The sequence below is a fragment of the Lepidochelys olivacea genome, assembly GCF_965140295.1.
Source record: "Lepidochelys olivacea isolate rLepOli2 genome assembly, chromosome: 3".
Taxonomy (NCBI): domain Eukaryota; kingdom Metazoa; phylum Chordata; order Testudines; family Cheloniidae; genus Lepidochelys; species Lepidochelys olivacea.
Window position 1 is genome coordinate 147052714 of NC_140413.1, and position 72089 is coordinate 147124802.

The 72089-nt window shown below is 42.6% G+C and overlaps 1 protein-coding gene across 6 annotated transcripts; it reads left to right on the forward strand.

The window, feature by feature from the left end:
* Positions 1 to 9312: 9312 nt before the first annotated feature.
* Positions 9313 to 52056, forward strand: CDC42EP3 (CDC42 effector protein 3). 6 transcript variants are annotated; one of them, XR_014711059.1, is made up of 4 exons: positions 9313 to 9845; positions 42971 to 43027; positions 49946 to 50177; positions 51748 to 52056. XR_014711059.1 is itself a non-coding variant. In XM_084624642.1 (4 exons), exon 4 carries the CDS (start codon positions 50238 to 50240, stop codon positions 51006 to 51008), a length of 771 nt encoding a protein of 256 aa, XP_084480768.1. In that variant the 5' UTR covers positions 9353 to 9845; positions 10877 to 10908; positions 42971 to 43027; positions 49946 to 50237; the 3' UTR covers positions 51009 to 51736. The 6 variants fall into 6 exon arrangements, 5 of the variants coding, with proteins under 5 accessions (XP_084480768.1, XP_084480765.1, XP_084480764.1 ...); XM_084624642.1 differs by lacking the exon at positions 51748 to 52056 and adding an exon at positions 10877 to 10908 and having other exon boundaries at positions 9353 to 9845; positions 49946 to 51736; XM_084624639.1 differs by lacking the exon at positions 51748 to 52056 and adding an exon at positions 33465 to 33569 and having other exon boundaries at positions 9353 to 9845; positions 49946 to 51736.
* The last annotated feature ends 20033 nt before the right edge of the window (positions 52057 to 72089 follow it).

Sequence of the window (72089 nt, forward strand, 5' to 3'; positions counted from 1 at the left end):
ATTAATTGCTGATTAACTATAGGTATTTAGCACATTTGTAAAGACTAGGCTGAACAGTTTCCAAATGTTTGTTCTAGGATATGATCCATGTGTGTATTTTGTACTTTGATTGGAAGCTTAGATTCTGCAGATGGTGAAGCTCTTGTCTGGGAAAAACTTCCTATTCCCCCTAGGTGAATGGATTTTTTTTTTTTCCACACTACCTTGTCATCATCTGTGCAACTTGATCAGTATTTTAATTACCAGTACATAATGAAGATGTATCTTCTATCTGGCTATGTAACAAAAATAATGATAAAAACATAACAGTAATCAGTGTGTACATTACAAACAAATCACCGTGCAAAACTGATACTTAGGATGAGGGTTTCTGATTACTAGTGTTTAACACTTTCTGAAATTCACTGTTGATTTTAGATGGACTCACTGACAAGCTATATATTACAGTTTTATCAGTTAAAAACATTAAAAATATTCAGAGCATTTTTCCTCCAAATTTCCCCCCCTGTAATCACTTTCAGTCCAGTGAATGGTCTCTCTTGACACACAAAAAAGCTATATGATGCAAAAATGCAATCTCTAGCTGTATTCTTAAGTCAGAGCAACACCATGCTTTGAGTGTCTTCTGACAGGGGATGGATCACTGGACAATTGCCTGTTCTGTTCATTACCTCTGGGTACTGACAGGATACTGAGAGAGGCGGACCATTGGTCTGACCCAGTATAGCCATTCTTATGTTCTTGCCCGTGAATATGGGGACATAATCGAACAGAAAAGCTAAAAACCAAATTAAATTCCAAACAGTTCTTTTCAGTGCTTTTAGTTATTAAAAAATGAGCAGTGAAATATTGCTTCAAGTTAGTTTTATCACTTTTACTGGTTTCAACCTAAAACTTAAAATGCTTTTTATAACATTCATGGGACTATAGTACATAAAGGTAATCTTCATTCATTCTGCATTTTATTTAGAGGATCTGTTGACATCAATGGAGAAAAGACGCAGAACCCTGGTTGAGCACAAGTTTGTGACCAAAGTTGTATTACACTGATTGGAAGATTATTTTCCCCTTTCAGTGTATCGTCACAGCTGTTGGGGAAATACAAGTTATGATTCAATAAGCACTATTATAAGAAGTCAAAGGACATTTTAGCAAAAGATACAGAGGCCTGATTCTGATTTTACACCCATCTTTCACTAGCATAGTTCTGGTAACCAAAGTTATTCCTGATTTGTACCAATATGAGATAAGAATCAGACCTACAACACTTAGGACATGATCCAAAGCCCACTGAAAACAGTGGGAGGTCTTTAAATTGTTTGCATGGGTTTTGGAGTAAACCATTAGGGTTATGTCGGAACTTCAGGGAACTTGCATGATTGACACCCATATGGGAGACCTGGGTCAGCCTAACTTGGGTGTGGACAGCCAAAGTGCAAAGCCATACTTTGAGTGCATCCATATTTGTGAAAGACGCTAGGAATTCTGGGGGCACATACCATCATTCCTAGCGCTGCAATAAACTGTGCCAATCTATGAATTCTTTTGCAGTGTGTCATGGGACACCTTGTCTGTCCTTTCTGGGCCCCTGTGTGGACGTGCTCTTAGCCCACCAGGTCAGGAAAGGAAACTCTTTCTGGATCTGCACAGTCTAAATTCTTGGTTTCAGCCTCTGTTCCAGCCAGTGGCAAGGCCTGGATCCACCTCAGAAGGATGACCTGTTCCAGCAGTTGGCATTAGTGTAATTCTTATTTCAGAAACATTAGGTCAATGCAGGTCATGACACGCCGTGATGGGCATTTTGGCATTGGTTTGTTGTTCTGAGAAGGCAGTGACATACCTTGCTAAGAAGATTCTGCAGGATGCATGCAGACATGGAGAAGTGGAGACAGCTGATGCAGGTTTAATAGCTGTGGGATCCCCCTACACTGATCAGAAACTCTGGAGTAGGACCACAAGCAAAGAGTGGTGGGACTACATCCTACAGATGTGGGAGAAACCAGCAGTGGCTTCAAAACATCTATGTGAGGAAGGCCACATTCCTGAAGCAGCTGGTGGTGCTTGCCCCTTCACTTCTTAATTGAAGACAGGACTTCAGAGAAGCTGCAAAGAAAACAGAAGATCTTTCAGTCCATTTAATAAAGTATTTACCATTCCTGTCAGAAGGCAGGTGAAATAATGACTATGGAACAAAGAAACTTAGGGTCAGATTGTGGTAGGTCCTGACCTGAACAGGTGCTAGGCATGATACCATACCGGAGTGCAGATGCTGCTCCGCCCCACACCCCAGTGCTTCCATAGCTACTTGAAAGGGTGAGGGAGGACAATGGGGAGACCACAACCCTGCTACCCTGTATACTGGTCAGCTGGGGTATGGTGAAAGTGTTAACAGGCAATGTTGAGGGAACACAACCCATTGCAAGGGTGGCAAGACAATTGCTGCAACATGTGCTTCCTAGGAGACCCCAGGGGGAATTCTGGCTGACTCAGAAAAACTGAGCTCGTTAAGACAGAATTTTGCATTCATCTGCATTGAATAAAACATAAGAAGTTGTCCAAACTTGGCTCATACTGCTGTTTGCAATGGGGTTTCATACAAGTGAAATGTCGGGAACAGCACGGTCTTAGGTAAGCCGTAATCGTATGAGGAATGTACTTGTGAAATCTAGATGCAGGCCTGAGATCTGGGTTAGTACCTTTGCTTTATCCTCTGTGAACTCCCATTTTCAATAAGTAGAGGTCATGTAAAATGACTAGCAGCCCACGTCCACACCCAGCAGGCTGAAGCATTTCCTAATTGGGTTATATTCAATCTTTATAATGTGCCAGTAATAGATGTGACACTGCAGTGTAATCTCCACTGACATTATTCACTTCCCAGGAATGTACAGCTGAAGCTGCTCCGCCGGCTCTGACTGAAAACAATGGGCCTGGAGCTGACAAATAAAGTAGCTGTTTTACATTCCCTGAGCTATTCTGCTTCTATTGTTTAAGTGATGTCTGCTGAACAGGTACTCGCATTAGAAAACCAAGCACAATTTTGTCGATGTGGCAGCTATTTCTGAAGCTTATTAAAGCTTGTTAGTGCTTTTCCCATGCAATTAAAAACTGGACTTGCCTGTTGTAATATTGCCTGGCAGTTATGAATGGTTTCAACTCCCATTTTATACTGAAAAAATGAGCTCCTACTATATAATTGCAGGCTACCCCCAAGAATATTTTTTAGTATCCTCAGACTCTACATCAAAGATGACAAAGAGCCTGATCCTTCAAGATGCTGAGTGATCTCAATTCCCACTGTAGTCAAATAGAGTGAAGGGTACTTGACAGCTTCCAGGATTAGCCCCTAATGTTTAAAGCTGATGGCAATTTTTGTATGGAGCAAGACAAGTTAGAATGTTCCAGTTAGAATTTTGGCTTTCTTCTTGTTTATAATCTTAACAGTTTTCATCAACATTGCAATATTTATTCTATGTCTTGCCCATACACTCCATGTACATTTCTTAACAATTGCCATATCCTTTACCCACGAATTAACATCTTATTTTTCAAAAAGAAAAGGAGGACTTGTGGCACCTTAGAGACTAACCAATTTATTAGAGCATAAGCATTGGAAATGGCCCACCTGATGATCACTTTAGATAAGCTATTACCAGCAGGACAGTGGGGTGGGAGGAGGTATTGGTTCATATTCTCTGTGTATATATAAAGTCTGCAGCAGTTTCCACGATATGCATCTGATGAAGTGAGCTGTAGCTCACGAAAGCTTATGCTCTAATAAATTGGTTAGTCTCTAAGGTGCCACAAGTACTCCTTTTCTTTTTGCGAATACAGACTAACACGGCTGTTACTCTGAAACCCATCTTATTTTTCTCCTTCAAAGCTTACCAGACAATAACCATTAATTGTCTTTATTAAAAACAAAAGCTTATTGAGTTGAATTTGTTCATTTAATATATACAGTGACCTTGATTCCTTCCCCAGCTGGCACGAGCGTATTCAGTTTGCATCCCTCTTCCAAGAGCTCTGCAGAGAGAGGCAGTTTGAGCTTGCTGTTGGGGATCCAAAGGCTGCCTGTGGATGTGTGTGAATTAGCACGTACCATGGCCAGCTTAACCGTGCTCCCGCCCTCGTCAAGACCATCCACTTTTGGGGCAGTGCTAGCTATTAAAGTGACCCTCTGAACGTCCACTTGCTGACATTGGGGCCTTAGATATAATAGCAAAAGTCAGAATAAAAGGGCAAAATCTTGCACAGCACTTGCATATCAATATGTTATGATTCAGACGACATAAATAAGGTGAACATGGCTAAAAACAAAATAATCCCCCTTTCAAACAAGGGGTGAATTAGTCTTTCTCTCTCTCCCACATCTGTAGTATTAACATTGAAGAGGAGGATCACGTTCAAGCTAAATAAGAGACTCTGGACATCAGAAGTAACCGTATCAGATTCTTAAAAATGGGTTCCAATTATTATAAAAAGACTTTCAATTCTGTTCTCTAGATATTCTGTTAAATATCCCACTGGGATATTTATGGTCAAAGCTAACCACATTTCTTTGGACTTTTGTCTTTTAATTATTTCAGCGATCTAAAGAATTTAGATGAAAAGCAAAAGTATTTTTGCTTTTAAAAAAAATCAGTAGAAAAGATCTACTGCTCAGCCTGCTAGTAATTTTATTTATAGAAATTCCCAAAGTGGCAGTTACTGAAATAATCTGTGGCCAACAGGCTAAAGAAAACTTCAAAAAATTCAAAAAAGTCTCCTTCCAAGAACCATATAATCACTTCCATGAAATTGTGTTATGTAACCCCTGGGCATTGTATTGACGTGGTATGAACAAATGAGAGAACGTGAATTACTGGAGATCTACGTATCTTCAGTAATCCACTAGGATTATAAAAAGGTGGGAGCAGAAAGAATCACACATTCCAGAATGTAACCTTTTGAGTGCACTGTGAAATGGTATTAAATGGCTTTTGAAAAATATTGTAGGCTTGGAGTCAAACTTCTTATTTATGACCAAAGCTTTTCGTGAAAAGCATTTACATTACTGTGTAAACTCTGAACTTCTTGAGTTTGTGCGCTGTACTGCTGTAGTGTAGACAGTTGCTACAGTGACAGAAGGTTTTTTTTCATCACTGTAGTTAATCCATCCCCTCAAGAGGCCGTAACTAGGTTGATGGAAGAACTCTTCCATTAACCTAGCATTGTCTATACCAGGATTTAGATTGGTTTAACTACATCTCTTGTGATGTGCATTTTTCATACCCCGAGCGACGTAGATAGGTCAACCCAAGTTTTTTAGGTGTAGATAGGTGTAAAGGGGTATACTTTAATGACCATAAAGCCCTTGTACATGCCTTGTCAATTTCAAACTGACAATTTCAAAACACAAAGAAATCCCTTTACAAATTACATTTAAGTTCTGTGCTTACTAAATGCCTGCTCCTGCTCCGAGTGAAATAAATGCTAAAGTGTCATTGACTTCAATGGGGCATATATAAATCCATTATAATTGCCATATGACATACTAGAAGTGGGATTTAAGTACTGAGCTGAACTGGGACTAGTATGCCTAATGTCAATTAGGAACTTTAACTAAGATCAACCTTTCAACTCCAGCACAAGTTCCTACCTATGAAAGTTTTAAATTACAGAGAGAAAGCATAAATCCTTGGTGGGAATGGGACCGGCATTTCCACTCCTACTTTACAATCCATTTACAAGTAGCTGTGTGTTATTATACAGTGTTAATGTTGAGATTTTAATTACACAAGAATTGGGGAAACTAGGAATTCAGGTTCCCATAGCAACCTTGATTCTTCCTCTGATATGTATACCCTACAGTAGGGGGAAAATGCATTTTCTATTCAACTACTCCTCCAGTAAGACTATACAAACAAGTTAAATTGTGTGTTATGTTTAAACTGCCTTTTTATAAGATTATATACATTTTGAGCAGGACTTTTTTGCACTATTAATTCTTTATTTCTTTACAATATGATCTAAGCAGTATTATTGCTTATCTATCTCTATAGTTGTGCCTGGCACATTACAGGATAGATAAAGGATTCCCCATCATGAAGAGCTAACAATCAGGAGGATACTGGAATGAATTGGGGGAAAGGGAAAGATGACGGTAAGGATAAGCATATAAGGAAAGTAGGATGAATAGGATTCCTACCAGAAACGGGCTTGAAGAAGGAGAGGGTTACTTCATGGACAAGTGGTGAGAGAATGATCCAAACTTAGGGGACAATATGAAAGACTGTATAGCTGAGGGTAGGAGAAGAGAAAGGGAGCAGTAAGAGGAGAGGACTTGGACAAATGTGGCATATCAGAGGAACAAACGAACACTAAGTCAAGATATAGGTGAGAGTGAGCTTGTGCAGATCATTGAAAGAGAGAATCTTGAATCTAATGATCCAAGAGACAAGAAGCCAGTGAAGGCATTCAAAGGGGCTGGGATGTGTGCCGTGACTGAAACAGATTTTTGCAGGAGCCCTTGTTAAATGTTGGCAGTCAAAGGCACCTGTGTCTACTTGACTATCAAGTCCTCAAAAATGGTTGGTTGGACTTTCTTCAAACTACCGCTGACACAAACTTCACCTGTGAATTAACAAGTAGCATGACAAACTTGAATCCCAAAGATACATTTAAGTGGCTTATAACAGGGTCTTTAGAACGAAAGCACAGTCTCAACAGTAGTCAGCTTAAAGACCGATAATGCATAAATGCATTCTGGCAAACAAAAAACTATCGCAAAGGCAGAGGTGAACATTTTCAGAAGGTAAGAAAGGGACTCACAGAAGTAAGCATTTAATAAAAGATTCTTTTTTCCCCTTAGGTTTCTTGGTGAATTTCCACCCCATCACAAACTGGCAACTCCTGTATCCCATAACAGTTGGGCTAAGAAGCTTATATATATATTCTAAGAAGAGCTAAGAAGAATGTATATATTTTTTGTAAGTAGCATTACTTGGGGCCTGAAAGTATCTGTTTTCTGCACAGGAGATACTTGTGTTTTTCAGACAGTGGGTCCCATTCTTCCCAAACTGTTCTCTGGGTGTGAATGGAGATGATGTGACAAAGACGGCTTAAAGCCAACTTTGCACGGCCCCCTGTTTAAGTTGAGAGCAGCCTAGATGCTGCTCTCAATTTATGTAGACTGTTGCAGCAACTAAGAATCCCTGAAGTACCTCATGCTCTGGTTATGCCACTATTACTAAGGGCTGCCAGGGCACAGAGCCGTTCCAATTCTCCAGCAGCAGTGGGACTACGCTCTAGTTCCAGCTGCTGCCGGTGCTTTCATTGTCGCTGGGAGGCCCCACCACACAGAGAGTAGCAAGGGAAATAACTTCCTGCGCAAAACTCCAAACTGTCAGCAGTCCAACTAAGCAAGCAGATTCACCTCCTGGGTGTGAAACCAAACATGGAGCGTATTTGTCTAAACATTGGAAAAAAAATAATTCTACACAAATGAAAACAGTAAGTGGAATGGAAAGCCCTTGAACTCACCAATAGCATTTCCTATCATGAATGCTATTATACACAAACTTTTATAACAAAATAACTCAACTTATTATAAAACAAACATGAAAGCCTCCAGCCTCCCATGTATTCATCTCTGGAGAAGCACTTGGGAACAAATAATGGAGTTGTATTCTGCCCTCGCTCTCTTTGGGCTGGAGTCAAAGAGTATGGGCTGATTCCAGTAACGTCAATGCAGCACTTGATGCCATTCAAGGCATCTTACAGATTCATCCCAATTTAAACCAGAGGGAGTTCGGAGCAAATCATCACTACAGCGGGCCATTAAGACGGTGATAACTCAGATACCAGAATAATTCACAGTAACACAAGTATGAAAAGTGACAAGAATGTATTTAAAAAGAAAAGTCTGGAAATTCAGTTATATACTGAAGACTAGTGTTTACCTCTTCCATCGAATGAGAATCAATCACTGCAGTTTTCCTTTAACAAGTGAAACATGTTTTTCCCCCCTCCAGTACTTGCTGAAGGGATTTTTATAAAGTTTACCAAAAAAATTCACTTCAGCACTGAGTGTATGAGACCTCATTTGAAAGGTGGTAGGGTTTTTTGAGGGAATTACGAAAATTGCGGGATCAGGGTCTTAACTCTATGCATAATGTGTGGTTGGATGGCTGTGCCCACCCAGAGCCCTCATGGGGCCTGTGTGAGGGTGCAGTAGTCCACCTGCATGCTGGATGCTCCAAAATTAGGGATGCACAGTGAAAAAGCTTTCTCAGTCCTGTGACACTGTATTTATATAAACTGTAAAATGAATTACTCCCAATTGCCCTGAAGTAAAGTGCTTAACAGCCACTGACCATAGAGGGGAGAAGTATACATACTGGGTATGCATCTAGCATTTATACTTATAAAAATATCATGCATAATGAAAACTGTGTAAATATTTATAAAAATACCTTTGTGTAAGGTCTGTAACATATTTAATATTTTCAATCAATTCACATGCAGTGCTTGCGTGTCTGTGCCAAATGTAACATTTGGAAAAATGAACCTTTAGTAAAACTGTCAGAAGAGTTGTGTTAAGTTCAGGTAGCTGCCAACAATAACTTCTGGGAGCATATCATTGGAAGAAGCCAAACAATGCTGGGGTCTCTATCAGAATTAACTGTGGCACTTGTAAAAATATTATCATTTTAGTATTTATGGACTTCCTATCCCCTAACCTGCGGGACTCCCAACAACTATTTTCTTAGTTAACATTCTGCTTAAAGCATTTTTGCTTTCATCAAATAGATGGAGTTTCCTTTTAAATCTGGTGTTCAAAATGATCTTGGTTGTGAGAACTCCTAACAAACACAGAAGTGTCTCTCTAAAGCATGTTTATACCTTTGGGCATAGCAAAAGCCTGAGCTCCGTTGCCAATTCTTGCTATGTTTGGGGTTTTTTTCTCTTAAAATGCCAGCTCCTGGACTGATGGCACTCCATGCAAAATCTCACCACTCCTTTAAGACAAAATGGTCTCCCCAGCCCTCCTGGTTGCAGAGAAAATCTTGCAATCCTGAACTGTAAAGAAGCAAAAATCAGGAAGCAAATGAAAAGAACCCCAAATGTGGTTTCAAACTCATTTTCCGCAGCCAATCTTGATTTTTTTTGGGGGGGGAGAGCTCTCCTGACTGACTGATTTTGAATGCCTGGCATTAGTTCAGATGCAGCTCTAACTAGGGAGCAGTTAGCAATGCCTCCATAATGCTGCGCAAACTAGCCATCATGAGATATATTTAAAATCAAGTGTGTCTTGAGTGTATTCCAGCCAGCCCTGGGCTGTGCCAGGTTTTCAGTTCAGCTGCAGTTTGCCTCACACCAGGGAGCTGCCTAGCGCCCAGTCCAACCCTCTGCAAGCACGTGGGCTTAGCCCTGAGCGGTGCCGGTGTGAGCAGACACCCAGGCTCCAGAGGGAAGCGTTGGCCACACGCAGGACCTGCTGCAGCCATCAGGCTTGCAACAGCCTGTGGATGCTGCTGCTGCTTTCTCGCCTGCAGCCTCTGGGGACGAGCAAGGCGCAGAGTAAGGCGTTTCCCATCCAATGCACCAGCCCGGAGAAGGGGGAGGGCGCGCAGGGGAGGGAGCTGCCGGGTGACAGGCGGTCACAGGTGCTGCTGTTGCCTCTGAGTCACGGGAGAGGCGTCTCTGCGCCCCAACCAGCTGCTGCTCCCCCTCCCCCTCCTCAAGGCTGCTGCGGCTGCCAGCCCAGGCAGAGCCAACTCCTCACAGGCGGCCTTGCTTGCGGGAGGAGCAGCCACCGAGCCGCGCAGCCGCTGGGAAGGAGCTGACGCCCTGGGAAGCCGGTAAGTTGCTGCGCACAAAGATCTGCGTCCCCAGCCCCTGCATGAGCCGCCTGGCCCGGCAGGCAGGTGGTTTGCAGGCAGCGGGCGTTTTCTTTCCCTTGCATGATGTGGAGACTTCGTATTTTGGGCTGCAAGCGGCGGCAGGGCGGGTTTGTAAATACCAACCCCCAGGGAGCAGCGCTCCCAAGGCGCGAGCGGGGCACAGTTCTGCTCTCAGAGCTGCTCGGGGCATCGCCCCTCGGGTAACCGGCTTCCCCTGGGCATGTCCAGTGAGCCCGGATCCGCCCCATGCAGCAGGACTCCAGTGTTCTGCTGGGGGTGCGCAGGGCGAGCCAGCTCTGCCCTCAGGGCTGCCCGGTGCATTGCGACTAGTGATCCTCTTCTCCTTCCTCCCTGCAAAACAGACACAATTCTGCTCCTTCCCAGAGCCACCCAGTCCGTCAGGGCTCAGCTTTCCCGCTTGCCCTCTCCCTGTGAAACAGGTCCAGTTCTGCTCCAACAGGCGGCCACCTGGCACATATCTGCTCCCATATTCTGCAGCATGTGCGTGAAACGGGCACAGTTCTGCTCTCCCCGTGCATCTTGGCTGATACTTTGCTCTCCACAGGGAACAACTGGCAAAATTCTGCCCTGGGATCTATCTACCCAGCGCAGCGTGGCTCTTCTATTCTGCCCTTCTGTGTGCACAGAGTGGGCAAAATTCTGGGCGTGGAGCTGCCATAAGCATCACAGGTTTTTTTTTTTTTTTTTGCTCTGCTCTCTCAGGAGCCGATTACAGGAGTCAAGATGCAGTGTGTTTTGCCATAACACTTGGCAACTTAGAACAATTGCACTGAAACAGCTTGGCTACTGTCTGAGTTAATTTTTAAAAAAAGCTGTCAATTTCAGTGACTTCAAAAATTAGCATTCAGACAGACAAATGTAATCGATGCAATTACTGAAGGTGATACCTGGTTTCATTTCCTACTTTCAGAGTCACATATTTGAATAAAAATAGAGTGGTGTTGGGTTTTTTTGTTTCTTTTTGGCAGGATGTCATTTTTGCAGTGCAGTTCTGGATTGGGTCAGTTTAAAACTAAATATCTACTTGAATGCTGCATTTCTGAATAGCTACGTAGCTGTGACTTGAATGCATCAGAGTACTCAGCTGAAAAGAGAGCCTATGGTACAGTGTAATATGGATTGTCTGACAGATTGTAAGTCAGGAACTCACCAAAGAGGTTTATTAGGATGCTATCTAAAAGTAAAGCTGAGGTAAGATTTTGAAAAAAATTATTTCACATGAAAATAAAGTCCCAAATGCAGGAAGCAATTAGTGGAAGAGTTCATCACTGTAGATTGTAGTTGTGATTTAAAGGTATTTAGAATCTTAATATTTATAAAATATTGTTTCATTTAACTAAAATGAGCTTGAGCTTTTACTTTTCTTTGAAAGCATTTGGGAAATTGCTCCACTGTCACCAATCATTTCAGTGGGTCATTCATTATTCCTTGCTAAATGTGGATTAGAGAGGTATACAGGGGACAGTATGTTTGAATAAACAATTAAAAGCATGAATTTAAAAACAATTGAAAACCTTAAATGGATGATTCCTAAAACTCATCTTCATTTGAAATCTTAATGAGATCATTCTTATAAAATGATTGTGCTTCACTTAGGATTTTTTGAAACATGGTACCAATAGGGGAATTGTGGTTCTCATTGGATCTCCAAGAGCAGGATTTTGTGCATTCTTCACAGGAAAAGAAAGCACAATATTGGAATCCAAAATGTCACCTGGGTGACTGCAGAAATATAAACGTGTATATAGTTAAATGATTACTGTGTTGCGAGGATTTTATTTTTAAATGGTGTTATGAAGGACCTAGGTTTTTTTACTGTGTTCATATTTAGATTTATGTTCTCACAGCAGCATGTTACAAGTAGCATTTATAGCACTGGTATTTTGAAAAGTGACTAAAGTAGATCTATACTGCCAAAATATTCTTTGATTTGAGCATTTGTTTCTACATTGGAATATGCTGGAATAAATTGGTTTTTAAACAGGTTTTTTGTTTTGTTTTGTTTTGTTTTGCTTTTGTCTCTCTTCAGAAAAATAGTAAAGAGTCAGATTTTCCCTGGCCCTAGTATGGGTGAGCAGTGTAGAGAGAGGAGGCTTCACAGGGTCCATCCTCTGCACAGATCAAGGAAAATTACAGTCCTCACTCTCACGAGCTCAGCGAGAGTTCACTTGTGCACTGTCAAGAGTACACATCACCCCCAAGAATGAGGGGACACATAGCTGTGGCTCCCCCTCTCACCCCCCCATTACAGCCTTCAAAGCAGGCCAAATGCGCCAGGAGGACAGGGGTCTGGAGTTTGCAGCCTGGGGGGAGAAGAGGGGAGAATTATCTTTTTTTAAAGTGCAGTCTCAACCCAAGCTTTCCCTGGGGCATTGTGGCTCTGCACTAGCCCTTCAAGTGATGTGGCTACATACTGCAATCTAGCACCAAAGAACTGTTTTAAAACTCTTCCAAACCACTTGTATCAGCTCTGATGTGACCAAGTAAAGCCATCGGTTTGGCAAACAAAACTGTTCTTAGGTTTTTTTTTTTTTTCCTGTAAACCAGAGCAACATACTTAATAATCTGTTTCAAATAAAATGTCTTCCTTATGGGTGAAATCCTGGTCCCCGAGCCCAAGTCTTGAGTAGGAGTTTTGTACAGGGAAGAGTTTTTTCTCTTCATGTCTCGTTACCAAGTTCAGAGCACCTTCCTGGCTCGCTCTAGTTCTCCTCCTTTTATTTCTCCTTTTCAATGAGGTGGTATTCCAAAGGATCAAGAGAATTCATAAACTCGCTGTCCATGCATCTACCACGCTCCCGTTCTGCCATGAGTAGAACTCCTGCTGCACGGGGACTGCAGAGTCCACTCTGTGGCCTCTTCGTATCCTGACTCCACTGCACAGCAGAAGCACAGTGTTTGTGCTACTGCAGGATTTGATCTAATTGCACAGCTAGTGATGCAAACGTAAAGTAGTGGGAAAAAATGCAGCAAGAATTACATTACCCTCGAAACAGCCATTGCCCTTCTTTGGGGGTTCCCAGATTATCCTGAATGGAGTCACTCTGCCTCCTTTAGAGTGGCCTTACAAGGGCACATCTTCACTGCAGAGTTAACTCTGGGTATTGTCAGCTTGGTTAGCATAGCCCAGGTGTGAGCAGTCACGCTGCAAAGCCCGCTGCAAAATTACTGCATCCTCACTGGTGCGCCACTCAAGTGTGTCGCTAGGACTTATGGGGCATGTGCTGCAGTAAATGGTGCCACTCTGATTCTTTCCCAGTGGATTGTGAAAGAACTTGTCTGTCCTTCTGGGCACAGGGGGGCAGGGACATGAACAAGAGAACTGTCAGCCCTCAAGTGACTTTTTTCCTGCATCCTCACTGAAAAGTGGATGAGTTACCAGCCCAAGTGAAAGCAGCCCCTGAGGTGTAACCCACTCTTCCAGCTAAGCCAGAATTTAAGCACTGCAAAACTCAGGTGAAAGGGTTTTTTGTGTGGATGGGAGAGAGATTAGAGGCAACACTAAAATAAGAGCCCGAGTTTGCTCTGCAACGAAGACCTCACGAGGGAGGACACAATAACACAAATGTGCCCTTGCTGTGGGAACGCTCACACCAGGCTAGTCTAACCCATTTGCCAACTCTATAGTGAAGACATACCCTAAAATGTGAATCCATTTCAGTATGCTTTTCAATGGACCTACTCCTTTATTTAATGTTGTATTTTTGGATGCCCTACTTGAGGTAATCATTACTTCCAAAACCTTGCATTGAATTTAAAATAGTATTAAGCTCATCACACTATTAATCCAACATGGGACTCTTACAGGAATCGGGTATAACAGAAGCAATCTTGGAGTAGGCAAACAGTGATATTTTTGTGGTTTTGGAAGTAACTCAGTGAGTTTTGCAAAACAATACAGATTGAGTTAGTATACAAAAATGACAGGGAGCTAGAGAGCTAGCCAGGGTGATAAGAGGAACTTTATGCTGCCATGGGATAAATCCCCAGGTATTGCAAGCTAAGCATTCGTTTTCACACTAATACTATTTGAGTCCACAAATTATTAATTACATTTATAGGCAGCCTTTGCCTTTGGTGTCAGTGAGCTGGAAAGGTTTTTCTTCTTAAAAGTCTAGGAAATGATATACAAAAACCTATATTTGCTAGGACTGCACATTCTAGCACCCAAAAGCCCAAGAATGCAAAAGTTATAGTTGAAATACTCAACTTAAATTTTACCTTCTTGCATGTACACAGTGATCATTTTATTGAAGGTATATGCTACATCTTTGCCTACGGTTGTAGAAGAAGCTGCTATAATATATTGGTCAGAAAACTTACGCAGTCTCATACATATAAAGATAGCATGACTGTGCATGCAATGGGATAGAGTTAAGGGGGTGTGTTCAACCTTAACTTTTACATTAGATGCAATGTAGATGCTTAACTGTATGCTCTTAATGTTGCATTAATGTTGTATGCTTGCATTTAATTGGGAAGAAGTTCAGAAATTCTGTTTCACTACCTTGATCACTATCAGAGGAGGTAGTAAAGGCATTCTCTTTGCAGAACAAGTTTAGATAAGACATTAGATGAAGTGATGGAGGCAGTTATCTTGCTGAGGGTCAGACTGGGTGATACAAGTGATCTTTTCTGTGATTCTATGCCATTGCAAATAGTGACTGACCTTCTGTAGAGATAAAATTGCTGATTACAAGCTGAAGTCATCCAGACTGAGTTTCTCATCCAAGCTTCACAGAAGCTGTCCAGATGTACTTTTATGGCAGTAAAAATATTTTAAAGGTAACATGCAAAGCATTTTTTTAAAACTGGGTTTGTTCACTCATTTTGTGTGGTTTTTTTTTTTTTATGGTGCATAAAGAAGGGCTAAAAAGCAGTAGGAGTTTTTTTATGTTTTTATCTTAGAAATATTTGAAATATCAAGCCTGATCTTCATTGAGATCCAAGAGAAATCTTCCAGGAAAACAGAGCATGTGTATTATGAGCTCTTGCATCTTAATGGCAGAACTGAGGCATTGAATCTTTAATCACAACATTCTTTCTCCGAAATGTTAATTGGACATTGGTGTGAAATCTTAACTATAAGAAACAATTTAAAACAATCTGACTAAAGAATGTTAATATTGTTCCATGTGAATTGTTTGATGGCTTTTAAAAAATCTGGGAAGTTAATTACAAAAATTAGATTAAAAGAATGTTAAGGTTGCAAAAGTTAGGAAGTGCCAGAATTAAGGATGGTTGTTACCTTAATTTGATTCCCTTGTGCATAGTTAATATAAAACCATCAGTCATAACATAATCTCATACTATTTTTCAGCACAGGACTTCACCTCATTCAGTGCACAATGAATGAGGCCAGAAGTCTCAAGAAGAGAGAAGATATTTTCTTATTTTAAGGTACTGGGCCAGGAGAGCTGAGTTCTATTGCTAAGCTGCCACAGACTTCCTATATAGTGTTGAGTACCACTATCATAATGTGTATGCACAATGGGGCCGAATTAAGGTTGCATAGGAAACTTTAATCCTGGCATTTCCTAACTTCTCATTCCTTGACTTTGCAATCTTAACATTCTAATTTTGGATTTTTTCATATGTAATTTTAATTATGAAGAATTTTGAACATCATAAGACTTTACTCCTGCTTCTTGCACTATCCAGCAAGGGGATCAAAGGAGTTTCCCTGCCACTATCACCAGCTGAGAACTCTTCTAAGCCAGTTGTAAAACCAACTCTGTAGATAGCAGTACTCACTTTTCTCCTGATCCACCTGGGAAGTCAATCAAAGACACCTGTGAGGATAGGAGGAGTACTGCTTTAGATCTGTAATGACCCAGGGGGAGGTGCTAGAGCAGACTTTAGGTTTAAGCTCTTCAGTGAAGCACAGGCCAATGGTGGACCAAATAGCCATTATTCTTGTAAAGTTCCTTGTTCAGTGCTGAAAGGAAGTGACTCTGACTCACATGAGAGGGCCTACTACAAGAGGGGCTGTAAGAGACAGTTGATTATTTCTTTAGTACTTGGGAGGTGCTGAGGGCATAGACCTATTTTAATTTTAGTTTGGTTATAGGTTTTTGTTTGTTTGTTCCCCCTCCCCCATGTGTATTCATGCCTTTTTTTAAAAACTTAATAAGAACAGCTATACTGGGTCAGATCAGTGGTCAGTCTAGCTCAGTATCCTGTCTTCCGACAATTGCCAATGCCAGGTGCTTCAGAGGGAATGAACAGAACAGGGAAGTTATCAAGTGATCCATCCCCTATCATCCACTCTCAACTTCTGGCAGTCAGAGGTTTAGGGACACCCAGAGCATGGGGTTGTATCCCTGACCATCTTGGCTAATAGCCACTGATGGACCTATCCTCCATGAACTTATCTAGTTCTTTTTTTCTAACTTTTTTTTTTTTTTTTGGCCTTCACAGTATCCCCTGGAAACAAGTTCCACAGGTTGACTGTGTGTTGTGTGAAGAAGTACTTCCTTATGTTTGTGTTAAAATTGCTGCCTGTTGATTTCATTGCATGACCTCTGGTTCTTGTGTTATGTGAAGGGGGAAATAACGTTTTCTCCACACCGTTCATGATTTTACAGACGTCTACCATATCTCCCTTAGTCATTTATTTTCTAAGCTAAACAGTACCAGTCTTTTTAATCTCTCCTCGTATGGAAGCTGTTCCATACGCCTAATAATTTTTATTGCCCTTGTTTATACTTGTTCCAATTCTACTATATCTGTTTTTGAGATGGGGTGAGCAGAACTGTCTGCGGTATTCAAGGTGTGGGCGTACCATGGATTCATATAGTGACATGATATTTTCTGTCTTCTCTGTCTCTTTCCTAATGGTTCCTGACGTGTTCATTTTTTTTGACTGCTGCTGTGCATTGGGCAGATGCTTTCAAAGAACTATCCATGATGACCACAAGATCGCTTTCTTGAGTGGTAACAGCTAATTTAGGCCCCATCATTTTTTATGTGTAGTTGCAGTTATGTTTTCCAGTGTGCATTACTTTGCATTTATCAACATTGTATTTCACTGCCATTTTCTTGCCCGGTCACCCAGTTTGGTGAGCTCCCTGTGTAACTCTTTGCAGTCAGCTTTGGAGTTAACTATCTTGAGTAATTTTGTTTAATATTTCCCTAAGTAGGATATGTTGATGCATCCTTGAATTGTGTGGTAGCACTATTAGATTTTTCTCATGAAGAAAGAGATTTTAAATGAAGTAAAAAATAGATGCCTTTTTAAAGATCCTTGACTATGAAAGAATATTGTACAGCTCACACATCTAGCTATTTGGATCTTACAAAGACTTTTGAATGTCATTCTTGATTCTGATCCTTGGTAAATCTGACCTTTCTAACTTTATTCAACAAAACATTAAGAAAACATACTGTGCTCAAAAAACAACTATTCTTCTCTCCATCCAAGGGTGTTGGAATGTGGGGGAGGGTGCACGGGGGCCATGGCCTTCCCACTTTTTACTGGCTGTAAGGGCGAACGACGGGGAGTGGAAGCAGAGAGGAGCAAGTGGGGGTGGGGCCTTGGAGGAACAAGCAGCGCAGGGGTGGGGCCTCGGGGTAAGGGGTGGTGTGAGGTTGGGGGCTCAGAGAGAGAGAGCAGTGTTGGGGGCAGTGCAACGCAGTGGGACGGAGCCACGATTCAGTGTCCTGTGCACCCCCGCTTTTAGGGCACTTCCACAGCTCCAGTCTCCATCTGTATGTGTATCTCTCAGTATTGTGTATATGGGCCCACTACAAGAGTAGAATCAACCCGTTTTATATTAACATCTCTTTAAATGCTTTTCATACATCTTTAATAGAAACTCTCTAAATGTACCATTAACTCAATTTAACTGTTGTAGCTAAATATGGTTTGATTTAGTTTTCTAAAATGACTTTAATTCTATTTATTCTCTGGGGTAGACAAACGAAACCTGGAACACGGGCAAAGATTAGACAGATATGTCACTCTTTTTTTTTTTACTGTACGCTTCAAGGTGCACATTCCAAATATGCCAACATTCAGTTTTCAATTTGGCACACCAGTAATTTAAGTAACAGTAGCATGCTCAGACTACCTATTGCCACTGCTTCTAATGATTCATTGACAGTGGTAAGTAGTGTTTGGTATCCGTTTACCATCTTTGTTTTCAGGTACAGTTGATATACTCTCTTTTGGGGATTACAGTGTTGAATTTTTCTATAAAATGTCTCCCGACCATAAGACTCTATTCCTGTCTTGTGTAACAACTATAAATTATTGACATCTCCCTTTTCAGTTTCAGACTATATCTGTACCAGTATAAATCTTCTTAATTTTACAAAAACTGTATGATGGCATGATGAACCAACCATGATAATATTCTTCTAAATGTGAATACAAATCTGGCTGAGTTTGTTGAGAGAATTAAGGTATTGGGTAATGTAGTCACAAGGAATTTAAAAACAAAAAGCCTAAGAAAACAAAAGCCGCATATGTCAGAGTAATACTGAAGGAAGGGGGAAATGCCACAGGATCTGCCCTTAGTTTTTAAATACAGCAGTGCCTAGTCATGGAAGTTGGGGGGAGGATGGGGGAGAAAGCTGTCTCTCCAGCCTTGGTTATACTTAACTTTTCTTCACAAAGATATCTCAGCTCCTGTGTGCATGCCCCACAAATCAGAGAGAAGGGCTCCTGGTGCAATTTTTATATGTACAGATATGTTCAACTATGTTAAGTTCCTTTTGACAGCCCCTACCTTTTATCTCATTCTTCTTTCTAGCTCTTTTGGCCTTTAGATTGTTTGTTTGCTCTTGGCCCTGAGACAATGAGAGAATTGTATGGCCAGAATGCAAGTGACATTGAGAGGATAATGTGATTGTTTGTCCTACATGTGAGGCACTTGTATCTTCCAGCTTGCAAAGGATTGATGCAAAAGTTTACTACCCTTGATCAGTTTAACTTGGCTGCCTGTTTGCTCATGACTTTTTGGAATAGGACCCTGGAAGAATAACCACAATTCAAGAGGGTGTGATACATTGTGACCAAAGACACTTCCTGCAATTTGGCAACATCTTTCAGTGATGTATGTGTAGATCAGCTTCCTGCAGCTCCCATTGGCCGGGAACAGTGAACTGTGGCCACTGGGAGCTGCGAGCGGCCATACCTGCGGACACTCGGGTAAACATAGCGGCCCTCCAGGGGCTTACCCTGAACAAGCCGCGAACCAAGTTTGGGAACCCCTGGTGTAGATATAACATGCACACGTGGGTGCTTCAATACTAGTAGGGTGCATAAGGAATGGAATGGAAAACAGTGCTCAGAATATTATAATGATGTTATATAAATCAGTGGCACTCCCTCGCCTGGAGTGCAGTGTTTAATTCTAGTCATCCCATCTAAAAAAGATATAGCAAATATTGGTTTCCTTTTTAAAGGCATACAAAATGAATGATATAGAGAGGCTAGATAGGGTGAATAGAAAAGCCCGTTGTCAAAGACATGATACCGGACTAGACAGCACTGGTTTTATGGCAATACTATGTTCCTATATGCACCTTTCCCAGTTGGCAGGATTTGTTACACTTTAACTGACATACAGTACATGAGCAATATGCATTTGAGGGGCAATGCTTTAAAATAAAGTACAGAAGACCCTAGACCTGTCCCTGGAATCTCCTAAGCTATCTCCGTTCACTTGTGCCTAGGGTCCACAGCCACATCAACAAAAGCACAGATTTAATGGTAGAGTTGAGTGGTCAATTACAAAACAAAATTCACTTTAATTTCATTCTAAAAAGTTGCAACATTCTTCATTAAACAATTATTTGACAGTTATTACTCAACCACCTCTGACCAACAGTATCAAAATTACTAATGGATATAAAAGGATCTGCGTAGGAGATGAAAATCGACAAACAGGATAAACCAGTGCAAAATAGTAGTTTTATTGCAAACAGCCATCTTTTGTCTAATGTTAAGTAATTAAAAAGTAAAAATTTATTTTTATTGACTTCTGCATATCATCTTACCTTGAAACGACTCTAGAGCTCTACGTTGGCAGAAGACTATACACATTTCCTAATGTTAATGTTGGCGTTGAATAGCAGCTGGAATGCCAGGATACTACTTTTGTGACTTTGAAGGAGACTTTGAAGGAAATTGTGGAGTGGCATGTACTAAAACTGTAACAATATTTTCGTAATTTTAAATACTTTTTAGTGATGCCTTTGCCTAGCAGAAAGTATATCCATTAAAATTTAAATCTTTGAATTGTGTTTGAAAAATTCACTGAAAATATGACAGGTTTCAGAGTAGCAGCCGTGTTAGTCTGTATCCGTAAAAAGAAAAGGAGTACTTGTGCACCTTAGAGACTAACCAATTTATTTGAGCATAAGCTTTCGTGAGCTACAGGATGAAGTGAGCTGTAGCTCACGAAAGCTTATGCTCAAATAAATTGGTTAGTCTCTAAGGTGCCACAGGTACTCCTTTTCTTTTTACTGAAAATATGAAAAGAGAATCTGTATGCAGCTGAACAACGTCCAAGAAAAGAAATACATTTTAGGCCCCAGTTCTCAGATTAAGCAAGGATTTAACTCCTGTTTAAATTAATGGGTGTTTTGTATACATAATTAGAATTGGGCCCTAAAATACCATATTCTCTCTCTTCCTCTGACCCACCCACACTTCACATTTGCAGGGAAAGACTGCAATACTCTACAATTATCGTTACAACTTTATCCTGTAGTCCTGCAAAAGAGAGATTCTAGCTGTTGTTACAATGTCAGTATTAACATCAAGTAAGTGTGGGGGGAGGGGAGACTACACACAAACTACGTTCAAAGAATGTTAAATTGGAAAAGTCAAGCACTCCTAAATTAGGACAGGGTAGTCAATAGGCGGACTGTGGACCAAATCCGGACTGCCAGACGCTTTTGAAGGGACCGTGAAATCCTTTTATTTACCTATAGGGTTGTCGATTAATTGTAGTTAACTCACACGATTAACTCAAAAAAATTAATCAGGATTAAAAGAAATTAATCGCTGTTAATCACACTTTTTTTAACCTCACTGTTAAACAATAGAATATCAAGTGAAATTTAATAAATATTTTTGGATGTTTTTCTACATTTTCAAATATATTGATTTCAGTTACAACACAGAATACAAAGTGTACAGTGCTCGCTTTATATTATCACTTTTATTACAAATATTTGCACTGTAAAAATGATAAAGAAATAGTAGTTTTCAGTTCACCTCATACAAGTACCTAAGTGCAGTCTCTTTATTGTGAAAGTGAAACTTTTAAATGTAGTCTTATTTTTTTTGTTAAATAACTGCACTCAAAAAAACAATGTAAAACTTTAGAGCCTACACATCCACTCAGTCCTACTTCTTGTTCAGCCAATCACTAAGACAGACAAATTTGTTTACATTTACAAATGGTGCCCACTTCTTGTTTACAGTGTCACCTGAAAGTGAGAGCAGGTGTTTGCATGGCACTTTTGTAGCTGGCATAACAAAGTATTTATGGGCCAGGTATGCTAAACATTCATATGTGCCTTCATGTTTCGGCCACTATTCCAGAGGACGTGCTTCCATCCGATGAAGTGAGCTGTAGCTCACGAAAGCTTATGCTCAAATAAATTGGTTAGTCTCTAAGGTGCCACAAGTACTCCTTTTCTTTTTGCGAATACAGACTAACACGGCTGTTACTCTGAAACCTTCCATTCTGATGATGCTCATTTAAAAAAAAAAATGCATTAATTAAATTTGTGGCAGAACTCCTTGGGGGAGAATTCTGCCATATGTTTCATGTTATAGCAATCTCGGATGATGACCAAGCACATGTTGTTCGTTTTAAGAACACTTTCACTTCAGATTTGACAAAACGCAAAGAAGGTACCAATGTGAAATTTCTAAAGATAACTACAGCACTCGAACCAAGGTTTAAGAATCGGAAGTGCCTTCCAAAATCTGAGAGGGACAAGGTTTGGCGCATGCTTTGAGATGTCTTAAAAGATCAACACTCTGATGCGGAAACTACAGAACTGAACGACCAAAAAAAAAAAATCAATCTTCTGCTGGTGGCATCTGACTCAGATGATGAAAATGAACATGCGTCGTTCCGCAGTGCTTTGGATCGTTATCGAGCAGAACCCATCTTCAGCATGGATGCATGTCCTCTGGAATGGTGGTTGAAGGTGAAGGGACATTAGAATCTTCAGCGCATCTGACACGTAAATATCTTGCAACGCCGGCTACAACAGTGCCATGCAAATATCTGCTGTCACTTTCAGGTGACATTGTAAACAGGACGCCGGCAGCATTATCTCCTGCAAATGTAAAGAAACTTGTTTGTCTGAGCAAATGACTGAACAAGAAGTAGGACTGAGTGGACTTCGTTTTATTTTTGAGTGCAGTTTTTTTTGTACATAAGTTGAATTTATAAGTTCAACTTTCATGATAAAGAGAATTACACTACATTATTTGTATTAAGTTAATTGAAAAATATAATTTTTTGTTTTTTACTGTGCAAATATTTGTAATCAAAAATACCATAAAGCGAAGACTATGCACTTTGTATTCTGTGTGGTAATTAAAATTAATATATTTGAAACTGTAGAAAACATCCAAAATATTTAAATAAATGGTATTCCATTATTCTTTAACAGTGTGATTAATCGTGCAATTAATTGCTTGACAGCCCTATTTACTTACGCTAACATTGCCTGTTTCTGCCTTTAAAAGCCCAAGCTCTCAGCCCCACAGCTGACAACTTGGGCTGTCAAAGGCAGCAACAGGTGATGTAAATGCAGGGCTGACCACCTGAGCCCCAGGGCGGCAGGGCTCTGGGCTGTCAGTGCCCCACACTGTCAGCTAAGTTGGTGAGGACACGCACCGCTGACAGAGGGGGTGTAGTGTGGACATGAAAAATTATAATAATTGCTGCAGTGGTTGTATGTCGACCTAACTTAAGTCAACTTAATTTTATGGTGTAGACTTGCCCTTCTCATTATGATGATTGTTATTGCGGTGTGAAAAATGTTTCTCTGGAGTCTGGTACTTGACTATACCTAGGGCTTGACCAAAAAGTGTGGACCTTGACACAAAATATTTGGCTACCCCTGAGTTAGGAAATGTCAGAATTAAGGTTGTCTGTCTGTACAACCTTAATTTGGCCTCCTTATGTGTATGCACAATCACATCAATGACCTAGTACTACTTTGCCCCACCTCACCCCTCAGTACACAGGATGGACTATGCTCTGGGTTGATCCCACCCTCTTCTGGCTCCTTGTCCCAATCTGTCCCTCCACCCACCCACACATGTAGCTCTTGCTCTTGTCCCTTCTGCATTCCAGTCAGAGTGCAGTTTCCACCATGCTTTGTGGGTGTCAGCAGGGGAGCACTGAGAGCACAGGAGACAGTCTCTGCTCTCACTTCCAGTGCTCAACACCACAGTGGCCCACAGCTGCAGCAGCTGAGAGCAGCAGTTGCAGGGAAAGTCTCCTTGCTCAGCTCTAGGCTGGAGCATGCTCTGTTGTTTTGTGGGTATGGTGCATTCACATGGGAGCCATAAGGGGATGAAACTTGCTCAGTGCAGATGAAATCTTTGGCGTTCTTAGCTCCCAAAGTAAAAAGTCTTTACTGAGCATGCGTGAATTGCAAGTTTTCAAAGGCTTCTAACTGGGCCAATTTGAGCAGTGTTTTTTTTTTTCAGGAACAGCAAAAGGCACATCTCTTACACAAAGGCAAATTTCAAACCCATGCTCCAAAGCATAGTCGCACAAGAACTTCTCAACAAAATGGTGGTTTTGCCCATGTTTTAAAAAAAAGATTTGTACAATGTTTTTTTTCCCCTAAACTTCATTCTTGGAAATGGCTCAACCATTTTTGCTCAGAGTATCCCAAAATATTCAGCCTTAGGCAAACACCTGGCTGGAAAATTTCAACCCAAATGGCTACAGATTGGCAAAGTTATAAGCAACTGAAAGCAGGGTCTTATAATGGAAAGTGTTGGCAAACCTGAAGAAAAGGCAGCACTACCTATACCACCTATAATACATGCTGGAAGAAATGATGTATTGACCTTAAGTACCGTAATATGAAGGAAGTCGTATTTATCGTACTCTGTGTGGAGGAGAGGGTTTCAAGGTGGGGTTCAAGGTGTTCGTCTAAAATGGCAAAGTCAGTCAGATGATTTGATTGATTGAAAGTGTTTCTTTGATATGCAATACTAGGGGCTGTCAGTTTTAGAATTTTCAGTGTGTAGTCTTTGGGTTTATGAGCTCCCAAAGTGTCTCAAGCCTAAACTTACAGCTGCTAGAATAGGAAAATTATATGGGCACAGAACTCAAGATAAACAGCAGTTTGAGAGTGTTGTTTATAAATACTCGCATCATCTTGAAATGTAATTTAAATAACTGAACCTCAGCTAATTTAAAATGTATTAAAAATATTTAAATCATCTGCTGTCATTAGTCTTTCACTCAGGCCTGTCTAGGCTAGCAAATTGGGTCCGTTTAACGATGCTGGTCAGGGGTATGAAAAATCCACGCCCCTGAGTAGTGTTGTTAAGATGAGCTAAGTCCCCTTGTAGAGAGTGCTAGGTTGATGGAAGAATTCTTGCTTAAAAAAATGCTTTTTAAAAAAAAAAGATATTTATCTGAAGACTAAACCCAAAGTTTTTAAAACTGGCTGCCTAAAGTTGAGAACTTAAATTCACTTACTTTAGGTCCCTAGCTTTAGACACTCAAGTTTGAAAATTATATTGATAGTATTTTGTAATCTAGTCAAAGCAAATGAGTTAAGATTAGCTGAATGTGTACTATTTTGGTTGCATATTAGTTGAGTACTACTCAACTTCCAATTTTAAAGTTTTCAGACAAAAAGCTTTTCATGGCAGCTTGACAAGAAAGTGAATAGCTAAGAAAGGCTATATTCGATACTCCATGCAGGATTTCAAGTAGAAAGTCAAAAGCAGGTTTTGAAAAACTGGGGTTTTCCTTTGCTGTTACCACTTGAATGAGATTTTCCTCTGACCATTTTAAGGAGTGTTACCCTTCCACTCTTAACAGTAGTCCTTTTGACTATCGAGAGAAGAGCCAATGAATTTAATAAGAGGCTTTTACAAATTTGGTATTTTGTCCTGGATTTAAAAAAATGTTTTGCAAATATCTCTTTTTCTATTTAAGGGGCGGGAGTCTTGTTTTGAGCTCAGCTAAGCATCTTACTGTTAACTTTCTTTTGTCTGGGAATTACTGAAAAAACTAAGGTGAAGTGAAGTTTGTACATATTAATAACTTCCAGGTAAAAAACCTTACAAGGACATTAGTCAGCCAAAAAATATTATTAAAGAGCCAGGAAATCATGCAGCCTGCAGGAGATGGAGTAAAAATGTGTGCCATGGAACATTGGTTTTATAATTAGTTCCTTTTATTTCTGGTACCAAGTGGGATGTGGTGTTACTTTGCTAACTTTTGATCTTTTCATGTGAGGGCTGTATCGTGATCTGGGCCTAGGAAGTTGACATTTGGATATTTGTTGGCACCTAGCTTCTCAGAGCCCTTTATAGGGGAATGGTACTGATTTGCCTCCTCTGTGGATTTTGTCTAAGTAGGAATTTGTGCAGTAGGTTTGTTTCATGTATTGTGTATGATCACAAAGCACTGAGGGTATGTCTACACTGGCAGAGTTACATCTCTGGCAGTTTCAGCGCCGCTTAGAGAGCGTTGAAGGGAAACCGCTGTTGTGTGATCACACTGTCAGATGCCTGCACAATAGCATGCTCACACTTGAGGCACTTGCAGCGGTATTCAGAGCGGTGCACTCTGGGCAGCTATCCCACAAAGCATCTCTTCCTCTTCTGCCACTAAGAGTTGTGGGAAGGCGGAGGGGGTCATGGGATATTCTGGATCCTGTCCCAATGACCCATGATGCATTGCAATCCCCATGCTTCCGTCTGCATTTTGCACCATCTTTCAAAGGTTTGTGTACTGTGTGCTCTGCCTCTTCGGTCTGCCTGAATGGATCCTGCACTGTTGACCAATATGCTGCTCGCTCTGACTAACACGTCATGAGTGGCAGTGGAGTTATTCCTTAAAGTTCAAAGGCAAGAAGAGTGTGACATTGATCTTGCCACGTGTAGTAACTATGACATGAGATTGCTTGTGGCATTCATGGAGGTGCTGACCATAGTGGAACGCTGCTTTTGGGCTTGGGGAAACCAAGCACTGAGTGGTGGGATCACGTCGTCATGTACATCTGGGACGATGAACAGTGGCTGCAGAACTTTCGGCTGAGGAAAGCCACATTCATGGGACTGTGTAATGAGCTTGCCGCTTGTGTTGACGGAAGTGTGCAGGGCCATTAATCATATCCTGCTCCGAAAGACTGTGACTGTGGGCAACGTGCATGACATTGTGGATGGCTTTGCACAAATGGACTTCCCTAACTGCGGAGGGGTGATAGATGGCACACACATTCCAATTCTGGCACCAAATCACCTAGCTACTGAGTACATTTATTGGAAAGGGTATTTCTTTATTTTGCTTGTGGATCACCATAGGTGTTTCACGGACATTAACGCAGGCTGGTCCAGAAAAGTGCATCATGCTCACGTCTTTCGGAACATTGGCCTGATCAAGAAGCTGCAAGCAGAGACTTTCTTCCCAGACCAGAAGATCACCGTAGGGGAAGTTGAAATGCCCATTGTGCTCCTGGGAGACCCCGCCTACCCCTTAATGCTGTGGCCTGTGAAGCCATACCCGGAGAACCTTGACAGAAGCAAGATGCGGTTCAAGAACAGGCTGAGCAAGTGCAGAATGACTGTTTGAGTGTGCTTTTGGCCATTTAAAGGCGCGCTGGCGCTGCCTATTTGGAAGGCTGGATCTGGCCGATGACCATATTGCTAGGCTTATAGCCATGTGATGTACACTCCATAATATTTGTGAAGGGAAGGGTGAAAGCTTCACTCAAGGCTGGACTGCTTAGGCTCAGCGCCTGGAGGCTGAATTTGAACAGCCAGAGACCAGGGCTATTAGAGGGGCGCAGCACGGGTCCATAAGGATCAGGGATGCCTTGAGGCATCAACTTGAAGCTGAAAGCCACTGATATTTGTTGCTATGCTCGGGAGTGCAGTTCTTGTAATGCTAGGAGGTGATTGTGATTGGTGCAGACGATGCACTATGAAGGTTTAAGACAATTGCCTGCCGCTTTGTGGCGCTCTGTTTTCTTTATTCCATTAATTGAAAGATTGCTTTCACATCAAAACAATTCTTTTATTAAAAAACAACAACCTGAGGAGAGAGACAAACAAAAAAACACATTAGCACTCTGGGAGTTGGCGAAGGGAGGGTCCCAGGAGGAGGTGGGGTCCCGGGACAGTTAAAGATTTATATATGTCCAAGTATTGTATGCAACCTTGTCCTTTGGAATACAGTGCAGCGCACACTTTATCTTCAGCAGAGCTAAACTGCAGAGGGATGGGTGTTGAGTGCAGTGGGTACTAGGAGTCCACAGAGCTGTCCTGTGACGGGGCAGGAGTGGAATTCAGTGGGTACAGACTGGAGGTGATTGTGGATCAGTGTGTTGGCAGTGTCTGTGGGGCGCATGGGAAAGAGTTTTTTGCTACAGCGGCTGCAGGGGAGGACGGGTGCGTAGTTGCTCGGTTTGCAGCGCTAGTAGCGCCTGGAGCAGGTCCGCTTGGCGCTCCATAACGTTTAAGAGCCTCTCCGTGGCTTCATTCTGGCAATCCGCCTTCCCCTTTCAGTCCCTCTTCTCGCTGTCCCACCACTCCTTCGATTCTTGTTTTTCGTCTGTGGAGTGCGTCATGACATCATGCAGAAAGTCCCCTTTAGTTCTTTGTGGGCGCTTTCTAATTCTGCACAGCCATTCAGCCGGCGATGATAAAGAGGGAGGGTGGGCTCCCAAGTTCATATCTCTGAAGCCAAAATGCAACATTTTACAGAAGCAGTATTGGTTGCAACATACAGATCTCTGATTCAGTGATTTAAGACACTGCCACTATTCACATACCTATCCCTAACTAGCTGACCCCAGGCAAGCATATATGAGCCACAAGACCCCCAAAATGGCGAGTAACCACAGGGGTATGGGAAATCAGTGTTCCAGGGCCGTACTGTCCACTGGGCACGTGGCTCATGGGGAGAGCCAGCACTGTTGGGGGGCATTATAATAATTATTGCCCCCACATTTTCCACAGGCTTTGTTCATTACGGACAATATCTCGCTGCTGAGAGTGAGCAGGGAATCAAGGGAGGGTCTTCTCCAAGACTCTTGCATAAGGGCCAGTGCAGAAGCCACTCACCTGTGTGGAGCAATGGTTCCCTCTCTTAATGGGACAAGAAACAAAGCAGCTCTGCCAAAGAACTGTGGCAGCGTATTGCTCAGTATCTTCATGGGAGTTTCCTGGAGCTCTCTGAAACAGATTCCTGTGAAGTGAGGGAGTCCGTCAACACCCTGTTCTGCCGCTCAGACTAGGCACATGGTGGTACGTGCATCATACAGACACAAGCCTGCTTTCTGCAATCCTCCTGCTCCTAACAACTTGCTTCAGTGATTCCCAAAATCAGAGCCACTTACCAAGGGCCTCCTCTCCTGTTTGCACTTTGCCAAGCTCTGACAGTGGTGACTGGCTAGCCTCTTCTGGGGTAGAGAAGAGCTCCTGGCTGCATGCATCTCTGACCTCCGAGTTGTTGTCCTCTGCCTTTGGGTCTCCCTCCCCCTCCACATCCTCGTCCAAGATTTCCTCCTCCTGGCTCAGTAGTGGAGGTGGGGTTGCCACCAAGTATCATGTCCTGCTCTTTGTAGAACTGGCAGCTCATGGGCGCAGCGGTTTGCCTCCCGTGTCATGGGGTAGGCATTCTGCAGCTCCTTCACTTTCACCCTGCACTGCAGCATGTCCCGGTCATGGCCACTTTTTGTCATGCATCGTGAAATCTGTCTGTAGGTATCATAATTCCTATGGCTGGAGCGCAGCTGGGACTGGACAGCCTCCTCCCCAAATGGTGATGAGGTCCAGTAGCTCGGCATTGCTCCAAGCGGGGGATCGCCTGGTGTATGGAGCAGGCATGGTCACCTGGAGAGATGTGCTGAGACCACTGCTTGCATGCATCAGCAAGCAAACAGGAAGGGGACTTTCAAAATTCCCAAGGAATTTACGGGATGGGGCTGATGGTTGGTTGGTCACCCGAGGGCAGGGCAGTAGAGTTCAAACCGATGACCAGAGAGGTGAGGACAGGCATTGTGGGACACCTCCCGGAGGCCAATCGCTGTAATTGCCACGGTGTCTACACTGGCACCGAGGCACTGTAGCCCCGGTGCAGAAAGCTCTACGCCTCTTGTCAGGGTGGTTTTTTTACAGAGCTGCAACTGCACAGTTTCTGCGCACCCAGTGGCGTGGCCGTGCGTGCACCTCGGGAGTTACAGCGCAGAAAGCTGCTTTACTGTGCAGAAACTTGCCAGTGTAGACAAAGCCTGAGTCAGCACAACCCTCCTATAGTAAAGATTAATGTTCTGTGGTCACTGGTGCGATCAAACTCTTTGTTATGGATTTCCTTAAGTTATCGTGGGGGGGGGGGCAGCATTGGTTGTATAAGTACCTTAACTGTGAATTTCCTCCATGCATTCCAATACTTTAGTTTCTTGAAAGTCGAATCTTTGCTCTAGATTTCCAGACTTTCTAATGGTGTGGGGAGATGTTTGGTCTGTTTTGTTTTTGTTTTTTTTTTCTTGATGACTGCATTGATTTTAGTAAAGGTTTTAATCCTTAAATTACTGATACTCACTCTCCACCCTAAAAAACGGTTTTGTTTTTTGCCTTAAATTTCCTTTATCCCTGTAAATAGCTTTAACATGGAACTAGGAAGAATAGTGGACTTGAGTTAGAGAGAGAGAGCAAGGACATTCACTCTCTTTCCTGCTGGTTTCCTATGTTCTGCAAGAGGGGAGCACCTTTCATGTAGACATGGGCTGGATGGGGACTTCCTCCTTTGATCTCAGGAGATATGTAGAAGGCAGAGGGGTGACTAGGATGATCATAATAGCTGGGAGAGGGAGCACCACATCAGTGGCTGTTTCCATTCTTTCTGCCTGCAGACCTCTTGAAGCCCATGTGATGATTCCTACTCCAGCTGAACTTTGGAAGTGTGCAGGAGTTGAGGCCTCCACATGTGTAAAGGCATAAACCCTAATTCAGTAGCATCACCCATAGATCCTTAAGCTCATTGTTTGTCATCCCCTGCCCCAAATCTTCTTTTCCTTCCTCACGAATCTTAAAGGACTCATTGGGGTCCCCTCACAGCTAAGGGCAGCTCCATTCAGCTGCGGTTAGGTATGATCAGAAGGGAACTTGGTGGAAGGCATCAGAGCAGGAGACGTTCTCCTCTCTCGTTTCTCTGAAGCTAAAGACTAAAGAGGAAACCACCTCTCCTCTGGTTGCTTTGTTCTGCTGCCTAGCTCCCTTCTCTGTTAGCTGCCAATGAGGCTCTGCAACTCCTGGCAGCCTAGTCTTCAGTTTCAGTTTTAAAATAATGACTTCAAAATATATCAGGGACTTAACTGCTCTACTGGAGCTAGAGTTTCTGAGCAAGTTCCTTGAAGGAGAAGTTGCTGGGATTTCCACCACCGGGAAAGGAAGTGGAGTGTTAGTTGAGCGTCTCGCATGCATCTAAGAAAGTGGGTATTCACCCACGAAAGCTCATGCTCCAGTACATCTGTTAGTCTATCAGGTGCCACAGGACTCTTGGCTGCTTTTACAGTTCCAGACTAACATGGCTGCCCCTCTGAAGCTTCGCAAAGGCATGGCCTCTCTCTGCTTTGCTGCTGGCCTCTCCTTATTTTTCTTACTGACCTGGTTAGTTGGTGTCTGGTAAATCTTTGAAACACTGGGTGTTTTAATGCCCTAAAGGGGAGGGGTGGGATGGGAAATAACTCTTCCCAGAATCCTGACTTGTAGTGCAGAAGTAACTCAATTATTGAATTACTAACTCTTTAATATTAATAGATTATGGGAACGATGATTAAGATGGAATACCATGGACTGCACTAATGTTTCTGGTTAGTTCTGCTGTGCAGTAGCTGAACAGAGACCGTATTCTCCTCAGAGTTATTTATGCACTGTGAAAATGTCTTAAGGACAGCTTCCTTAACGTCCTACTTTCCCCAAAACAGTAGAAGTCTGTCTAAATATGAAATATTTAAAAGTACAGGATATTCTTTAACATTAGTCATAATATTCATGGTGGAAACAAATTCTGGTACAAATCTTCTGGTTTTTCACATCAGATACTGTTGCTGTTTGAATTTTGCACTAATTCAGTTTGACACAAGGCTCCGTTCTCTGAGGTTAGAGCTATGCTCTGTCTTGAAACTGCAGGAGCAAAGGAAAGTGCCTGATGACAGGAAGAGTAGGGACATTTTTAAAGAGGGTAGTATATGTGAGTGACTGTGTAGGTGTTGACCAGATCCAGACTTTGAAGGTCATGGATTTAAATTTTGCATAAGACTGAAATTTTGCATAAGATTCTGAAAAAGATTTGGGGGTCGGGGTGGATAATCAGCTGAACATGAGCTTTGTGTGACACTGTGGCCAAAAGGGCTAATGAAATCCTTTCATGCATAAAGAAGGGAATCGTAAGCAGGAGTAGAGAGGCTATTTTACCTCTATATTTGGCTCCAGTGTAAATGTTACTTGAATACAGTGTCCAGTTCTGGTGTCCACAATCCAAGAAGGGTGCTGATAAATTGGAAAAGGTTCAGAGAAAAGCTACGAGAATGATTAAAGGATTAAAAACATGCCTTATGGTGACAGTGTCAAAGAGGAGGTTATGGGGTGATTTGATTACAAGTATCTACATGGGGAGAAAATATTTACTAATGGGTTCTTCAGTCTAGCAGAGAAACACAATCCAGTGGTAGAAGTTGAAGCTAGACTAATTCAGACTGCAAATAAAGTGTACATTTTTTAGTGAGAGTAATTAACCATTGGAACAACTTACCAAGGGTCGTGGTAGATTCTTCACCACTGACCATTTTTAAATAAAGGTTGGATGTTTCTCTAAAAGATCTGCTGTGGGAATTATTTTGGTCAAGCTCTGTGGCCTGTGCTATACAGGAGGTCAGACTGGATGATCACAATAGTCCCTTCTGGCCTTGGAATCGATGATTCTATAAAATATGTCAAATTTTCCCTCTTTCCTGTAGGACAAACCCGTCTGTATGGATTGTGTCTGTGCTTCTGCTGTTGCTGTCTGTAGCATCCCCCTATTAGGCACATAAGTGAATGCATGCTCAGTCAGTCACTGCACTGCTCCTCTTGGGGACACACTTGTAATGTCTTTATCAGTAGAGTTAAAATGGTGTAAGAGGACCAGGCCCACTACTTGTAGGAGCAGCAGTGACATTAAAATTATTCTTTGCTTTTGCAAGAGTGCAGTGGATGATGTGGAGTTACATATAATGCATCAAAATCTTAAGGGTCCATCCTGCTTTAATTGGAAAGAAGGGAAAAAGCGGTGTGATTTTTTTATTTCACTTACACCAGTTGTAGGTTGATGTAATTCCATTGGTTTCAACAGTTACTTCTAACTGAGTGAGAGCCGAAACGGGCCGAAGGAACTACGTTGGTCTTTCAAGCTAGCAAAATGAGTTTGGAAAAGTGTCCCTGTGTGCACAGTAGTTGAGAACCAGCTGCTAATCCTAACATTATTTACACCTAACATTTAATTGTAAAACATACTAACAAAATACTTAAGGCAGCTAGAGCATAGTGTTAAGAGATACTTGTTACTTTAGCACTGTGCAATGTACAATTTTTAATGTGAAGTAAGGTGGTTTCAAAATTGTTAAAACACTTTTGTGCCCTGAGACTTTTTGTATGCCAAGTTTCATCAGAGAGCAAATGATTATTGCTAAGCAATTATGAAATTAGGGACTTACAATGGAAAGTCCAACAGCAGTGCTCCAATACATGGAAAAAACACACAAGATAGCTTTTCATATCTTCTCCCACATGGGAGAAGTAAATATTCTCAAGTATGAAGGGCATTCCACCAGAATAGTGTTATTATTGGTTTAATCAAGCAATAAAAACACACCAGTCTATACATTTTACTGAAATAATAAGTAAAGACACTAGAAGTGCACATGTTAGAAGAGTCAAAGCATAGTGAAGATTAAGGCTCTCTCTGGATTTTTGGTAGTCTCAATGTTTGTATATTGCAAGTTTAGCTTTCATTTAAAAATGAGGTTTTTAGTCTTTCTGCTCACATTGAAATTTTTCCAGATGTGACCCACTGAAATGTTGACTTCCAGAGTTGATAAACTCACTGAAACAGTAGCTTTGAGAGCTGTGAATTTAGGAGGGTTAATTCTGAAACCCAGTGACTGTTATATAAATAAAAGCTTTACTTCTAATGCGCTTTATTCAGAGTGTTTTGAGTTGTTTGAAAGGGCGTGCTACAAGAATACAGCTGCAAGATTTAGAAATGCCTATAACTTCGGTTTTTTTATTAAATATTTTATTTACTTTTGTTTGGTCTTCAACATTGGACTCTGAAGGAGACAGGTGATGTGGGAGGATTAGACCGTCTCTATAGAGGGGTGAATGTGGCGCTCTCATGTGGGTAGTGAAAAGCTGAAGAAGATTGGAGATTTTTTTTTAAGGTAAATAAATTTAATTTAAAACTACTCAAAAATACCAAATGTTCATTATTCTTGTATTTTGAGTAAGTTTACATAAAAGTAAATCCCACAGTATTTTCCAAAAATTTCGTTGGGTTCCGGAAAAGAAAATTCAGCAACTATCCGGAGATCTTATAGTAACATACACAAACCATGAGTTTATTAGTATTCTTTTGACTGTCAAACTTGTACAATCAAGTTATCTAAAGAGGTGATATTTTGTGTGTGTGAGAGACATACAGTGAAGAATATTATTAATTATCCAATGAATCTAGTTTATATATAGTGACATTTTAAAAGGTATCCTCTAAAAAGATTTTTGTTGACTTCATGAAGTATTTTTTCCATATGAAAAAAGAATCCTAGAATGTGGGTGGTGGAGGAGGACATGAAAGAAAAAATACAATAAATCTGATATCGGAGGGGTTACCTATAGAGGGCTGTTGTGTGAGTCTCTCACCTTCAGGTTCAAATTCTGCCTTGGATTAAAAATGAAAATTTATGGGTTTTGGTCTTGTTCTAATTCACAGTGAATATTTGTTCCTCAAGTTATAAGTCTGCCTGCCTTGGCATGATTATTCTTGGCAGTTTATGCTCAAAAGAGGCACAAGATTAATATAGTAGGAGTGTTGTAGATCAGTTTTAGAAATGCTCTGTCAAAGCAACGTGTGGACATTTTTACAGTGACTGCTGCAGTATAAATCAAAACATAAGTGTATTCTGCAGCCAGAAGGAATCTGGTGGATCCAGGGAAGCTCCATCCTAGTGACTCCATCGTAGTTTTTTTTCCCAGTTGACTCCATGAATTTCTTGCAGTTTGGACCAAAGAAGCAGCAATGAAAGGCTGATGCCCTCACAAGATGTGAATTTACCTTCACTGAAGTTTCAGGAATTTGTGGGATTGGCAGGCTGTCTCTTTGGGACCCCATGTTCCTTCCCATGTGAGAGAGACCTTTCCAGAGTTTTTTGGGACCCGTGCCAGAGAAACACCTAAAACCAAGCCTGATTGGCCCAAAAAAACTTGTGAAAATCTCAACAACAAAAAAAAAAAAAAAGGAGCTGGGGGGGAGGTTTGTTTATTTGTTTGGGTCGTGGTTGTTTTTTTTCCAGCTTCCCCACAGGCAAGCAGGAAAAAACGCAGGCCACATGACTGCATGAAAACAACTGCCCCATGCCACAAAAACAAGCCAAAAGTTACTTAAAATAATCTGATTTGGCAACCTCATGACCTTTCCTGTTGCTATAGATGAGACATGACTACTTGCTTTTCTCTTATCACATTCAATCCTATTCTTCAGGAAATGGGTGAGGAGCATGTCATGATTACATCACTCTGCTGTTTACCAGACTTTCATCCTCCCTCTGTTAATTAATGCAATTTTTCCTGACAATACTTCAAAAGTAAAATCTGGATATTCATGTGGATATTGGAGCACTTTGAAGTATCAGCTTTTACCAGAGTTTAAGCTTTGTTCTCAGGACAAAAGTTCCAGAAGGAGACCTTATGGAATGCAGGCAGAAAGCAAGTAATATGTACAACTCCTGCTCCTAGAAAGCTCACTCTCTCACAGATAGGTGCTGCTTCGATTCAGTCCTAGACTGCCACCTTAATTCTAGGCTGCCTGCAAAGCTGTGTTGACAGAACTCACGCTGCACATGGGCAAATTCTGGGTTATCAAATTGACTGGAGCCACACTGTGAGGTGTAACTTTTACCCTGCATAACTTTTGAAATATTGCTCCCCCAAAGGGACAGTGGTTGATGGACACTAGCTGAGATCAGTCCCAATCTGGTGTGATAAGTTTGGGAATGATCAGAGCCATAGTACGTGGGCTCACTTGGAATTCATGCACTTTTTTATTTAAAAAAAACATGATTTTTAGGGGGCTGCATCTCAAGAACCAGTTGCTCCAAAAACCTTAAATTTGGACCACTAGTCCGACATCAGACCCTCAAAATGTACTTCATTTTCCAAGACCGTCTGAGAGAGCCTGGAGATCGTAGAGCTTTAGAAAAATGAGCTGTTAATGAGCTAGTTCCATTCTTAATTATAGTGGTGCTGCTGCCACACTCTCTAGTATTTCATGCTTTGTACCTTTATTGTTCTTGCCAAACGTAGAATAAGGTCCGATCATGTTTAATTAGTTGAAATTAGTCTGCTTTTGCAAAGCAGTATCTGAAGCATAACTGGTTTTCAAAGCAATACCAGGCACTCAGAGCCTAAATATTTAAGTGGCTTTGGGCATTATTCTTATATATAATTAAAGCTGGGCAACATTTTCCAATGTTGTATCTGAAGAAATGGTGTTTTACCCACGAAAGGTTATGGCCAAAGAAATCTGTTTGTCTTTAAGGTGCCACCAGACTCCTTGTTGTTTTTGTGGATACAGACTAACACAGTTACCCCCTGATACTTTCCAGAAAAAGATATACCAGGTACATTATATATCGGACATGACATGACTCCTGTGGAGGACTCTTTACCAAGTCATGTTTATTGTCAGCAAACAGATTCCAAAAGGAAGCAGCAAGAATTGCGTTTCTCTCTGGCATGGTGCAGTCATATCAGCAAAGTCCGAGGCAAGTGATAGGTGACAATGACATATCCCAGCTAGAAAGGTAGTGTCTGACACATGTCTTTCACTTGTATGAGAAATGGAGCACCCAACATGTAATAACTCCAGTCCGATGATGCTGACACATGTAACTCTCATTGAAATCATGCATTGGGAATGCAAGATTGGGCCCATTTTGAACACTTCGTTTTCATTCTGTTGGGTTCTCTTCCATATGATGATCTAAAACAAAACTGAAAAGAATTTTAAATTATTCTAATGACCTATATTGAATTATACATGATTTATAAAAAGTCCTATTTGGGGAAATGATGCCTGGCTCATTTAAAAGAGCTTGGTTTTGCTCAAAAACCTTATTGTGTATGTCTACGCTGCAGCTGGGAGGTGTGATTCTCAGCACGGGTAGACAGACTCATGCTAAAAATAGCAGTGTGGACAGTGCAACATTAGTGAGAGCTCGGGCTAGCCACCTGAACTCAAACCCAGGGTTTCGACTCAGTCGGCTAGCGAGAGCCATCGAGTACTAGTCGAGTGCTAGCAAGTGCCGCGGTGTCCACATTGCTGTTTTGAGTGTGTTAGCTCAAGCTGAGCTAACATGAGTCTGTCTACCCATGCTGTGAATCACACCTCCCCAGTTGCTGTGTAGACCTACTCATTGAGGTCTGCGGGAGAGCAGAGTTTTTAATCCAGTTAAATACTTCCCCACCCTCCCACCCATGGTGATTTATCTTTTCTACTTTAATCTTTGGGGAAGGGAAGACCTACAACATAGAGGTTCACTCTTACCCATGAATAGGATTCATACAAATTGTCTTGTTTTCCATTGCCTTGCACTTTGTTTTGTCACTTACACATATACAAAGTTTTTACTCTGGCATTAAAACTTTCTCAACACCCATGTTTCTAAGCCCTGATCTACACTATGGGGTTAGGTCGAATTAGCCGCATTAGGTCAATTTTAAAATGAATGCGTTTACACAACCAACCCCATTCCGTTGACCTAAAGGGCTCTTAAAATCAACTTCTGTACTTCTCCCCAAGGAGGGGAGTAGCGCTAAAATCGAGCTTGCTGGGTCGAATTTGGGATAGTGCAGATCCAATTAGACGGTTTGGGCCTCCGGAAGCTATCCCAGAGTGCTCCACTGTGACCACTCTGGACAGCACTTTCAACTCCGATGCACTAACCAGGTACACAGGAAAAGCCCTGGGAAATTTTGGATTTCATTTCCTGTTTGGTCAGCGTGGTGAGCTCAGCAGCACAGGTGACCATGCAGTCCCCCCAGAATTGCAAATGAACTCCAGCATAGACCGAAAGGGAGACACTGGATTTGGTTGCTGTATGGGGAGAAGAATCTGTGCAGGCCAAACTCCGATCAAAAAGAAGAAATACTAATTATATATATGTGCCAAAAATCGCACAGGGCATGATGGACAGAGGCTACAACAGGGACACGCAGCAGTGCCGCGTGAAAGTCAAGGAGCTCAGGCAAGCCTACCAAAAGACAAAGGAGTCGCTCAGGGTCAGAGCCCCATACATGTTGCTTCTATGATCAGCTGCAATGCATTCTAGGGGGGGACCCTACCAGTACCCCACCACTGTCCGTGGACACCTGCAAGGGGGGAAGTCTCACGCAACACCAAGGAGGATTTTGTGGAAGAGGAGGAGGATGTGCAGCAGGCAAGAGGTGAATCCATTCTCCCTGGCAGCCAGGACCTTCTCATCACCCTGGAGCCAATACCCTCCCAAGGTGGGATCCCCGACCCTGAAGCCGGAGAAGGCAGATCTGGTGAGTGCACCTTTGTAACTACAGTACAGGGTTTTAAAGCAATAGTGTTTAATGTTTGATTTGCCCTGAAGAATTGGGATGCATTCATGGCCAGTACAGCTACTGGAAAAGTCTGTTAACGTGTCTGGGGATGGAGCAGGAATCCTCCAGCTACATCTCCATGAAGCTATTCTGGAGGTACTCTGAAAGCCTTTGCAGAAGGTTTCTGAGGAGGGCTGCCTTATTTCGTCCTCCACGGTAGGACACTTCACCACGCCAAGCCAGTAGCAAGTAGTCTGGAATCATTGCAGCACAAAGCGTGGCAGTGAATGGTCCTGGGTTTTGGTCGCATTCAAGCAACATTTGGTCTATATCTTTCCGTGTTAGCCTCAGGAGAGTGATATCATTCATGCTCACCTGGTTGAAATAGGGGAATTTTTGTAAGGGAACAGTAAAAGGACCACGTTCATGCCGGGCTGTTTGTGCTTGGCTAAAAGGGATCACCCCGGAGAATAGCCATGTGGCAGGGGGAGGGGTGAAGGGATCATCCCAGAGAATAGCCACGTGGTGGGGTGGGGGGAGGTGTGTGCTGCACATCCACCCGAAAAGCGCAGCCCCTCCTTTTTAAATGTGAAACCTAACCGCCATTGCTTGCTGTGGGAAAGGATGGCGCTGCAGTTTGAAACCATTCCCACATGTTATGAAGGCATAAGAAGCCAATCCCGCGTACTGATAGGCTTACTGTGGCTGCCTGGAAACCGAATTCTGTTGCCCAGCCATGTGTGATGTGTCGCCATACCGGCAGGCGCTCAATATAAAAGGCAAAATGCAACCTTGTACCTAAAGCACATGTGCTGTCTGTTGTGAATTGCTTGATTCTCTGTGAAAGAGTCTCTGTTTTGTTCTCAGAAATATATCATCTTGCATTTTACTCTTCCTTTTTATCTCCCCCTGCAGGCACAAATGTTTCCATGCGCCCCCTATCATCTCCATCCCTGAGGTTATCGCAGATTAGAAGGCAAAAAAAATGCACTCACGATGACTTGTTTTCCGAGCTCATGCAGTCCTCCCGCACTGATAGGGCACAGCTTAATGCATGGAGGCATTCAGTGGCAGAGGCCAGGAAAGCATTAAGTGAGCGCGAAGAGCAGAGGCAGGAGGCGATGGTGAGGCTAATGGGGGAGCAAACTGATATGATGAAGCATCTGTTGGAGCTGCAGGAAAGCCAACAAGAGCACAGAGCCCCGCTGCATCCACTGTATAACCGCCTTCCCTCCTCCCCAAGTGCCATATCCTCCTCACCCAGATGCCCAAGAACGTGCGGGGGAGGCTCCGGGCACCCAGCCACTCCACTCCAGAGGATGGCCCAAGCAACAGAAGGCTGTCATTCAAACCGTTTTGATCTGCAGTGGGGCTACAATAAGCAATGTGGCCTTGTCCTTCCCTCCTCCCCCACCCCACCCGGGCTACCTTGTCAGTTATCTCCGTTCTTTTTAATTAATAAAGAAAGATGCATGGTTTCAAAACAATAGTTACTTTATTTCCTTTGCCAGCTGTGATTGAAGGGGGAGGGTGGTTGGCTTACAGGGAATTAAAATCAACAAAGGGGGGCGGGTTTGCAGCAAGGAGAAACACACAGAACTGTCACACCGTAGTCTGGCAGGTCATGAAACTGGTTTTCAAAGCCTTTCCTATGTGCAGCACACCCTGCTGTACTCTTCTAAATCGCCTTGGTGTCTGGGTGCTCAAAATCGGCCACCAGGCAATTTGCTTCAACCTCCCACCCCTCCATAAACGTCTCCCCCTTACTCTCACAGATATTATGGAGCATACAGAAAACAGCTGGACTGGAGACACGTTGCTGGAACTGTGCAGGACCATTAATCGCATCCTGCTCCGAAACACCATGACTCTGGGCAACGTGCATTAGATTGTGGATGGCTTTGCACAAATGGGCTTCTCTAACTGCGGAGGGGTGATACATGGCACGCACATGCCAATTCTGGCACCAGACCACCTAGCCACCGAGTACATTAATCACAAGGGGTATTTCTCCATGGTTCTCCAGGCACTTGTGGATCACCGTGAGCGTTTTACAGACATTAACGCAGGCTGGTCCAGAAAGGTGCATGACACGTGCATCTTTCGGAACAGTGGCCTGTCAAGAAGCTGCAAGCAGGGACTTTCTTCCCAGACAAGAAGATCACCGTAGGGGAAGTCGAAATGCCCATTATGATCCTGGGAGACTCCAGCCTACCCCTTAATGCTTTGGCTCATGAAGCCATACACAGGGCAACTTGACAGCAGCAAGGAGTGATTCAAGAACAAGCTGAGCAAGTGCAGAATGGCTGTGGAGTGAGCATTTGGCTGTTTAAAAGCCCCCTGGAAATGCCTGTATGGGAAGCTGGACATGGCTGATGACAATATTGCTATGTTTATATCTGTGTGCTGTACATAATTCGCTGTGTGCTCCATCATAATTCGGAAGGGAAGGGTGAAAGCTTCACTCAGGGCTGGACCACTGAGGCTCAGCGCCTGGAGGCTGAATTTGAACAGCCAGAGACCAGGGCTATTAGAGGGGCGCAGCATGGGTCCATAAGGATCAGGGATGCCTTGAGGCATCAATTTGAAGCTGAAAGCCACTAATATTTGTTGCTATGCTAGGGAGTGCAGTTCTTGTAATGCTAGGAGGTGATTGTGTTTGGTGCAGACGATACACTATGAAGGTTTAAGACAATTGCCTACCACTTTGCGGGGCTCTATTTTCTTTCAATTAATGGAATAAAGATTGTTTTCACATCAAAACAATTCTTCTTTTATTAAAAAACAACAACCAGAGGAAAGCCTTGTGGAAGGCGTTGCGCAGCTCCTTCACTTTGACCCTGCACTGCAGTGTGTCCCAGTCATGGCCCTTTTCTATCACACATCTAGAAATCTGTCCATAGGTATCATAATTCCGACAGCTGGAGCGCAGCTGTGACTGAACTGCCTCCTCTCCCCAAATGCTGATGAGGTCCAGCAGCTCGGCATTGCTCCAAGTGCGGGATTGTGTGGAGCAGGCATGGCCACCTAGAAAGATGTGCTGAGACCACTGTACACATCACGGAGCAAACAAGAAGGGGACTTTCAAATTTGCAAAGGAATGTATGGGGTGGGGCTGACGGTTAGTAACCTGAGATCAGGGCAGTAGAGTTCAAACTGATGGTCCAGAGAGGTGAGAACAGACATTGTGGGACACCTTTCTGATTTCAGAGATATCCTTTCAGGTGTTAATAAGTACAAGGCTGTCTTAAGATTGCTGATTGAAAGACTAAAATAATAGTTCCTAGATGAGTGAATTACAATCTCAGTGGGGTGGGTAACTGAAATTTTAGTATGACCATTATAATGGCAGCTTTATCTCATTGTGCATTTAAGTAGAGGCAACTAAGGTGCTTTTATCCAGTGGGGTTTGATCGTGTGAGGGGGTTTTCCATATGGGAAAGGCTGCAAGATTTAAAGATGCAAATAGCTGAATGATTTTTCCAAAAGTGTGATTATTTATTTTCATCCTTGTCAAGGTTCCTTCCCCACTCTGAACTCTAGGGTACAGATGTGGGGACCTGCATGAAAGACCCCCTAAGCGTATTCTTACCATCTTAGGTTAAACGCTGCCACCACCAAAGTGTCTAACAATAACAACAGGGGAAGTGCCCACTTGGAAATGTCTTCCCCCCCCAAAAAAGTCCCCCCCAAGCACTACACCCCCTTTCCTGGGGAAGTCTTGATAAAAATCCTCAACAATTTTCACGGGTGAAAACAGACCCAAACCCTTGGATCTTAAGAACAATGAAAAGCAATCAGGTTCTTCAAAGAAGAATTTTAATAAAGAAAAAGTAAAAGAATCACCTCTGTAAAATCAGAATGGTTTACAGGGTAATCAGATTCAAAACATAGAGAATCCCTCTAGGCAAAACCTTAAGTTACAAAAAGACACAAAAACAGGAATATACATTCCATTCAGCACAACTTATTTTATCAGCCATTTAAACAAAACAGAATCTAATGCATATCTAACTAGATTGCTTACTAACTCTTTACAGGAGTTCTGACCTGCATTCCTGCTCTGGTCCCGGCAAAAACGTCACACAGAGAGAGAGAACCTTTGTCCGTCCCCCGTCCCCCCGCTTTGAAAGTATCTTGTCTCCTCATTGGTCATTTTGCCAGCGAGGTTCTCCTAGCTTCTTAACCCTTTACAGGTGAAAGGGTTTTTCCTCTGGCCAGGAGGAATTTAAAGGTGTTTACCCTTCCCTTTATATTTACGACAATCCTCAACATAAGAAGGGACTTTGTGGGGAGAGCAGACATGGAAGATATCTAGAGGCAGGGACTCTAAGTTCCTTCCATCTGTCCTAGCCTATCCTTGCAGTTCAACTATCTTCGCCACCTGTCTAAACATTGCTGGCATACTTTTCTTCTAACGTTTCACTAAATTGAGGGAATCTAACTAGAGGAAATGAAAACGTTTAGGGACAGAATCCATATAAGAAGTGTTTCACACCTTTGGGAAGGGAAGTGGAGAGGAAAGTGTGTCTGAAAATGAACCAGTTCCTTTTATACTCCCTTCAGCTCACCAAGACATCAAATATTTGAAGCTTTCCATGCATTCCCTGTCACTGATAAATAAATATATGTCCAGCGAGGAGCAGGGTGTGTGATTTTTCTCATGTATTTGTCGTTTTTTGTCGTCTTTAGTTTCTTTTGAGTTAAACTGGGACAGAATGGGTAAATTTAATCTAAAAGGGCTGGGTTGAGCAGAGTTAGGGTAAATCACTTGAACTGAACTGGCATGTGAATTGGCCTGAATCTTTTATGGAGTAATTAAATCTGTGGCCTGAATCAAAAGGATGCAAACTCTTTAGCAGGGAGCAACAAAAGAGCTAAACAGTACTAACTGATTTGGTTGGAGCTACTCAGAAGGGATTTGGGACTATATAAACACGGAAGTTAAGGGATCTTTTCCAGGAAACAGACATATATGTCCTTCTCTCATATTTTCCAGGGCCTGCTGCCTGCTACAGATACAGAAATCTAGATGAGATTTCAGAGATAAGAGATGGTAAGTTCTTAATTAAGTATATCAGTACTGCTTATATTATAACTAAGGGCTTGTCTGTACTGTACTGACTAGTTTGCCCTGACTTCAGCCATCTGCCAGCCATGGGTTGTAGCTGCACCAGAGCCTCTGATCTAGTTTGAGTAATGCATTTTCTGTAGAACCCATTTCTGTCTTGCGTGATTACTCTATTGGCCTTTGGTTTTGTAAGCAGCATAAAATATATTCTGTATGTATGTTGAGTGCCCAGCTTTTCAAGGGAGTTTGCCATTGTGCTAATTGAGGACCATTTCAATGCATGTTCTTGTTAGTGTTGACAAACAGGAAAGTATCTGAATAGCAGTCTAGTACCTAATGCATCTCCTGGTTTTTTAAATTCAAGACAAAGAGTGTCTTGTCATGGCTTGAAAAATACATTCATCTAATGATTAAGTGACAAATCTACAAGGCAAGTACAGAGATTTTCCTGTTAAATTCTGAAGAGTTGAAGATTATTTCGTATGTTTCTAACTCTTGTGTAAATTAAGAGACCCTCCCAAATGTAAACTGATGCAGGCTCAATGCAGTGTCGTTTTGTTCAGTTGGCAGATGCACAGATTAGTTGCTTTTAGTTTTGCCAAGCAGCATCAAAGTGAAGTTAACATGGTTCTGGTCACTTTTGACTGCTGCTCACAGGGTTCTGAACAGCAGCAATGAAACTGAAGATGTCCGATGTATGTTGCTTCTGCTTGGGAAAGTTCTGAGCATGCACTGGAGTTAATCAGAGGAGAGAAGGTTCCAAGGGTAGGGGCAAAATAGTGGAGACCCTCTCCCTTGCAGGAGGCACCTCCTTCCTCCTAGCAGTTTGGGGATGAGACTTCAGATTTAAGGCTTGATCTGAACCCAAAAGTTACACCGGTGGAACTGAAGGTATGGTGATGTGCTGATCTTGTTAAACTGGTGCATCTTTGTATGTAAAACAGTGCTAAAACCCCTGTTAATCAGAGATGGCTATGAAAGATGGAGCCCTTAAAAGAGATCACTCTAATAAAGTGGTTTTCAAACTTTTTTCATTTGCGGACCCCTTTGGAAATCATAGAATCATAGAATCATAGAATATCAGGGTTGGAAGGGACCCCAGAAGGTCATCTAGTCCAACCCCCTGCTCAAAGCAGGACCAATTCCCAGTTAAATCATCCCAGCCAGGGCTTTGTCAAGCCTGACCTTAAAGCCTCTAAGGAAGGAGATTCTACCACCTCCCTAGGTAACGCATTCCAGTGTTTCACCACCCTCTTAGTGAAAAAGTTTTTCCTAATATCCAATCTAAACCTCCCCCACTGCAACTTGAGACCATTACTCCTCGTTCTGTCATCTGCTACCATTGAGAACAGTCTAGAGCCATCCTCTTTGGAACCCCCTTTCAGGTAGTTGAAAGCAGCTATCAAATCCCCCCTCATTCTTCTCTTCTGCAGGCTAAACAATCCCAGCTCCCTCAGCCTCTCCTCATAACTCATGTGTTCCAGTCCCCTAATCATTTTTGTTGCCCTTCGCTGGACTCTCTCCAATTTATCCACATCCTTCTTGAAGTGTGGGGCCCAAAACTGGACACAGTACTCCAGATGAGGCCTCACCAATGTCGAATAGAGGGGAACGATAACGTCCCTCGATCTGCTCGCTATGCCCCTACTTATACATCCCAAAATGCCATTGGCCTTCTTGGCAACAAGGGCACACTGCTGACTCATATCCAGCTTCTCGTCCACTGTCACCCCTAGGTCCTTTTCTGCAGAACTGCTGCCTAGCCATTCGGTCCCTAGTCTGTAGCTGTGCATTGGGTTCTTCCGTCCTAAGTGCAGGACCCTGCACTTATCCTTATTGAACCTCATCAGATTCCTTTTGGCCCAATCCTCCAATTTGTCTAGGTCCTTCTGTATCCTATCCCTCCCCTCCAGCGTATCTACCACTCCTCCCAGTTTAGTATCATCCGCAAATTTGCTGAGAGTGCAATCCACACCATCCTCCAGATCATTTATGAAGATATTGAATAAAACCGGCCCCAGGACCGACCCCTGGGGCACTCCACTTGATACCGGCTGCCAACTAGACATGGAGCCATTGATCACTACCCGTTGAGCCCGACAATTTAGCCAGCTTTCTACCCACCTTATAGTGCATTCATCCAGCCCATACTTCCTTAACTTGCTGACAAGAATACTATGGGAGACCGTGTCAAAAGCTTTGCTAAAGTCAAGAAACAATACATCCACTGCTTTCCCTTCATCCACAGAACCAGTAATCTCATCATAAAAGGCGATTAGATTAGTCAGGCATGACCTTCCCTTGGTGAATCCATGCTGGCTGTTCCTGATCACTTTCCTCTCATGCAAGTGCTTCAGGATTGATTCTTTGAGGACCTGCTCCATGATTTTTCCAGGGACTGAGGTGAGGCTGACTGGCCTGTAGTTCCCAGGATCTTCCTTCTTCCCTTTTTTAAAGATTGGCACTACATTAGCCTTTTTCCAGTCATCCGGGACTTCCCCGGTTCGCCACGAGTTTTCAAAGATAATGGCCAGTGGCTCTGCAATCACAGCCGCCAATTCCTTCAGCACTCTCGGATGCAACTCGTCCGGCCCCATGGACTTGTGCACGTCCAGCTTTTCTAAATAGTCCCTAACCGCCTCTATCTCCACAGAGGGCTGGCCATCTCTTCCGCATTTTGTGATGCCCAGCGCAGCAGTCTGGGAGCTGACCTTGTTAGTGAAAACAGAGGCAAAAAAAGCATTGAGTACATTAGCTTTTTCCACATCCTCTGTCACTAGGTTGCCTCCCTCATTCAGTAAGGGGCCCACACATTCCTTGGCTTTCTTCTTGTTGCCAACATACCTGAAGAAACCCTTCTTGTTACTCTTGACATCTCTGGCTAGCTGCAGCTCCAGGTGCAATTTGGCCCTCCTGATAACATTCCTACATGCCCGAGCAATATTTTTATACTCTTCCCTGGTCATATGTCCAACCTTCCACTTCTTGTAAGCTTCTTTTTTATGTTTAAGATCCGCTAGGATTTCACCATTAAGCCAAGTTGGTCGCCTGCCATATTTACTATTCTTTCGACTCATCGGGATGGTTTGTCCCTGTAACCTCAACAGGGATTCCTTGAAATACAGCCAGCTCTCCTGGACTCCTTTCCCCTTCAAGTTAGTCCCCCAGGGGATCCTGGCCATCCGTTCCCTGAGGGAGTCGAAGTCTGCTTTCCTGAAGTCCAGGGTCCGTATCCTGCTGCTTACCTTTGTTCCCTGCGTCAGGATCCTGAACTCAACCAACTCATGGTCACTGCCTCCCAGATTCCCATCCACTTTTGCTTCCCCCACTAATTCTACCCGGTTTGTGAGCAGCAGGTCAAGAAAAGCACCCCCCCAGTTGGCTCCTCTAGCACTTGCGCCAGGAAATTGTCCCCTACGCTTTCCAAAAACTTCCTGGATTGTCTATGCACCGCTGTATTGCTCTCCCAGCAGATATCAGGAAAATTAAAGTCACCCATGAGAATCAGGGCATGCGATCTAGTAGCTTCCGTGAGCTGCCGGAAGAAAGCCTCATCCACCTCATCCCCCTGGTCCGGTGGTCTATAGCAGACTCCCACCACTACATCACTCTTGTTGCACACACTTCTAAACTTAATCCAGAGACACTGGATTATATATATCTTAGATATAGTCTGTGGACCCCAGGTTGAAAACCACTGCTCCAATAGAAATCCCATCCTCACCCTCCCAAAAGATGGGGTGGGTGTGGGGGCTGGGTTTCTTACCAGGGAATTGCGTCTGGCCTTGCTGGGGGTGGAGATGGGAATCCGCCTTTACCTTATGTATTTACCTCTCCCTGGTAGCCCTAGTCCTCAAAAACTAGCTTGTAACTGTTTTTGAAGTGCTGGCTGAGGTAAAAACTGAGGCATGCGTTGAAAATTTTAGGCTGCATGAGGGAGGCTTATGCTGACTGTGCACTGGGTTGACGAGACTGCTGAAAGGAGTCTGAGACAGCATTATAAATGTTTGCTTGATAACACAGACTGGAAGGTAAAACTGCTTGAGTGAAAACAGGGTTATAACTGAAAATGTGTCATTGAGGCGCAAATGTCTCAGGCCTAGTCTCTATTCAAAGTATGTGGGGGTGGGGCAGTGGATTTTTGTTGTTGTTTTTATTTTTAATTTGAAGGAGATCCTTTTCACCTTTTTTTTTTTTTAATTAAGTTTATTTGTTCCCTTTTTATCTATTTATTTTACCATTGTGCCTAGGAGCCTTAGTCATGGACCAGGACCTCATTGTGCTATGAATAGCCTTGGCAGAATCCGGGACTTTTATATCAGCTATTAATACTGCATTTTTCACTTTTAAGAAATGTTTTAATCCATTTTTATTTTTACAGTTGCTGTAAATTTAGGCAGGGGAGGGAGGTATGGCTAGGGCAATGCCAACAGCGGGGTTGCAGGGGGCTACCAACACCAACAGCAGGGGTCCAAGACACTGAGGCACAAGGTGCAGGGCAGTATGTGGTCATGGCCTGGCAGAGCAGAGACCACCCCCCCCCCCCCCCCAGTCAGGACTGCCAGAAGGAGGATGAGCGCATGGCCATGGGCTGTTCCTGAACAGTTCCTGCCTATGGACTGAGCCATTCAGCCACTGCACTGGGTGGCCTCCACCGTGGCCGGAGGTTCGTTACTGTTGTCCTCCTGACAGCCCTGGCCAGGGGTCTCTGCTCTGCCCCGCTAGGACTGGAGCCTTCCTTTCCCTCACCCCTGCCTTGTCTGCAGGCAGTAGTGGAATAGCCATGGGCCAATGGGGCCCGTGCCCCAGAGCACCAGCAAAATGGGTGCCCCCGCACTGGCTTGCCCTGCTCTGTCCCCCCGCCGCTCCTGCCAGACAGCGGGGTCGGGGTGCAGGGGCTTGTCCCACTCCACCTGCCTGGTGCTCCTGCTGGGGAGTGGGGGAAGCCCCTGCAGCCCAACCCCACTCCTCCCCTGCAGGAGCGCCGGGGGGTGGGAGGGACTATAGGTGGAAGGGGTAGAAAGGGCCTCCACTTGCTCTGGCCCAGGGACCCACAAACCCCTACTCTGCCTCTGCCTGCAGGGATCTGTTGTCCTGGGCCCTGCAGCAGCCCCAGAAGTTCTCTGCAGCTCTGCTGTCACAGATCCGCTCCCTTGCTCTTGTTACAGCAGGGCTGCAGAGGCTGGCATCATGGGCCGATCATCCTGAATGAGAGATGAGATTGGATGAGGAAGGGTCATAAAGTTCCTTGGAAGTGAGGACACGTAGCTGACGTTTATATGATGGAGAAAGGGAAGCCAGGGGAGGGATATGAAGGTCACTTTTCCAGTGCATGTTAGAAGTTAGTTAAGAGTTTTTAACTAGGCACTTAGTTTTCTAGTGTGCACTTTTAGGAACTGACTAGCAGTAAGTCAAAAGGGTAAACCTTGCAGAGGGCTGACTTTCAAGCTGAGCCGGTCTTTCTTGTGTTGTTTGGCACCAACAGTGAATTACTCCCACAATGTTGCTCCTTCCTGAATCAATACTAGGTGCAGTTAATTGTGGATGTGAAATTTTGCCTGTAAAAACTGGAGGACTGGCTTGAAAGTCGCACCCAGAAAGCCAAGAAATAAAAAATTAAAGTGAACTTGACCACCTTGCACATAAATGATGTTTTCTGTTCTTAAATATGTACCTTTATTTTTAATGCTCATTTTAGTAACTAAATCTAATTGACTGCAGATAGCATACAGCCTGCCTGAATTAATGTTGCTGTTAGAACCTGTAACCTAATTCCATTGGCTTCAGTAGAGTTTAACCTGGGATATGGTTTTTAACCCTTTCTGCACTTCCTTACGTCCTGTGATTTGTTTCAAATGTGCAATTTTGGATTGACCTAGATTTTTTTTTAACTTAATTATAATTGACGTGCTAATGACAACTGTAGTTAAGGCTGAGGTGGGAGTTTCCATTCTAAGATCTTTTCAGTTGTGCATAACTTTCTAAAATTTTGACCTTTCAGGGAAGCAAAAGAGGGCCTACAGTTAGGCTGCTAAATAAATGATCTGATTCTTTCCTTTTTTTGAGGGGACGACAATGAGAGGTGGTGGATGATTAACACTCTTGAAAATCAGGTGTCTTATTTAGATGCTTCAGTGTGGGGGTAGGAGCCTAAATCTAGGCTCCACGGCTACACTACATCTTAAGTTGCCATAGTTATGTGAGTCACTCATGGATGTGAATTAGCCAAACGTAACTGATGCCGACTTAAGGGTTGGTATGGACAGCACTATGTCTGTGGGAGAGCTTCTCAAGCCAACATAGCTACTGCCACTTTCTGGGGCTGGAGTAATTAAGCCGACAGGAGACCTCTCTCCCATTGACTTAGAGCGGCTACACTAGAGAGCTTACAGCAGGGCAGCTGTGCCGCTCGCTGTAAGTCATAGCCTTTGACGCCATTTTTTGAAACTCTTGGCTATATGAGTCTAACTTTGAACTTTCTCAGACCTATCTCAATCTTAATGCGTATAGGCCTCTGTGTTAAAAAGTGTGGGGTTTTGTTTAAAAAGTTTGAGGTTTTTTCTTTTAAATGTCAATGTGGAAACCTTTGAATATCATTGCTGCCTCTCCAGACTGAATATGACTGACAGAGTGAGAGAGAAACGGAGATAGTGAGTTTACCAAGTGAACTGTGCTCAGCAACCGTGTCTAAGGAACTCTGACTTCAAAAAACTATGAAGTCAGGAAGAGGTTAGCTAGCCCTTGTTAGACTAAAGCCTTTTATCCTGCTTAATGAAGGGAAGCAACATCATAAAGCTAATCTGCAGGCTGGAACTGTCAGTACCATTACTAATTGTTTTTGTAAAAGCAAGGCTGAGTGAACCATGAAGAGTAAGCTAATAACCTGCTTTGTTTCCCATACAGGTTTTCTCAGGTTTTGGAAGTAATAGAGTACTTGGTCACTGACTCCTCACCTGAAGGACAGTTGTATGCTTAAACTTGGAAGGCTCTGCATTGGGGTTCTTCAGCGCTCTTAATTTCCAGATTCTCTTTTGCAGAAGAAATGGACCCTATGTGTGAGAGCCATCCAAGTCAATAATGTGACAACGATAACATTGAAAGTCTGCTGGAGAAGAATCACTAATTCCTATAAGAAGTGGGTTGGTTTTTTTTCCCATCCCTTATAAAACAGACCACCTCAAAATCTGCAAACAAAATGCCAGCTAAGACACCCATCTACCTGAAAGCTGCCAATAATAAGAAAGGGAAGAAATTCAAATTAAGGGATATTTTGTCGCCTGATATGATCAGTCCACCACTTGGAGACTTTCGCCACACCATACACATTGGGAAAGAGGGACAACATGATGTTTTTGGGGACATCTCATTTCTGCAAGGAAATTATGAGCTGTTACCTGGGAATGAGGGATCACCAAGAGTTGGTCAGTTTGGTGGACATAATGAGTTCTTAAGAGCAAACAGCACCTGTGACTCCATGTTTACAGAAACTCCTTCACCTGTGCTCAAAAATGCCATCTCGCTTCCTGCCATTGGTGGTTCTCAAGCCCTTGTGTTGCCCTTATTATCACCAGTGACATTTAATTCAAAGCGGGACTCCTTTGGGCCATCAAAGAATCCAAGGCTTAGTTGTGAGCCAGTAATGGAAGAAAAATTGCGGGAGAAAAGCAAACAGTTAGAGAATGGGGAAATGTACAAAGATGATATCCTATGGGAGCCGAACAGTTCTGGGTTGCATTATACTAATGGCAGAGAGAGTCATTCATCCAGCCTTTCTGAACAATGCACTGATTGGCAAACGGTTGACTTACTTGATGACCGTCATCTCTCATGTGAACTAACCAAGGCAGAGACTAAGTCAGAAGAATCCCTTTCAGATCTTGCAGGCTCGCTTCTTTCATTGCAGCTTGACCTGGGACCCTCACTTCTGGATGAGGTCCTCAATGTAATGGACAAAAATAAATCCTAGGACTGGTGTACTTTTTTGCCTCTTTGTAAATGATGCATTTTAAAAAAAAACAAACTGAAGAATATATATATAAAAAGATCAGCTGTATTTGCAGTTTGGGTTTTCTAAAAATAATCTTTAAAAATATTTTTTTATGTTTTTCATGTGGTGGTTTTTTGTTTTTGTTTTATTTTTTTTAAGTATGGTAAACATCTCGTAGCAAGAGGATACATTTTAATAAAAGTTTTCAGCAAGCATACAAATGTCTTTCAAATACCAGTATTAGTTATCAGAAAATTAAGAAATGTTGTTGGGGGATGATAATACTACTTGTGACCATTAGCTTGATTGACCTTTAGTGGCTTTTGAGTAATCAATCTGTAAGCATCAGACTAGAGACTTAGGAGGTGAAGAATAAATATTAACTATTTCAACATTGCTTTACATCTAAGATTCTTTCTAGAATCTTAAATTGTTTTCATTAGTACTATTTCTTTTAGCTGCACTGTAACTAGTTCTTCAGTGTTAAACTATTGCTCTGTGTTCAAATGTGAACAGCTTGGGGTTGTTCAATTTTAAATATGGGCCAGAGCCTCAGGTGCTAAGGATCTGGCCCTATATCTATAGATCAGATCATAGACCATATGTTGTAAACACAGGTAACACAAACAAAATATTACTGTATTTAAATTATTTTAAAAGTTAAAATATATATTTTTGTGCTTATGTGGCTTTTTTTTTTTTTTTTTTTTTACTGCAGAGTCTACATTTACAGATAGAGTATCATCGAAGTAGTTGCTTGACTTCATTGGCGGTCCTCTGTAAACTGTATTTTTGAGTGTTTGAAAAAATATGTATTGATAACTTAGCTTTTTCCTTCATTTACTACCAGAAATGCTTAAACTTTCAACTGATTGTCACCTTTTAAAGAAGGCACTGATTACTCACAGCGTGTAAAGAGACTGTGCTGCAATGTGATGTTTGGGGAAATGTGGATCCTTTACTACACTACATACATAAATTGCATAGGTACTCTGAGCAATACAATAAAGAATAAATGTTTAAATTCCCCCGTCTCTTTGTGATTAAATACGTAGCTCTCACATGAAATATTGGGCCTGATTTAGGCTTGTCAGTTTTGGATGGGTGTATTCCTGGAGGTTTCATCACATGACATCTCTAATTAAAGATTAATCTTTAATTCCTGGAGACTCCAGGACAATCCTGGAGGTTTGGCAACCTGAGGGCTGATTGTCCACTGCATGGAACATTAGTGGGAAAATGAGTCATGCAGGAGACAGAGTCAGCCCCATTATCTTAATTAAATGTTAGTCTCTCCAGAGTTAAAAGTAGATAGAAGTTTTACTAAAAGGTCAAGTCTTTCTAAGCTAATTAAGAGAAAACTAATGCAGATGAAAAGAGTTTTTAATTGCAGCCGAGGGGTGAGGTTCTAGCCTCCACCCAGCTCCCTTTGTGCTGGATAAAAGGGCCAGAGCAGTATAAAGGAGCCTTGAACACCCATATTCAGATGGGGAGGATTTCTCCAGTACAGACACAACCATAAAGTTTCCTTTTGAGGACTTCATTGCAAGCCCCAGCCCCACTGTAGGGGTTTGAGTTTGGGGGAGGAAAGGTATGTCAGGTGGGGTTGAAGAGTACGGTGCTGCAAAAATTCTAGTTGCTGTAACTGTGTGTGTGAGAGAGAGAGAGAGAATTGTGGCAGGGAGAAAACATAGAAACCAAAATTTTGCAAATGAAACTTGATAATTTTGGATAAACAAATGATTCCTCTTCAAAACCTACAGAACCAAAATAACTTTCTGGAGTTTTTTTTGGTGGGTGGGTGGTGGTGGCTTAAACTAGTTCTAGCTTCTACTGCGTGGAATTAAACCCTTTTGCCTAGACCAATTGTTGGACTTCAGTTTGGCCCTATCCAACTGCCTGTTGGATTAAGGACTCCATGAGCCATTCAGGGCCCATTATGGAGGGGCATTCTTCCCTGAGCTGGCTGAGGGAAAATCTTCAAAAGGACTACAGTTCAAGAATGAGATTGGGCTCTTTCTGAAAATTAGCCTGAGGAGCCATTGAGGCCAGCCTTTTGCCTTTGGCTCCCTGAGCACTGATGATGAACTGAATTCTGAGGATTTTCTTTTAAACCCACGTTTTTGCTTTCGTGCAAACTTTGAGATTCAACAGGAGTTGCCCCAAGCAAGGACTGAGTAAAATGGAGAGTCTGATCATCTGCTGGACAAACTGGGAACAGGACCTCTGCAGCTGTATTACATTTGTATGGGGAACTCTGTGGAACTAGTTGGGGGAGAATGCATGTACCACCACCCATACTTTCCAGGCTTACAGAGATCCCTGGTGGAGTTGGGATTATGATGAGGTGTTTACCCAGGCCGCTTGAGTAGAGGGAAAGAGCCAATTAACCCTGTGATAGGCTCCATGGGGGGGGGGGGGAAGAGTCAGGGCGAATATGCTTTTAATTGATGGTGAAGCACAGCTGGGTGAGGGGAAGACTTGCAGTCACTCTGAGTTTAGAGAAGAAAAGGAAGAAACCAGGGGGGGCATAGAGGCCCTGGGATTCTGGCCATAGGTGCTGACTCCATGGATGCTCCAGGGCTCAGCAGCAGCCCTGCCGATCAGCTCCTCCTCCCCCACCCTCCCAGTTCCTCCTGCCCACCGCAATCCGCTGTTCAGTGGCGTGCGGGGGGTGGGGCAGGAAGAGGCAGGGTGGGGCCTTGGGGAAAGGGATGGAGTGGGGGTGGGGGTCAAGCACTCCCCAGGAAATGACAAAGTCAGCGTCTGTAATCCTGGCCCTGAGGTAAGGGCATACCTTGAGGAGGGTGGAGAAGGAGCCCAATCAAGGTAAAGTAGGAAGTAGCCCAGGGAAACCAGCAAGGTTTGGGAAAGTGCAGACCTTCGCTGCTGCTTGTATGGTCCCTGGGCTAGAACACGGAGTAGTGGGTGAGCCTAGGTTCCCCTACTAGCCAGTGGGAAGTGGCTCAGGCTGGGTAGTGGAACAGACGATTGGCTGAGAGAGAGGCCCAGTGGGACTTTGATACCCTGGAAGCAGAGGACAGTAGTGATCTGGCGGGAGGGCTAAGCTACAGAGAGCACCATGACTCATGCAGAGAGAGAAGGAGGCTGCGGCTCACATGAATGAGTGACGGAAGAGGGGGTTAGACCTGAAAGGAGCTAATCCCCACAGGCAGCTCGAAGGAGGTGCCCCAGGGAGGAGTGAATCCCATCACAGGAAAGGGGGCGGGGGAGGAATATGCGGCCAATGGTTTGGTAGTAGGTGGGAGATCCCCACGTGAAGGAAGGGAGGGTCCGCTGGCATGATCACACAGAGGAAAGGTTTTTCCTCAAATGGGCATAAAGGATAAAATCCTGACCCATTGAAGTCAATGCGAGTTTTACCATAGGCTTCAATGAGGCCAGGATTTCACATAAACAGTGTTGTTATAAGCTGCTCCTCTAGAACTGACCTCAAGAATATATATTGTATCTGTCTGCCAGGAAATAGTGATAGAGCCCATAGATGATCCACATATTTTTATCATCACCCTCAAAAAGGTCATTAAGGATCACTACTAACCTTGTAGCATGGCTGGAATTAGTTTTGAAAACAGCTCTTTCCTACGCTCCCACCCTCTAACAATCTGCTACTAAATCTGCCTTCGCTCCTTTATCTAAGGTACTTAAATGCCCCCTTTATTGTAGTAGTTGAGCAACCGATCATCTTTAATGTACTTCTTATAGCACCTGTGTGAAGTGGGGCAGTGCTGTTATCCCCATTGTACAGACAGAGAACTGAGGCCCAGAGAGGCTACATGACTTGCGCAAGGTCATGCAGGAAGTCTGTTGGAGCAAGGACTTGATCCCTGAGCTCTCAAGTCTTAGGCTAGTGCCCTAATCACAGGCCATCCTTCCTGTCCCATCATGGCTATTCTGGGAAGTTGTTCTAGGCTACATACTGAGAGTCTCCCGTTTGTAGGAAGTGTGGGAAGTGGAAAAGCCAATTTATTATACAGAGAAGAGAGACCACAACATCGTGGAAACTCTCATGAACTCAGGTTTCAGAGTAGCAGCCGTGTTAGTCTGTATCCGCAAAAGGAAAAGGAGTACTTGTGGCACCTTAGAGACTAACCAATTTATTTGAGCATAAGCTTTCGTGAGCTCCAGCCCACTTCATCGGATGAACTCAGTTGTCCTAATCTTTCCACCTACCAGTTGACTCCGCACTAGTGTGTTTGGAAGATATGGGGAGTACAGAAGAAGGATTTTGCATTTCTATAACAGACATGTTCTTTCTCTGTGTAGGGCAGCTTCACACAAAACCAGGATTTGCAACCTTTCCAGCGCCTGCATTTGATCCGAAGTGTGATTTCTTTGTATAAATAAACATTGCGAGGCAGTTGGATCACGCTCTTTAAGAAAAAGCAGCCTCTTATGTTGCTTTTAAGGTAATGTGGTTTTTAGCAAGTTGTTTTTCACTCCAGGTTAAGCTTTCAACTAGTCTTACTACTGACTTATCCTTTTAAGTTTCCTGTTCTTTTACTAAATCCCCTGCCCATTTTGCTGATCACTCAACGAAGTTTGTTTAAACAGCTATGTGCAGGGCTTAATTTGTGCCAGGGCTGAGCCTCAGCACCTCTAGGCTTGGCGGTTCACAACCCCAGCACCTCTGGACATGTCAGTTATGAAAGTAAAAAAAAATTGCTTGAGCCCCGGCACCTAACTGCTTGAGCTCCTCTTTCATTACAAATTAGGCACTCGCTATGTGCCTATCTGAACCATCATTTCTTTTTATTTGATCTCGTAATTAGACCTGCTGAATGTGTGATATGGCCTAGAGGCACTGTCATGGAGTAGACTGATCTAAAGCCACAACCTTGACTGCAAGCAGAAAGGATCGTGAGGATGGAAAGCTTTTCAAATGCACGTTTGCAATGAAGCAGAAGGTAAAGGAAATTAGTGGCAAAATAAGTTGCATTTTGTATAAATGTTTCTATTTCCAAGTTCCCCCAGCATGAAAGTTTCCCTAATAGCACGTGCCGGATCTGTGAATAAGCTTAGGTTTGCCAAGCATATGTGTAAGATTTTCCAGCACATTTTAAAACCGAACTGGATTCGGATCTAACATAATTTTTAAAATGCATGCTTCTGTAAAATACCTCTCTGTTTTACCCAGCTCTGTCTGATCTCATCTGGCATTGTAGCTGTCACAATATGCATTGTCAGTGATGTTGGAACTCCTACTGCTCCATTTTAGTGTTTGGTATGTAGATGGCCTGATTTTCCATTGCTCTGCTCTGCCCCTTGTGTAACCACTGATACCAGTACAAAGTGGATGTTGAGAGCCACCATTTTTTATTTGGTAAGTGACTAGCAAAAAAAAAAAGGCCTCTCACAGAACAGGGTAATGCAGAACTGGGCCCAGAGTATCTAGAAAACTATTACTGCAATGATGGATGCCTCAAAATACGCGTAACACTAGGTCTGAGCAGAGAATTAACTTCATAGCCCTTCTACTATTTGCATTGGAAGGTGTCAGCAAAGTAGTTTGGCTGTAGGGGTTAGGATTGGGAAGTTTTACTCTGGCATGTGCTGGAAGCTATCACTAGATGAGAGAATGAGATGCAACATTTAGGTTTTAAATCAAGCTCCTAACCCGAGTTATTGTAACCTGGTTTGGCTAATCTGAGTTAAAAATGCGCTGTGCCCTGCCCCTTTTTTGCGGGGAGGGGGGCTCAGTGTAGACCTAACCAAAGAAGTACAACACATTTTGGCAGCTGGGATGTGAGTTGGTTCAAGGGCATATGTCAATGCTGGAATATGTGAGGTAGGTTAGTAAATATTAGCAGTGGGAGGGCTTAGGTGGAATACTTTTTTTGAGAAGGTAGAAAACCATCTGCATGGGAAGTAGTCCTTTGACATTGCAAATATAAATAATCCTGCTGTAAGCATAACAAACTGTTGTGCTATGTATCCCAAAGCCAAGTAAAACTAAGATGATGCGAAGGATGGCAGAGTTGGATGCACACTAGACTTTCAGAACTGGGTCCAAGGAAAGCAATTAACAGTCTTTTGTAAGCAAATTAATTGAAGAGCTATGACCTAACTTGCTTTGTCTGCTTCCATTTACTTATCTAATGTTCATATGAAATGTTAGTACATCTGTTTCCTATAAGCGTTTTTTCACGTTATACTTTTTTTTTAAAGGGGGGGGGCTTCCTGCGTCCAAAATCAAGGCTCTATCACTCACTCATTGCTTCTCTCTAGTTGCAATTTTAAAAGTGCCAGAAATCTTAATGTGACCCAGGTGCCCCATGTCGGCAACAGATACAAGTCTATATCTCAGGGTCTGGCTAGACATGCCCAGATGGGAATGTTTCCCCTGTGATCACCATTTTCATGATTTTTCACCGAAGGGGGCCCTGTGTGGTCTCTGCCGAAAGCAAAGAACTCACTGGCTGTCATGGTTATTGTGGGATACAAGTATGGAAAATATTTTAAGAGTTATGTACCATGGAGAGTATTGTATTCCAAAACTGCAGGATGCAAAACTGGTCACCTGGGGCCGGATGGCTCTTAGAGCTGACTTAATCAAGAGTGAGAACAGTTGACATCTTTCAACCCAGCCCAACCAAGTGTTTACAGTCTAGACAAGGTGCAGGCTTGGGTCTTTATAAATGAGCCCAAGACCATGAATGGGGGGGTGTGTGTCTATGGAGCAAACAAAATGCCCCGATTTTGAAAAGAGACAAAAAGAAAGGCACAAGATGGTATCCAGTACAGAGGTGATACTCTGCCAGCATGACTGTCTCATGAAAAGGGGATCACTTCCAGCTCTTTCAACTGGACAAGACCTGTGTGACTGACTATTGGGTGATAAATTAGACAGGAAAGGAATTTGTTGTTAAGTTTGGCTCTAACTTGGATTTCATGTTTATCTGTAACTGTATGTTTCCAATCCTTATACTTGCCTCTATTTGAATCTTTATCTTGTGCATGGTCAAATAACCTTCTGTAGGGTTTTACTAAAGACACAAGCACGTGCTATGGGCTTGGAAGAGTGTTGAACTGAGGTGAAGCTAGTGAACTGGGGTGCAGCAGCACCGGAAGCTCCCTAGAAGTGTGCGGGCCACTGGCACCTGAACCGTGGCCCTGCCCTCCTACAGTCTTTCCTCACAAGGCCCCACCTCTTCCCCCTAAGACCCAGTCCCCCGTTTGCTCCTCTCTGCCCCCTCCCACTCCCATCACTCGCCTTTAAGGCAGGTAAAAAGTGATGGGACCACGGTCTCCTGCCCCCCCCAGCTCTGGTGCCCTCATGTACAGATAGGTTGGAGGGACCTGCGCCTGGAGGCGGGAGCAGAACTCTGGGGCATGTCTCTCCACAGAGTTAGGCCCAAGTTATCTCTGTTCCACTTCAAGGCAGAGCCTAAGGGCTGGGGTGTGCAAATTGGTAGCTTGCAGAGGGAAAGAGCATGGCTTGCGGAGCCAGAAGTGGGGTGCTTATGTTGCCAGCAACCGACGATGTTGGGTGAGGTCCCACGATGTAACCCTGAATGTGTTACACTTAAGTAGTACTTAATGTTTCCTATTTACTTTTTTAGATACAGTGGATTATTTTCATCTCTAAAATTAAGGGGGGAAAATGAGCTGGATCATCGGCTGGCGTAAATCAGCATAACTCCATGGACATCAATGAATACCGATTTACACCAACTGAGGATCTGGCGCACTGTCTTTTTATAAGACTGTTGCTGTGTATCGCCATTAATATTCTCTACTTGAATTTTTTTTCCTGTCTGTCTCAAAGAAAATGGGAAAAATCTATTTTAATTTGCATTTCTTGAGACTCAAAAACTTCAGGAATCATAGAACTGTAGGACCGGAAGGGATCTCGAGAGGTCTGTCCAATCTGGGCTGTACAAGTTATGTGATTTTTTATTTTATATATTCTCCTCTGCTTCATGAATCTTATCCCAACTCCCAAGAAATGTACTGTACTTGAGTACAGACTCTAGTAGATTTTTGTGAATAAGACTTTTCATTGTGAAAGAACGTTGAGCCAACTTCTGCCTTCAATTACTTAGAAACGAATTCCATTGAAGCCAGTGGGAATTGCATGTGAGTATCTGACAGAATCTGGCTGACTGACAAACGATGAAAACCTTGGGACAAATCCTATTGCTTTATTCATGCATCCATGAGCACGGTATACCCCGTGGGTACGTTCACATTTGTGGAATCATTTCATCTAATCACAAAGAGAAATCAAACACTAAAAGGGCTCCTTGCCTTTTCTCTGCAGACAAGGGGGATGGCCATGGAGTGTCACCTCTGCAGCATTCATGCCTTCCTCCAGACCCTGCAAGAGGCCATCCACAGGGAACTAAATCTGTAATTGAAGAGTGGGGTTCTCTCCATGAGTTGTCCCTCCATCAACCCCAAAAGCATTCCCCCCCCCCCGGCACTAATATTTATTATTAATCAATATTCATTTTCTGTGCACTATTTGCATGCTGTTGAACCTTTCCCCACTCCCTCCCCAGGGGGACCGCTCTGGCATATTGGCTCTTGCGTAGTTCTAAATTGGGCTTCTGCAGAGATGTTCTGCGGAGGGGCTGCAGACAGCACCAGCTTTTTCATTTCATGTTTGTACAGCACCCAGCACAATGGGGCTCCTCAGTGCTACAGGATTACAGATAATGGAGTACAGAGACATGAGGGTTTTGAGGTACAACTGAGCTCCATTTGGCACAGGTCCTGAGGGGGGAGAGCGCAGGTAACTGCGCCATTTTTGTGCCTTCCCTATTCTGAGGCTGGACTTGCAACCACCAGCCTGTGGCTCCCAGGGGCTGTTTCAGCAGCTGGGAATAGGAGTGCAGCTGTACTACAGCCAGGCCCCTTTCCCCTCCACCACTTGGCCCTTATGCTAATGGCTGTGAGAAGGGTGTAATAGGGTCATTACCCCCATCTCACCACACAGAGAGCCCATTACACCAGGTAAATTCCCTAATGACCAGCTCTACCTTCAGGGAGATTATTTTCAGTTGAAATATATTTTTGTTATCTTTTGACTTGATTCATCTGGTGCCTGTATAATCTTTAGTCTGACAGTTTCGCCTCGGTTTCACCACCTGTTAGCTGTGTGTTAACATGCTTCTGTTGTCACATGGGACTTGTGGACTGTGGACACACGGAAACAGTGAAGGGAGGAAGGGCAGAAAGAATTGAGGAATATTGTTACATTAATTTGATTTACAAAATTCCAATCCTATGAAAATCACCCCTTCCATAAAATCCACATTTAAGGGCAAGATGGCATCTGGCTGGAACTCTTACCTTAAGATCTAACCAGAACTAAGGACTAAGCCCTAAACAGAAAGTTCCTGAACACTAGCTTTTTAGTTCCTTTTGATTGCATACAATCATCACTATCTACCTCTCCATGATGTTGAAAATTTCCACCCCCTTTCTCTCTCTTATTTGTGTATGTTTTTCCCCCCCTCCCCATTTAGAACACCTTCCAGGTTACTTTCCTCTGGCAAGGGGGAAGATAAGGGTCCCCACTAACAAACCACCCATCTAAATGAACCAACCAGAATTAAAACAAGCCAACCAATATTTACTGTTAATGGTCTTCCATGAGGAGCCGCACTGTTACCTTCCTGGCAATACTGTGTTCCGAAAAACAAATGGTCCTGTGGAACGGCATAAAAACATAACACATACAAGACTCCTCTTATGTGACCCAAAATGGAGTTTCACAGCCACCAGTTAATACTGCAGCTTCTTCTGGTTCCAGAGAAACCCTCACAAAATTATTGCCCTAAGATAAGAATTCCCAACTCTCTCCTTTTTGAAATATGGGCAACTGGAAAAAGGAAGACGCCAACTCTGCAGAATGCACCCTGCAGTTGGGTTCTCCTTCTCTCACTTCCCCTTGACATACTGCATATAATTCACTATGAACTATAAATGCAATTAACAGACCGTTTTAGCTGTTATTTATTAATTAACCCCTCAACAGCTCTACCTCTTGAGTTACTATGCTCTCTATAGTATCTTGCTCCATCACGAGATAGTGCTACTTACCTGCCTCACAAGAGTATTGTGAAGCTAAGTTCATGAATATTTATGAAGCACTCTGAGCCTCTTGGAAAGACTATGCTATGAAGTGCTAACCAATATTATGTCATTATTTACTTATACTCTCCCATCTGTCTATCCATCAGTTGTCTCTTAGATTGTAAGCTCCAGGGGGCAGGGGGCTCCATCCTTTTGTTCTGTGTCTGTACAGTGCCTAGCACAGTGGGGTCCCCAAACACTCAAATTATGGTGATCATAATAATACAGTATGGCAATTCCTATGTTCTTCATATATGGCCAGTGGTTGGGCAACTGAAGGAGACAGTTGCTTCACTGAAAGCATTTGCACATTTACTCCATCCATTAAACTGCTCTTTATTAATTCATCTAATGCCAGGTGGGAGATGTCAGGCTCAGAAACAACTTTTTTAACCACTAACAGTTAAATAGCGACTCCCTTCCTACTCCTTTTTTTTAATTTAAGGCTACATCTACAGCTACAACCTGCGTCTGCAAAACTTATGTTTCTCGGGTCTGTAAATATTCTGCCCCCCGAGCGACATAAGTTACATGACACAGGCATTTGCGTGCACAGCACTATGTCAGCAGGAGAGCTTCTCCCGCTGACATAGCTTATGGCGCTCGCAGAGGTGGGTTTTTTATGCCAACCCAAGAGCTCTCTCCTGTTGGCACAGAGCATCTTCACCAGACGTGCTGCTGTATCAGTACAGCTACGCTGCTACAGTGCGGTACGTATAGATGTACATACCCTAACATTTTTATTGTTTTTGTTCTATTTTTTCTAACATTAGAGATCCTTAGTCCCTTTAAAGGCTACTTAAAGGTGCAGTAAGTGGCTTTGGGTGGGATTCACAAAAGTATTTAGGCACCTATCTCTTTGTGAATCTCATCTTCTGTTGGTAACTGATCCAACTTGACATTCTCTTTATCACTCAGAGAAATGCCTCTTTTCTTCCCTAACAAGGCAGGCTGCTTCAGGAATGCAGGGGTGGAAAAACCTTGCAAAAACAGACTCTTTTTTTTCTCCCCATGATTTCCAGTATGTGATGGTATCTGCTGGGTTGGAAATACCATGAGAATAGCCTTATTCTTGGTATTTCCTGTCCTGGCTAATATCCATATACATCTACACTTGATGGTTTATATATTTGTTTAATCACCAAACATTTTCTAAATGCAGTAAAGCTTCAAGTCAGTTGTTATTTTATCTGAATTGCTGTAAGCCTGGAAAAATTCAGATGGAGACAAAATGACACAAGTAGAATTTTAAATGCTGATCTTCAGCTTCCTCAGTGCTGCAAGAAGTTTTTATTGTTTTTGATTTATGAAATTATTGTTTTCATTCAAGCTCAAACTACAACTAGGTGAAATGTTAAATGGCCTGCTTAAATGACCTCCGTCTCCTCCAGCAGTGTTTGGGAAATCTCCCACCATTGACTCGATCCCTGCTGGAAATACTAATGTTGATCAACCAACAGCATTTTCCCCAGTTTTTTGGAGGGTGGGGATGGAGGAGTAATTTGATCGGGTCACCTGAAAAGAGGACAAAGGATGGCCATGGTTGGGAAAATCTCAGCTGTTTATAAAATGTGCCTTAAAACATTTTGCCCATCTGTCTGTTACCGTGTGTCTTTTTTAGATGGTATGCTATTGGGGACAGGGATTGTGTCTTTGTATATGTGTGGAAAGCAGTTAGCATGCCTTGGGTGCTCCTGCAATCCAAATAATAATAAAATAGATGCCCAATATTGGTCTTTTCAGCATGGTAACAGTGTGATACTCCCTGTGCTCTGACATGCAAACACATATGTCAGGGAAAGGTCAAATTTAGGCCGATTCAATTAAGTGTGAACAGGTGCCTCCAGACCACCATGAAATAGCTGTCTGGGTAAGCCACTCTAATAGGTTTTGTGGGATTCTCTCCTGTCATTGTGTGTAACTTTAAACCATCCGGTGACAACAGAGACTTTAATGAACCAGACTGCTTGACACAGACACCCTTACAATTACCATTCAGTCATAAAAATGAATCTGTTAAAAAAACAAAACAAAAAAAAAACATTTTATTCTGACAGGAGTCCAGATTGGCCCTGCTGTTGAAGTACTCTTGGGAGGGACCAGGATGAAGGGAGTAAAACTTCTGCTATGGAGTTTCTGGGTGGGGTGGAACTGGAACTTTTTCCCAAAAATCTTATCAGTAGCAGGGGGTGGGGTTTATTTGACTCCATGTGGAACAAGCAGTGGTTCAGACACCCAAATTCTGTAGCTCTCCCAGAATGTGCAGGAAGCTGGGATCTTCCACACTAAGGCCAATTTTGTGTGTGTGTATGTGTTTGTGTATATATACTGTACTAATCTGTACCCCCCACTGAAGTTATGTGGGATGTAAAGAAATCCAGAGTTTGGCCCAGCACGTTGAGATTAAAATGTATGCTACCTAATGCTAATAACTGCTCAATTTTGAAATGTATGTTCACATTTCTTAAGGATTCTTTCAATCCACTGTGGGCAGTTCTGTCACTTCCTTTTTAGGAAATGTCTTTAATTTAAACTGACTCAACAAATATTCTTCATTGTCAAGCAGTGATGTGTACAATTGTGCTTGTACATGGCTATTTCTATAAACAGTTTCCTTTTAGGGGAAAAAATCAATTTACAATGCAGAATACCATTAGTCTTCATTCATGGGAGTTGGATGTGTGACGGTGGCTGTATACTGTACCTGCTAGCTGAAATTCAATATACTTTGCGAGCTCTGCCACAAAGAAGTTTATAATAAAATTATCACCTGCCATATCCCAGCTTTCCAGCTCAACCAAATCTTTTCACTTGTATAAGCAAAAAGTCTATAGATGATAGATTTGATGTAGGGCAGCCATACATTAATCTATAATCTTCAATTTTAACTTTCCCCTTCAGTGACTCACTGAGTAATCCACTTGAGGAGATTTTCTATATTGAAATCTTTTTTTCCATTGAACTAATCTTTCCAGTCCTCTTAAGCGCTTTCTGTAATTAGGGTATGTATATGATAGAACAAAGTTTAAAAAAAATTGTTGGGGGGGGTTATCCCAAAACGAAAATTGTACTATAAGGAAAACATTACCAAAGATGCTGGACATTCAGAAACTGGAGAAATCAAGAATTAATCACTCCTCCTACAGAAGAATGTTTTAGAAAATAAACTCTGACAATTGTGATTTTTTTTCCTCATTGTATTAGTGTTTGTATATTTCCTTAAAATTAAATAAAATGTATGAATTATTAAAAGAAAAGGGAAAAAAAAGCGGGTCAGATCCTTAGCTGGTGTAAATTGCCACAGCTCCATCAATGGATATGTGACAATTTATACAAGTGAGGATCTGCCTCAGTATCAGGTAGACTCCACTAATTTAGGCCCAGATTGTCTCCTAAACTGTAAAGCTCTGTAATAGACTGGAAATTCTCCACCTGATTCAAAGCTCTTTGAAGTGAATGGCCCTCTGTGAAGTTTTCCTTGTACAGTATCCTTGCAATCTTTTCCCCATTGGGGCGAGGTTTGGCCCCTGTGGAATGCACAGGGGAAGTTTCATCCGAAAACGTGGGGGTGGTTCAGATCTCAGTGGACCCATCAGAAGCCAGGTCTCTCCACAAAGAAGTGCTCTGTGGGGACTGGGTATGTCTACACCTCAAATGGGTCTCTGGCTAAGGGGAAGTATAATTGCAGTATAGATGTTCAGACTTGGGCTGGAGCCTGAGCTCTTAGGGTCCCAGAGGTCAATCTCCAGCCCAAGCCCAAATGTCTGTCCCACAAGCCCAAGTCAGCTGGCATGGGTCAGCCGCAGATGTCTAATTACAGTGTAGACCTGTGAGTTTCCATCTTGTCTCAAAAAGAAAAGGAGTACTTGTGGTACCTTAAAGTAGCAGCCGTATTAGTCTGTATCTGCAAAAAGAAAAGGAGTACTTGTGGCACCTTAGAGACTAACAAATTTATTTGAGCATAAGCTTTCGTGAGCTACAGCTCACTTCATCAGATGCATTCAGTGGAAAATACAGTGGGGAGATTTATATACACAGAGAACATGAAACAACGGGTGTTACCATACACACTGTAACCAGAGTGATCAGGTAAGGTGAGCTATTACCAGCAGGAGAGCGAGGGGTGGGCAGGACTTTTGTAGTGATAATCAAGGTGGGCCATTTCCAGAAGTTGACAAGAATGTCTGAGAAACAGTGTGTGGGGGGGGGGGGGATAAACATGGGGGCTGCCTCAGCCCAGCCCAGTGTGATTGCTGATCTGAAATCCAGCCCTGACAGGATTCGAGTATGGGATGGGTGCCTCTTGAACTCATATATACCTGGCATTTCAATTGTTTTCTCTGGTAATTTATTCCTGATGTTTCTGTTGGGGGAATTACAAGATCATTTCATAAATCTTTAATTCTTAATTTATAGGGTGGTTCTTCCCTGCCCCCTCCCCCCTTGTCTGCAGAGCTAGAGCCAATGGGCCTCAAGTCCTCCCTGACATCAGTGGAATTACACCAGGGATGAATTTGGCCCATAATATTTAATAAATAACAGCTAAGCTGTGTGTGTAAAATTACTGGCTAGCTAAGTATACTGAAGGAGAGTGTAAAACATTCTTTTAGAGACTGCCTGTGTGAGAAGTTACTCCAATAGCTGAGCAAAATATAATAAGAATTTTCAAAAAGAAAAACTGAACCTGATCTTAAATGATATTGGTTCTACGGTATTGTTTTTCATTATCTATTTAAGAGTAGTGCAGAGGTCTCAGTCCTTACAGGCCAAACCAGTCCATAAACACAAGTGGGTCCTCTGCATTTCATCGAAGCTCTGCAATCCATGGGGCATCCCTGTGTCCCTCTTAGGACTGGATGGGAAGGAAACAACATACCTACTTTAGAGACGCCCTTCGCCTCCTCCAGCAATAGAACTGGAAGAGAAGGCCACTAATGACCTGATTTCCCCTTTCTAGCACCGTGGGGCCCCATCTATCCTTGGAACCGCATGAATTATAAGGCCAGCCCTGTTTATTTGCTTAACTGCAGCTCAGTTTAGGGTTTTTTAGCTTATTTTTTCTGGTACAGCTTAAAAAAGCCAAGAAGAATCATTTCAGAAAACCTAAACTAGGTGACTCTAAATTGCTTCCAAGAACTCAGTGTCAACAGAATGACAAGACAAAGAACTAAGTACAAGTAGTAGGTAATGGACAGTTCTAGAGTCAGTCACTTGTACACCTATTAATTCTTATATATGGATTTTGTAAAGCCCTTTTTTATCAAGTCATCTATTAATACAACACTGCAAAATTTAAAATATCTCTAAAATGATTTTTTCCTAGTTCCTGAATCATATCAGTGGCATCTTGCATCTGGAGCCAAAGAAAACACTTCACAGGAGTAATCTCCCTATAAAAACAGCTAATATTCTTGTATAAAATAAGATCCATGTGGTAAATGGATTAAAATAAAATGAATAAATATGTGTATTTAATTATAGCACTGAATTCTGAAATCAGAGGCAAAGAGAAAGTTACTGTGGGGTTTCAAAAGATAACAAAGGTCCATGCACTAAAACATCTGCTCATCCCTGAAATATCTGTAGTAATTCTATCTATCATGGTATTTACAGTATGTCTCCCATCACAATAATATCAGAACATTTCCCAACTGTTCAGAAAATCACAAAAGCACCCTCTCTGTTTTGTCTCCATTTGTAGAACTAACAACTTGAATAAATAATTGCATTTTCATATGTGTATATAGACCTTATTGAGGGAATTCAAGGAAATGAATTTTGCATTTATAGTTTTGAATGCACTGAGATCTGTGGTTCATTCTTATTTCTGCAAGTAGTATGTTCCACTGATAGTAAGGTTGAGACTATTGCCTTGCTCGTGAGAGAGCCTTTACTGGTTTCGTTGTTCCAATGAGCATAGCTGTTGTGGAAGGTCATGATCACAGTTGGAGAGGTGATGGAGTTAGTTATTTCAGTGCTTGTTTGTATGTAGACAATCCCTTAGATACATAGCTCCACTGCCATAGGGGTCTTTGACTCTCAGTAGTAATACTTTGTATATCTTGCATTTGGTGCTGAACAGGGAGTCAGGATAGAAAGTGGAGCATTGAGGTGATGTGCTCTTGGTGACCTTTGTTGCTAAGCAGACAGGCTGCTGTACCAAATGGCGCTTTTTCCGGGTACGTGGCTTCCTTCCTAGAGAAGAGTTGCAGTAATTGAACCTTGTGTTCCCAAATGCATGTCTAGGGCTTAGTCTACACTATGAAGTTTTGCTGGCATAGCTATGTCAGGTAAGAGTATGAAAAAATCACAGCACCTAGCTAGCATAGCTATGTTGGCAAAACCCCTGGCGCAGATGAAACTATGCTGGCAGAAGAGGGTTTCAGTGGGTTTAGCTAATGTTGTTTAGGGCACACCAGAACCGGACACGGTGTTCCAGCAGCAGTCACACCAGTGCCAAATACAGAGGTAAAATAACCACTTTAATCCTACTCAAGATTCCCCTTTTATTCATCCTAGGACCGCATTAGCTCTTTTGGCCACAGCATCAAACTGGGACCTCATGTTCTGCTGATTATTCACCACAACCCATAAATCTTTTAATTGTCACTGCTTCTCAGGACAGATTCCCCCATCCTGTAAGTATGGCTTGCATGTTTTGCTCCTAGATGTGTGCATTTAGCCCTCTTATAATACATAGCGTTTGCTTGCATCCAGATTACCAAGCGATCCAGATTGCTCTGAATCAGTTACTTGTCCTCTTTATTATTTACCACTCTTCCAATTTTTGTATCATCTGAAAACTTTGTCAGTGATGATTTTGTTTTCTTCCATTGATAAAGATGTTAAACAGTGTAGGGCCAAGAACCAATCCCTGCAAGATCCCACTGGAAACAAACCTGCTCAATGATGATTCCCTGTTACATTTTGAACTTTTTTTTTCTTCAGTTAGACAGTTTTCAATTCATTTAATGTGTGCCATGTTATTTTTATATTCTAGTTTTTTAATCAACATGTCATGCGGCACCAAGTCAAGTGCCTTACAGAAGTCTAAGTATATTATGTCAGCAGTATTCCCTTTATCAACCAAACCTGTAATCTTATCAAAGAAAGATATCAAGTTATTTTGAAAGGATTTATTTTCCATAAAGCCATGTTGATTTGTATAAATTACATTACTCTTCTTTAGTCTATGATATAGAGCAATGGCTCTCAACCTTTCCAGACTACTGTTCCCCTTTCAGGAGTCCAATTTGTCTTGCATACCGCCAAGTTTCACCTCACTTAAAAACTACTTGCTTACAAAATCAGACTTAAAAAAACAAAAGTGTCACAGAACACTATTACTGAAAGATTATTTACTTTCTCATTTTTGCCCTACAATTATAAAATAAATCAATTGGAATATAAATATTGTACTTACATTTCAGTGTATAGTGTATATAGAGCAGTATAAACAAGTCATTATCTATATGAAATTTTAATTTGTACTGACTTCCTAGTGCTTTTTATGTAGCCTGTTGTAAAACTAGACAAATATTTAGATGGGTTAATAAACCCCTTGGAAGACCTTTGTGTACCCCCAGGGGTACACATACCCATGGTTGAGAATCACTGATATAGAGAACCTGTATAAGTGCACGTATGCACATATTGTGAGTACTTCATCCCAAGCTGTCTCATTAGCTCCTCATGTAGACAGGGGACAGGATCAGGGTCCATGTTTCTCTAAGGGAACGTCTTCACCGCCCACCGGATCGGCGGGCAGCAGTCGAACCAGTGGGGATCGATTTGTCACGTCTAGTCTAGATGTGAGATAAATCGATCCCTGAGCGCTCTCCCATTGACTCCTGTACTCCACCGCCATGAGACGAGAGGCAGAGTCAATGGGAGAGCGGCAGCAGTCGACTCACTGCAGTGAAGACACCACGGTAAGTTATTCACGTAGCTGAAGTTGCGTGACTTAAATTGATCCCCCCCAGTGTAGACCAGGGCTAAGTGTGAATGCTCTATGTAGGGGATTTTCTAGGGCCTGGAACCACAAAGGGTTAAGTGTAGCAATTCTGTTTGTCTTAAAGCTTAACCTGTAGGTGCCTAGAAAATTACAGGAATTCAGAACGCTGAGTTAGGCTGCTAGGCTTCCTGTACAATTATGAGAGCATAGGCAACTCATGGGGTAGCAAGGTCAAGTGCCCCCGCAGATTTCTGCTTGGCCTCCTGGGGCAGGGGGAAGGGAGAGGGGCTCCCTTCTGCTACACCTGCCCTTTGGCATGCTCTGCCCCTGTCCCTGGCAGCTGGACCTGGGCAGGCAGTGGTACAGTTTAGGCATGAGATCAGCATCCAGACACCTGCCTGAGGAAGCAGTGAGCATGCCCAGAGGTAAAAAATGTAGGCTCCTAGGGAACTTTTACAGTGAAAATTGAGGCACAGAGTGTGTTTAGATGCCAAAAGGGGAGATGGCAGCTAAGCCAGGGGTTTTGTGATCACAGTAGTGCCTAAAACTGAGACTCAGGTGCCTTTGTGATTCTCTTTGTCCCTCCATTTTTTACCTGGCTCCCCCAGCTCCCCAAGGCCCCTTGTCAACATAACTGCTTCAAGAGTCAGGTTAACGCTTCCAAGAAGATCTCCCCCCACCACAACCACCCACACACACACACACTTTCCCTAGCCAACCAGTGCTCCTGGAATCCTACTTTCCCCGCACAGGAGGGGCCTTCATAGCGTGGAGAGGGAAGCAAAGTAAGTTTTACTTATGCTACCACTCCAGAGGCTTGGAGAGTGTAGAAATCTGGTAGACCTGGACTATCACCAGGTGTTTCCTCAGTATTGGGAAAGAGGGGAGTGAGCCACAGCTGCAGCACTCGTCCCTTTCAGAAGTGATGGCTTTGCATGTTTTGTGTGGATACGGCCATTTGTGCTAATTCTCGTTTTCCTTGAGTTTATTTTTCCTTATGAACAGGGAAAAATCAATGCTGAGTCTACTTAGATGGATCCAATTTCAAAATCCTGGCCCCACTGAAAACATTGGCAAAACTCCCATTGAGTTCAGTGGGGCCATCATTTCACCCCTAGAGTATAATGCTGCAGCTGCCGTTTATCCTCTTTGGCAAAACAGCAAACCTTGCGTGTGGTTTATTTCCGTGGCCAGTTTTCATATTGGTAACAGAAGGTGCATGAGAGAGAGCGATGACAACAGAAAGGCAGATCCTCAGCTGGTGTAAATTGTCAGAGCTTCATGAAACCAACTTACACCAGCTGAGGATCTGCTCCAGAGATTTAAAATGGAGGAACAGCCCACGTTTTAGGAAATCTAAATATGTGAGAAGTGATTTAATGGTTAATTTAGTTTTAAAGTCCGGCAACCACTAAACGCTTCATTTTTTGTTGTGGAAGTTCTGTTTCCCTCTCCCCCCTTCCCCCCACCCAAACACTCGGGACTATGCTCAAGGAACTGAATAAAGTATAGATATTTAAAGCATATCAGAGTTTGCATGAAATGAAGCCATTGTTGTATATTATTGGTTATAAGTATAGACCCACAAGCAAAGGAGTAATGTGGAAAAACTGATGGAAACTTGTATTAAAATATGATACCTTGCAAATTAACTTCTACAGGCAGCAAGAACTAATGCATTGTGAGCAAAACAGTGCTTTCACTATAAACTTTTAAAAAGAAAAAAAACAGGTTCAGAGGAAAATGTCCACAGTGAAATTGCTGATGGCTTTGGCCTTTACCATGTTAGGTATTACTAATTAAAGAACAGAAGAGTTTTAGATTAGTAACTTCATGGTAAGTCATTTTGAAGCATCTTGGGTGTTTTTCTGTTTTTAATTTATTTTAGTTGCACTATAATATAATTGTTTTATTTAAGTGGGGGGAAAATAAACTGAGGTTGTTTTTGGTTTTTTTAGGATATAAATAGTTCAATGTGATATGAATAATGAAGTGACAAGCAACCAGAGGTGGCTGGTGTTAGAGCTTAGTGACATTAAAATGGAATTTCACTCCTTCCTCCATAGCTCAGCACCTGGAAGGTGATGATTTTATGGAGGAAAAAAAACTGTACAAAAATACCATTTCTTGCAGAACATAATTTATACCTCTTACTATAATAAATAAAAGCCACATAAGTTTAGCCACATAGTTTTAGGTTATTTTAAGAAGTGAAAGGGATTCCCTTCAAAGTGCTAAGGAATGACACAGGAGATGATGAAATAGCCAATGCATAGTGTTTACGCTGCAATTGATAATACTTCTGTTTCTTTTAATAAAACTAGCAACTATATTCTAAATTTGTTTTATTAAAATAAGGGATACAACATTATTTTGTCCCTATTCAAGGAATTATGAATAAATAATTGATTTAAATGTGGAGGTGCAGACAGAATGTTAACTTGCTGTCTTCAGTTTTTACTTCCACTTCCCTCTCAACTGAGTCTTAAAGAATAATTGAGTAGCAAAGGGTGTCTTGATTGAAATAACAGAACATTGCAATAACGTTCTCTCAAATTCATCTCCTGTCATTTAACACTTTATCACACTTAATTTATATTTTCCTTAACAGAAAAAATGTGACAACTTGAAATAAATATAAAAAGTTGTATCATTGATGGAGATCCTTTCTTTTTAAGTTAAAAACCAAAGAGCCAGTACCAACTTTAAAAAGTAGGTAACAAACGACATTTAGCAGCTCATTCATTGTCTTTGATGGAGTCCCTTTTGTAAGAGAATAAAGGTCATTGACGGTAGCTACATTTAAATGGCTTTCCTTCAAATTGTATTGCACAATAATCTCTGACAAGAAGGTTTTGGAAACAACAGGGGAAGGGACCACTGTGGTGGTGGTGTTTTGTTTTTTTTATTCTTGGATGTGCCACAGATTTGCTTAAGCCTTGGCTACACTTGCAGATGTACAGCACTGTGAGTTAAACCCGCCTTCGTACAGCTGAGCAGGG

What these genes read in the sequence shown, in the direction of transcription:
- CDC42EP3 (XM_084624642.1), top strand. Translation starts at nt 50,238, where the DNA reads ATGCCAGCTAAGACACCCATCTACCTGAAAGCTGCCAATAATAAGAAA.